The sequence below is a fragment of the Ruditapes philippinarum genome, unplaced genomic scaffold (genome assembly GCF_026571515.1).
Source record: "Ruditapes philippinarum isolate M1 unplaced genomic scaffold, ASM2657151v2 ctg2716_1_1_1_1, whole genome shotgun sequence".
Taxonomy (NCBI): Eukaryota; Metazoa; Mollusca; class Bivalvia; order Venerida; family Veneridae; genus Ruditapes; species Ruditapes philippinarum.
This window is the reverse complement of record NW_026863181.1, coordinates 16,649-77,596: the sequence shown is the minus strand read 5'-3', so window position 1 is coordinate 77,596 and position 60,948 is coordinate 16,649. Positions and strand designations below refer to the sequence as shown.

The following is a 60,948-nucleotide window of genomic DNA, read 5'->3' as shown; positions in this document are numbered from 1 at the left end:
TACACGTTCTATTTTGAAAATCTTGTCGTACAGATTTTTTGCAGATCTCCCACAATGACAAGTAACAGATAACCAAATTATCTCCTGATAATGGGTGTAATGAATGAAATTCCAGAACAATTGGGGCTAAAAGGTAAACATAGTAGTAAGATGGGGTAAAAATGATGTTGAAAAACTTTTCAGGAGACCCAAAGTTGTGTTATGTTTCGAATCCCCAAATTATTCCGAAAATGATTATGTCAAGGTTATTGAATTGTTCTCTAATTAGGGGAGGGGAGGTAGTTTCTAGGCGGCCAGATAGCTAGTCAGTAGAGGCCGCAGTACGTATTCCGAGGGTCCCAGGTTTGAGTCTCGGTCAGGCTTCACATTAAAAATATAATATATATATATTAAATGGAGGTGTTTCAATCATTACTCATGGCGAAAAAGTATTTAGTTGAGCTAAAGTATGTAAAGGGATCCTTTTTAGGGGAAACCTCAGATGATTCTTACAGTGTAGAATTACCGTCTGAATGCAAGTGTTGTATAGCTTTGAAAATTGTACATCTTATCTCTAATTAGTGCTGTACAACTAAATCCTGTTGAGGCCTTAAGTCAAAGAAAAATTGTAAATTTCACAAAATTCCAGTTTAAAACATAAGTAGCCTTCACGGGAAAAAATCCAACAAAAAAGCATTGTAATTGTTATTTCTTTTACAGAATTTGATGAACCCTGCATCACACATATAAACAAATCAATACTGCATGGTAACAAAATTTCAAAACCATTATTTTAGCAATTGTAAAATAAGCATTTAAAAAGACTTTTCAGTAACAAGTAGCAATAATAATACAGAAAACTATTCTTCAAACAAAAAGAAATTTTAATTGATACACTATTTTTCCTAAAAAAAATTCTGGATAATTTTATATTCAAAACAAGAACACAATACAAATTAAGTTATTATAATGTTTTTTTTTGTATAGACTTCATGTTCTTCATTCACCAAAAAAAGAATAGATTTATTTACACTACTTTTCAAACAAAATTTTATTTATTCTATATTTAAAAGAGAAGACCTCAACTTATTTTTTTTTTCTTTTTCACATACACATCAGTCATTTAGGGAAAGCATAAATATCATCAATTCATAAAGAAAATCAATTTACAGCACTGATTAACACTTTTCTCGCACAAAAATGTGTTCGTACATATACATGTATTTTATATATCAAAAGTCTCTGACTGATTAACATTTTATCACTAAATGGACAGAACATAGTTCAGAAAGCACTTTTTGTTTTCATTTTCACCAAAATGGACTTAATTTAGCACTGATTTGCTTTACACATTTTTCACAAAGTACTGACAGCACAAAGTTTATTTATAGTATGCATTGATTGCCCGTGCAATAACAAGTCTTCTGATTTCACTGGTCCCGGCTCCAATCTCGTACAGTTTAGCATCACGTAGAAATCTGCCAGTGGGGTAATCATTGATGTATCCATTTCCACCTATATTGGGATACAGAAAATAATACATTAAGCAAACTTAAAACTTTAGATAATTAGACTTGTCAAGGTTTACATTTTCTGGCCAGTTTGTTAAGAATCATATTTTGGGATATCAAGTTGAAAATTGTTTAGGAAATAGACATCAATTTTGAGTGCCTTGTTGTAGAATAATGTATGAATCATTTTCAAATGTGCACGAATATTATCACAAAGCATTTTGAAAGATAAACCTGCAAGAAAAACGAGTATCTATTTCCATTACAAAAGAAAATTGATAAAAAATTGGTAGAATAAATTCCCTGACATCAATTGGTAAACTGATGTCATATCTGACAGCACATGCCATGCATAATTTGTGTAATAATGTCCTCAACTGTTTTTATAGGAGAATAATGTGGAGCGCGTGAGAATAATCAGTATAGAGCCTGGCTGGACATCGTGGATTAGATGGTTCAAATATATGCTAATACTTGTATGTTTGCCATGAAAAATTTTACATTAGGAGTCCTGGGAGCATTACACTTTTTATAGGAGAATAATGTGGAGAGCGTGAGAATAATCAGTATAGAGCCTGGCCGGACATCATCGATTTGCAGGTTCAAATATATGCTAATACTTGTATGTTTGCCATGAAAAATTTTACATTAGGAGTCCTGGGAGCATTTCACTTTTCAAGTACATGTACTTGCCTTTATATAATTGATATATATTACACAATGCTGCTAACTTAAACTAACTAGTCACAATTCAGTATAAGACTGCTCTTTTTTGACACATGACATTAAAAATACTTAAAAAGACGCGGTCTTATAGTGTTTAGAATATACCTAGGATCTGTATAGCATCTAATGCCATCTGTGTAGCCGCCTCAGCCGTATACAGTATCACACCAGCACAGTCCTGTCAAACAAAACAAAAATTTAAAATGATAAATTTACACAAGTCATACTAAAATTTACCCAATTAATAATTAAAAACACAGATTATTGTCTATACAGTGAAGTATAACCACAGTTGATTCGAATTCGATTTAACTAAGATCACTTCAGACAAGTGTGAATACTTAACAAGTCTGTCCTGAACATGCTAAGTAAGTACTAGCACTTGCCTCTCTTTGTAACTGGTATTTTAAAGCGACCTTAGGCTTTTATTTTCTGTTAAAAACAATTCTTTGTTGTTTCAAACTAAGTATTTCAGTAATTTTATCTTGGAAAAGTGCATTATATCACTGTTAAGTCTTCTGAGAGCTATTTATAACGCATCGGTGACATTTGTTTCCAAAAATGGAATTCGATCAGTAAAGGCAAATACCACTTATCATGGGGTTTCCTTATTATGAATTTTATTGTTGGCAAATTTCACTGTACAAGGTACATACATCTTAATTCTTTTGATGAAACAATTTATTTAAAAATAAACATATTTAATCTTGAGAAAAGCTGAAGGCCGCTTTAAGAAGTTTCAGTATCAAAAATCTAACATAACCGGTACTTAGCTACTAGTATGAAGTGTGATTAGGCTGAATTGACGCACAGGCTAGGATTGTCTTACTACAATATAGGTAAATTATCAGTGTTGATAACATTCACACAGATAATTGTTCATCTTTAACATTTCATTCAGTACTGTTTCATTATTTGTTTTGCCTACAGAAAATATAATACTCATACAAACTTCATAATGAAATTAAAACCATGTTTTACTTCTGTATAAATGTCAATAAATTGGAGATTGTATCATCAACACTTACATTAGGATTGATATGACCTTTGTCCAGTGACCTTGCAACATTATAAACATAGGATCTACTTGCACTTAATGTTGTATACATGTCTGCTAACTTAGCCTGGATCATCTGAAATAATAACAATAGTAATATGTCAGGTAGCATTCTGTTGAGAGAAATATGTCGGGCAACGAAGTTAACTTTTAACTAACCTGCCTACTGACCAACAAATACTTCTTCAATCAATAACTACAAACAAGTGTTTCGTAAAGAATATTTGAATAAATTATTTTCAGTTCATTTCAAGATAGTAAAACAGAGATAAATTTGACAAGTGACAATTTTAAAGCTTTCCATAAGACAAGTTGCCAGCCAACGGACCTTTCCAGTGTTTACAGTGTTATGTAAATTGGCTAACTTGTTATCCAAATGCTACTCTGAGATAATACATAGTCACTGGTTGACCTGGTTTGCAAAAAAGAACACATGGTTATGTTTGTGATACTGTTTGTGAGCAGTTGACCTAGCAATGAATGGAAAAGGTGTGGCTAACTGTTCCACTATGAACAAGAGCGATCAGTGATCACATGGGCCAATTTCATGTTGGGACAAGTTTTGTGACAGACGGACAGACAGACGGACAGTGCACAACTAGACTTGGTACTGATCATTCCTGTAAAATTTGGATAAAATTGCACCAGTAGTTTATGAGGAGTAGTCCGGACAAGCTTTTGTGTATCTGTCAACACACAGAAAAAAACACCTTTTTATCAAAGGGCCATAACTCGGCCAAAAATCATTCAACCGGAAAACCCGTGCAATATGTGCCATGACTTGAGCTACAGATCAATCCTGTAAAGTTTCATTGAAATTGCATTAGTGGTATAAGAGAAGTAGTCCGGACAAACTTTAAAAATAAAAATTATTAAAGGGCCATAACTCTGACAAAAATCATTGAACCGGAAAATGCTGACAATATGCATAACTAGACTTGGTACTGATCATTCCTGTAAAGTTTGGATGAAATTGCACCAGTAGTTTATGAGGAGTAGTCCGGACAAGCTTTTGTGTATCTGGCAACACACAGAAAAAAACACCTTTTTATCAAAGGGCATATCTCGGCAAAAATCATTCAACCGGAAAATCCGTGCAATATGCGCAAGGGCTTGAGCTACAGATCAATCCTGTAAAGTTTCATTGAAATTGCATTAGTGGAATAAGAGAAGTAGTCCTGACAAACTTTAAAATTAAAAATTATTAAAGGGCCATAACTCTGACAAAAATCATTGAACATGAAAATGCTGACAATATGCACAATTAGACTTGGTACTGATCATTCCTGTAAAGTTTGGATGAAATTGCACTAGTAGTTTATGAGGAGTAGTCCGGACAAGCTTTTGTGTATCTGGCAACACACAGAAAAAAACACCTTTTTAGCAAAGGGCCATAACTTGGCCAAAAATCATTCAACCGGAAAATCCGTGCAATATGCGCAAGGACTTGAGCTACAGATCAATCCTGTAAAGTTTCATTGAAATTGCATTAGTGGTATAAGAGAAGTAGTCCGGACAAACTTTAAAAATAAAAATTATTAAAGGGCCATAACTCTGACAACAAGAACCGGTTGAACCGGGTGATGCTCCCCGAGAAGGTTCTGGACACAGGAAAGTATAAAAAAAAATGAACAAAGGGCAAAAACTCCAAAATTAGGCAAAGCGGAGTTATGTTTTTTTGCACTGCACTTCTATTCAATGAGATCTATCTATCTATCTATAAAGTTTCCTGATGATATCAGAGTTATGTCCCAGGTAAAAGTCAAAGTGTAAAAATGAACAAAGGGCAATAACTCCAAAATTAGACCAGGCTTTGTTTAGGTTCTTTAAGCATAGCAGTTCTATCCAATTATATCTAGCTACCTACAAAGTTTCATGTTGATATCTCTAATAGTTTTAAAGTAATGTCCAGGTCAAAAGTCAAAAAGTAAAAATAAACAAAGGGCAATTACTTCAAAATAAGGCAAGGCAGAGTAATGATTCTTAAGCACTGCACTTCCACCCAGTGAGACCTATCTGTCTACAAAGATTCATGTTGATATCTCTTATAAATTTAGAGTAATGTCCCAGACAAAGTTCAAAGTGTCAAAATGAACAAAGGGCAATAACTCCAAAAGTAGGCAAGACAGTGTTACAGTTCTTGTGCACTGCAAACTTACTCAATGAGATCTATCTACCTACAAAGTTTTATGTTGATATCTCTTATACATTAAGAGTTATGTCCCGGACAAAGTTCAAAGTGTAAAAATAAACAAAGGGGGATAATTCAAAAATTAGGCAAGACAGAGTTAAGGTTCTTGTTCACTGCACACCTACTCAATGAGATCTATCTACCTACAAAGTTTCATGTTGATACCTCTTATACTTTTAGAGTTATGTCCCGGACAAAGTTCAAAGTGTAAAATAAACAAAGGGGGATAATTCAAAAATTAGACAAGGCAGAGTTACGTTTTTTGTGCACTGCACACCTACTCAATGAGATCTATCTACCTACAAAGTTTCATGTTGATACCTCTTATACTTTTAGAGTTATGTCCCGGACAAAGTTCAAAGTGTAAAATAAACAAAGGGGAATAATTCAAAAATCATGCAAGGCAGAGTTATGGTTCTTGTGCACTGCACACTTACTCAATGAGATCTATCTACCTACAAAGTTTCATGTTGATACCTCTTATACTTTTAGAGTTATGTCCCGGACAAAAGTTCAAAGTGTAAAATAAACAAACGGAGATAATTCAAAAATTAGGCAAGGCAGAGTTACGGTTCTTGTGCACTGCACACCTACTCAATGAGATCTATCTACCTACAAAGTTTCATGTTGATACCTCTTATACTTTTAGAGTAATGTCCCGGACAAAGTTCAAAGTGTAAAATAAACAAAGGGGAATAATTCACAAATTAGGCAAGGCAGAGTTACGGTTCTTGTGCACTGCACACCTACTCAATGAGATCTATCTACCTACAAAGTTTCATGTTAATACCTCTTATACTTTTAGAGTTATGTCCCGGACAAAGTTCAAAGTGTAAAATAAACAAAGGGGGATAATTCAAAAATTAGGCAAGGCAGAGTTACGGTTCTTGTGCACTGCACACCTACTCAATGAGATCTATCTACCTACAAAGTTTCATGTTGATACCTCTTGTTGTTTCAAAGTTATGTCCCGGACAAGAAAAGGGGACGGACGGACGGACGGAAAGACGGATGGACGGACGGACGGACAAGGCGGCCACTATATGCTCCCCCGAAATTTTTTCGGGGAGCATAAAAAATCATTGAACCAGAAAATGCTGACAATATGCACAACTAGACTTGGTACTGATCATTCCTGTAAAGTTTGGATGAAATTGCACCAGTAGTTTATGAGGAGTAGTCCGGACAAGTTTTGTGACGGATGGACAGACGGATGTACCAATTTTTCAGGTTTATGAGCTATTTCTATTGTTCTTTTCTTTTGTTTCCTTGTGGGCTAACTATTGTTTCCTTATGAGCTAACTATTATTTACGGAATGAAGTCCTTTGTTCTCTTTTGTCCCAGTTTACCGTTAGTTAGCTCATATACTTAAACTATTTGTGCGGACAGACGACGGAGAAGTGATCCCTATATGTTGCCACTACTCCGTAGAGGCGACACAAAAAACGGACAGGTTGATTATCTGGTATTGCTAGTTACTGTTACATAAAATAAAGAATCCCCTTCCAGCGCCCTCTCTCATTTTCACTGGCTACTTTAAAATTTATAAAGAAATAAATTTCATTTGTATTTTTCAACATATAACATTGGACAATACCTGAAGATTTGTCATTTATAAAACAGGTTTACTGTTATATTACAATGTTATTATATTTGTTATGCTTATGGTCAGCAAGCATTATAGTTCATACAGAAGTAATTTCAGTTAGTTTGTATATGAAGCTACAAGCTTATAGGACAAAAAAAAATCAGTTCCTGGAACAAACCAGTACTATGCAAAGGGTTTTGAGTTTCTTCCTGAAGGAAACAATGGTTTACCGAACCTAAATAGAATTGTGTATCACTTTATATACATATGTGTATGATATGGGTGCAAGTTGAAAATATCAGAAAGCATGAAAACCCTGAATTTTGTATTATTTCAATTTTTTTTATATAGAAATAGGGATACTTCAAGAGAAGAAAAAAACTGATATTCAGGCAAATGCCTGAAAATTTGCACCATTATATACATAATTTACCGTTTGAAATCTTACCTGAAAATGCCCAATTTTCTCACCAAAGCATTCTCTCTCATGAGCATATTTGAAGGCAACATCACAGCATGCTTGCATTATTCTGTAATTAAAAATAAAAATAAAAATTATTTTACAGAACATACATTTTACAAACAAAGTGATTAAAAAGACCAGACTAGTTTTTTTTCAATACTAAATGAAAAATTAGATTTTAATGCAAATATCAAAAGTAAAGTTTAACTAAATTAAAAGCAACTCCATCATTAAACTGCAAGTTCTTAATTAAACTTATGTCACAAATAAGTAAATACTGGTATGTAGCTACAAGTTGCAAATTCAACAAGAGCTGTCGGTAGGACAACAACGCTCGACTATTCTTAGTGCTTGATAGTAAAAAAAATGCTTGATACAGTTACCTCCTCCTGTTTACAGGTTGGGGTCATGATGGTGAACAAGTGTGCAAAGTTTCAAAGCCATATGTCAATGGACTTTGAAAATATTTGAACTATTACAAAAACTTTAACGTAAATTCTAAGTCGAAAAAGGGGCTTAATTCTGTCAAAAATGCTTGATAGAGTTACCTCCTACTGTTTACAGATTGGGGTCATGATGTTGAACAAGTGTGCAAAGTTTCAAAGCCATATGTCAATGGACTTTGAAAATATTTTGAACTATTACAAAAACTTTAACATAAGTGGTTACGCCGACGCTAACGCTCGGGTGACTGCAATAGCTCTACTTATTCTTATCGAATAGTCGAGCTAATAAGTAACTTCATTTGGGAGGGAAAAAACTGAATTTTGTACATGAATCATGTTTTTTAGAATTTGCTGCAGAAGCAGTAACATATTTTTTAAAGAATTTTCAGATACATGATAATACTTAAGAATGCATTGGACACTTGCCAAGCTAAATATCTTATAAATATAATATGGACTTGCCCATCTTTAAATCCAGACAAACCAATTCTTTTTTTTAGGGAGATATCAAAATATGTACTGAATTATTTATCATAACCAACAGTGCAGACCAATTGATTAGACAGCTGATCATTATCATAGCATGATGGAATTTGTTCCTGCCAGCAGATTAAGGGTCAAAATAATGTCCTTATATTGCATTAACACAAAATATTTTTAGGTAGAGAAATAAGATATCAACTTTGAGAGTCTTGTCTCAGAGTCTTGTCTCAGATTAGGGAATGGTTTCAATTCAAATGTGCGGGAAATAAAAATTCAAAATTTCCCAGTCTAAACCCTTTTTCTGCACTAGGGGAAATAAAAATTTGGTGCTAGGGGGAATTTGGGGTTACTATTTTTGAGTCACATTTTAAAACAGGGACACGGAAAGCCTAAATTGCCAAAGGCTTGTTCTTTAAATAATGAAAAACACAAAATCACATATGGGAAAGCAATATTTCAATTAAAAAGGGTTAACTGAAATTTTGAGAGGGGCCAGAAAAAAGCTATTTGAAAAAAGGGACAATAAAAAATTTTAAATTTTACAAAAATGAATTTAGGGTAAGTTTTGGGGAAAAATTTTTTTAAAGTTTTTAAAAAAAGTTTAAATTGAAATAAATTTGAATGATTGTTTTAAGATTTGGGTAAAAGCTGTAGGATTTGGGTTAAGGTTGATGGAATGGGGTTAAAATGCAGGAATTGGGTTACGGTTGCAAGATTTGGGTAGATATTTTAAGTATTGGGTAAAGGTTGCAGATAATGTAAGGGATATATGAACTTTATCTTTATGTTACTTTTTATCTTTTGACACTAAAATTGATGATAGAGATTTGGAAAAATTTATCTCAAATGGGATGATCACTTAAGAATAATGAAAACAAACTTTTTGCAGACTTGCTTTCACTGGGTCTGTTCATGATTAACAGTGATTTAAGCATACAGGATTTTTTCTCAGCACTTTGGGAACATGACCCAATCCTTAGAATTGGGAATTTTTATGTTTCAGACAAATTGGGAAAAACTGACCAAAATACTTGTATACATAAAATAAGAGAAAGAAATCAAATATTAATCTCCTTTTTTTTACTTATAAGCATTTACAATTTGGAATGCAAGTTGACAATTTTCACAGCACAGTTCCCATTGGCAATCCCAAACATAATTGCCATGTTCCAAAAAATACCGGGAAAAATAAGGGGATAATAATTCATTAATTGTATTAGCTTTTGATAATGAAACTCTTTTTGCCTATCTGCTTAGTAATTATTTATTAACCACCCCATGATTGTTATACAAAAAACTATGATTGATTCTCGCCCACTTCAAGCCATGTCATGCACACACTTACCCTAATGGTCCGCTGAAAAGAATGCATCTTTCTATGTCAAGACCACTCATCAACACATAAACTCCTCTGTTCATGTCCCCCAGCATATGATCAGCTGACAGAAATAGGTAAAATACGAGGATTAAAAGGAAAGACATCAACAGTACGAGCGTGAAATATCAAAATGTTTTATCACAGTAGAGAGTCCATATTTATTTAAGTACCTGCCCCATCCCAACAAAATTTATATATACAATGTATAAGAGCTATGACTCCTCTAGATAGTTCACTTTCGTACATTTGCAATTAATAACCTATTACATTGTATTTGCTTATTTTCAACACCAATTCATTAATTCTAACAGTGTTATGTAACAATTAGGGCACATAGTTGCATAACAAATGCTCTTGGATTCTGTATCAGAACAAACCAGATTTACATCAGCAACCTGTCATGTCTCCTTCAATGTGCACAAATATTTGCATAAAAATAAAGTTGTTAACCAAACTGCCATAGGGAAAAAGGTTCATAGAACTAACATTGACACTTTAACTCCTGAGTTCAGAAATAATGCTTCATCAACTACCCTTCCAAATACTGAAGAAAATATCAACACCCCCACTCCCACCGCCCCCGCCTGTAATAAATGAAGTTTATGTAAATGCTGCTGAAAAAATCTCAAAAGAAACACAATCGTATTTAAATAACCATTGATATTTCACATTTCCTTTACTCTGTACCTTGATGTAAGAGGGTTATATAGCACATAAATTATGCTGCAGTTTTTCTAGCATGTGCAAGGCAAATAGGGATATCTTTACATACTATATTTCTAATTATATAATGTCAAACAAACCAAATTAATATAACTTCCATGCTTAAATCATTGAATGCTAGCAGCAATATGGACAAACTAAAGCCACCAGTATACAGATATTCCAGTCTGCATTACCCATGCAGTGTTATCAGACTATACTGTTGACTTCCCAAAGTTTAGCATTATCAGAGACTTATAATATTAGGGTTAAAAAGCTTTAAAATTAGAGCATTTTCTTATCTAGATCTGCAATCTGCGCGAGATTCATTGGCCCTTGAAGTTGGCCGATTTCCGCCATCTTGTTTTATATAATCATATGTGTTTACATTTTCATCCATAACAGTAATAATTTACATCTGCTTAATCTTTAGGTTATTTAATATTTTGCAAATACCTTTTCTTTACTTCTTTTGATACCGTAACACATATCCAACAAGACCGCAACTACAAAAGATACAGCGGAACATGGTCTTGGAAAATCTCACGAAAAATGTGAAATTGCGGGATTATTAATCCCTTTAAAATAACAATGAACACTTCCGAAATTCAAAGCAGGGCAAGTCCAGTACCAAAATTTTGCTGTGAAAGCGTTACATGACAGGAATATTTCTATCTAGCTTCTACATACAGAACATGAGCATTACACATAACAGAGGAGTAAAATATAAAGCAAGAGTTGTCCACCCTGATCTTGTGAGGCCATGAACTATTGATTTTAGAATTAAGCACCTTACATTCAGCCACAAAAGAAACACAAAAGGCTATTGTAGCTATAGTTTTTATGAGGATAATATCATAAAAGCACCAATTACTAGAATACTTTTATTTAGGTACATTTTGAATAAGGGTTAAACTTCACTTGCATTTTCTTATATTATAAGTTAGGGTTAGACAAAATACTTATAATATATATTTTGTGTAAGGAATTTTTAAGTAAAAAGGCATAAAACAGTCTTGTTAATTGAGAATACTGCTCACCCTAACGGTCCAGACGCCCCAAGCCCTCGCTCTAAGTCTAGTCCTGACATTAAAACATAAACCCCACGCCCTTCACCTCCCAATACTTGCTCAACTGTAAAAATAATTAAAATCGCCTTTTGAGATAAATACATCAAGAGTAAGAAGGATTAAATTGATTGTTGTTTGACATAGCTCAAGTATATATTTTAGATAATAGACATAGAGGATATTGAATGAGTGTAGGTTTAATACTAAATTTATTGAACGAGTTGAATGAAATCATATTATGCGAGCCTCTGGCGAGCATAATATTGTTTTATTCAACTCGTTCAATAAATTTAGTATTGAATCTACACAAATATAATATTCTATTTATCACATATATAAAATAAGAACGTTAAACTGTGAATAAGTCATTTTTATTTGATGCGCCTATAGTGTAACGCTAACATTAGCGGGCTATAACGCTATTTATCACATAAACCGCGGCGCAGGAGTGTAATAAAGCCATTTAATAAAATCGATATTACACTAGACGATATTACACTAGTGTAATAACACTTTGACGTCACGTCCTTTGCGCTATAAATATAGCGCTAAAGCGAGCTAATGTTAGCGTTACATTGTAGGCGCGTCAAAGAAAAATGACTCTTGATAACAGTTTACCGTTCTTATTTTATATATGTGATAAATAGAATATTATATTCGTGTAGATTCAATACTAAATTTATTGAACTCGTTGAATAAAACAATATTATGCTCGCCAGAGGCTCGCATAATATGATTTTATTCAACTCGTTCAATAAATTTAGTATTAAACCTACACTCATTCAATATCCTCTATGTTTATAATGCAAATGACGTCACGTCAAAGTGTTATTACACTAGTGTAATATCGTCTAGTGTAATATCGTTTTTATTAAATGGCTTTATTACACTCCTGAGCCGCGGTTTATGTGATAAAAACTTGTACATGATAAGGGCTGCCAATATCTAAGGGTACATCGAAGGAACTAATTTTTAATTGTAAAGGAACCAATTTCTTGCCATGACACAAATTTTTGTGTATCAAGATAAATAAATATTTCAGTGTAATTTTTTGGTTTCATGACAAGAAAAAGGTAATTCATGTACAAATCTGCAGTCTGCTGTGTAAAGCTCACCCTACTGCCATAACTGCTACTATAACCCTCTCAATATCAAGGCCAGACATCAACACATATACACCGCGATTCTCACAACCTAACACCTGACTAACTGCCATGTTAAAATTAAAACAAACAATAAATTAATTCTGGTAATTATAACAAACAAAAAGAGCTGTCGGTAGGACAGCAACGCTCGACTATTCTTAGTGCTTGATAGTAAAAAAAATGCTTGATAGAGTTACCTCCTCCTGTTTACAGGTTGGGGTCATGATGGTGAACAAGTGTGCAAAGTTTCAAAGCCATATGTCAATGGACTTTGAAAATATTTGAACTATTACAAAAACTTTAACATAAATTCTTAGTCGAAAAAGGGGCATAATTCTGTCAAAATGCTTGATAGAGTTACCTCCTCCTGTTTACAGGTTGGGGTCATGATGGTGAACAAGTGTGCAAAGTTTCAAAGCCATATGTCAATGGACTTTGAAAATATTTGAACTATTACAAAAACTTTAACGTAAATTCTAAGTCGAAAAAGGGGCATAATTCTGTCAAAATGCTTGATAGAGTTACCTCCTCCTATTTCCAGGTTGGGGTCATGATGGTGAACAAGTGTGTAAAGTTTCAAAGCCATATGTCAATGGACTTTGAAAATATTTGAACTATTACAAAAACTTTAACGTAAATTCTAAGTCGAAAAAGAGGCATAATTCTGTCAAAATGCTTGATAGAGTTACCTCCTCCTGTGTACAGGTTGGGGTCATGATGGTGAACAAGTGTGCAAAGTTTCAAAGCCATATGTCTATGGACTTTGAAAATATTTGAACTATTACAAAAACTTTAACATAAGTGGTTACGCCGACGCCGACGCTCGGGTGACTGCAATAGCTCTACTTATTCTTATCGAATAGTCGAGCTAAAAATTCTTCTTTTATCCTGCTACTGTCTATATCACATGTATCAGCTGGATAAAGCTTTGCCAGGTAAAACTATCTCTCTCCAGTCATTATACGTCACACGGTAAGCGGCAAAAAAATTCAGGTAGAAGCTTTTTTATCGGTAATAAATGTAAGACCAAAATCGTTTAAATAATAATAAACCAACATAATAAAAGTTGATAAAAGCAGGATAAATAGAATACATGGTTGATGATGGGATAGGAGAAAGTTTATCAGGTTTGTTGCATAAGTGAATCTTGGCTAGTAAAAACACGCTAAGATACATTTTCTTGCTCACTGGATAAACATTCTCCATCCCGACATCAACTTTCTATTCTCTATTTTCATAAGCCATACTGCCAATGTTTGGATCATTACACAAGTAGTCATGTGTCCTATATAAGCAACTGTCACTCCTTGCAACATTTCAGATACAAGAGGGTACCTGCGACTAAGGTTAGAACCACTGACCTTCTGTTAGCTTGCAAGATAACTTCCAAGCATAAAAAAGATAACAGCAGGGAGAGTCAAGTTTCTCATACTTGCCTGTGATCCCATAAACACTTAAACTCTTCTAAACATTGTATCTTAGAACTTCAATAGTAGAAGAAATGTTCATCATGTCTTGACAATTCTGTCAAAGCCATCTTCTCAAGGTTATAAATAGACACACGGCACTACATTTCCTTTATATAACCCCTGAGTATATACGGCCATCTTACCTGGAACTTTGCAGTCCTCAAATATCAACTCAGAAGTGTTTGAGCCCCGCATACCAAGTTTATCTAGCTTAATACCCGTACTGAATCCTGCCATATCCTATAATAAATCAGTCCAGTGACAAGGTTTATGTATCAGTATTACAAGTTTAGCAATACATGTCATGTTCATAATAATGTAGGACAATTTCATATCAACAGGTTAAAAGAAGAATGGAGTTCTTGAATATTTCTAGCTTCTTGAAAATTTGTTCGTTTTTATTTTTCCTTATTTCTTAAAACAGTACCGTTGCATAGGTAGAAGTTAACATTGTTGCCCCATCCTCCCCTTTGGAAGGTTTGAATTTAGAATTATAAAGTTCTAAAGAAAAAGAGAGATCTGAACAGCATTAAAAACATAAATTTCAGGAAAATACCGGTGGCTGAATAACTTTTACCAACGTAATTGTCTCTTTTCCAATATTCTCAATGTGTATTATGTTAATTTCATACTCTTTTATAAAGTTACACTTTGACTGTTTACAGTAACTTATTCAGCCACCATGACAGAGCCAGCCTAACCTCAAAGTCAGTAAAATGTGACCAGATATAAGCCTCTTGGCTGCCACGTATTGGTATGTTTAAAACATTAATAAACAGAGCTTGACTCATTCGAAGAACATGTAATTCCACTACATAAGTTATTTCTGTTCATTTTCTTTATTCAGTATAAAGCCATATACTGTATTAAACTGATGAACTCTTAGCAACATCCCGGCTTTACCATAGGAATGAAGACACAATGTATTTCAGACAATGGTGGGCATACTAGCAATATAGCTTCCCAACACAAAATAATTCAACAGGATTCAAACCTTAGCTGCGAGAAACAAGTATTTCATAGTTGTTAAACTGTACAAATAAGCCACTATAAAGGATACCAGAAAAGGCAAAACAAGCTTAGTTTGTGTAGAGACATAAATAAATAGCAACTGTCCTATTACGGAGTATCAAAATAAACACCACTGAAGACCACTTCAGATAAAGCATGCTGTATATCTATTATAACATATTTCAGCCAAGTTCCTACCTTTTCTATAAGAAATGCTGTTATACCATGCTGTGGTTTATCAGCATTAAAATCTGTTTTAGCATACACAACCAGAACATCGGCATCTGGACCATTTGTTATCCAAAATTTACTGCCATTTAATACATAATAATCTCCTGTAAAATAGTTAAATATTAAGATATAGTCAAAGCATCCATGTAGTTGTTTATTCTATTCAGTAAGATAACCTGTAACTCCTTCACTCTGACAGTCTGGCCTTCACTCTGACAAACCTTGATATCTCAAATGGACTGTCCCATCTCTCACTCAGCACAGAACGATTTATCATTTTTAGGAAAATTTCTAAATATACCTGTATACAGATTGAATAGCCAACAATGCTGACCATGATCTTATAGCACTTATGTTCTGACTGATTTTGGACTTCACTGTTTGTATGGGTAGAATCTGTTGCTGCAAGCATGGTTAAAGTAGTGTCCTTATATTGCACCAAAACACACAATCTTTTTGGTTTAGATTAAAAGATAACAACTTTAAAAGGAGAGAGTTGTTGTAGAATAACTAATAACTATCTACCTGTCATAATTTACCTTGTTTATCAGCACGTAGTTTCATGGAAACAACATCTGACCCTGCATTCGGCTCACTCATGGCCAAAGCTCCAACTTTATCACCTGATATCAGCTAATCATGTTTGGGAAATGAAAATAGAATCAATTCAATACATATGAGCAGCGTCACGACAGAACCAACATAGTGGGTTTGCGACCAGCATGGATCCAGACCAGCCTGCGCATCCGCACAGTCTGATCAGGATCCATGCTGTTCGCTGTCAGTTTATCCACATGTAATAGAGTTGGTAAGCAAACAGCATGGATCCTGATCAGACTGTGCTGATGCGCAGGCTGGTCTGGATCCATGCTGGTCGCAAACCCACTATGTTGGTTTTGTCGTGACGCGGCTCAATTATCATTTTCATAGTCTGAATTTGATTTCTGAGAAATTATGTGAGCAAATATGAATTTTTATTCTTAAAATAGTTTACTTAAGGGTTTTTTTTTTAAAAAGAAAGAAAAAAAAAGAAAATTAAAATAGAAAAGTTTCTTTAAAGCCATAAAAATGTCCCCAATGTTGAAACAAAATAACTGGCAAATTATTTTGAGATCAAGTCTGTATCCAGATGACAAACAAATTCATTAAACAGGACCAAGGCATTAAAACAATATATTAAAAGAAAGACAAAAGAAAAGATATATAAGAAGACTACATACATCAGGTAAGTATTTTAATCTTTGTTCTTCACTTCCATTCCTGACTATCTGGTTAAGACAAAGATTAGAATGGGCACCGTAACTGAGGGCAATACTGGCAGACGCACGTGACATTTCCTCCATGATTAAACAATGCTCAACATAACCCATTCCTGATCCGCCATATTGTTCTGAAGAAAAAAAACTACATTATTGTATCAACATAATTATGAATCTGTATTCCTGCTTTAAGTCACAACTTTCCACAGGCAAATTGGCAAGATGCCAGTGGATATTGCAAGTAGATTTTTTAGTAAATTCGCAAACTGTTGCAGTTACTTGGAAAAAAAAACTGACCATACCTCGCTACGCATTATTTCACTCATGAATGGCACATACATAGAGTTGCAAACCTTCCATAGACAAGCTGTAGGATTGCACACTCATTTTAGGATTAAAACTTACAACATAAGGTTATAATACAGTACCTGGAGCTGTAATTCCATGTAAACCCAGTTCACCACACTTCTTCCAAAAGTCCTGAAAATGTTATATTGTTTTCTTTAAATTCTAACAAATACTAAAAATAATGAAACATAGTTGCATTAAGGAGTAATGTCATATGACAGGTGAATATCAAATATTGCTTTTACTGTTAAGTAGTTACAATAAACTTCTTAAACTGCTTGCAGTAGACCTAGATAAGAACTGCAAATAATGATTTCTTTGTCCATTTTTTTAAATCAATAACCAATTTTTATAAATATTATAACTTTAAAAAGGGGGTCACTTCTTAAAATCTTGAATACCGGTAACCTCCCTTGTATTGCAACTGACACTGCCTTGTCATGATTATCAAGTATTGCAAGTTTCAAGATGATAGCTTTGATAATTTTGAAATCACCCTACTAATGGTAAGTAATCTGACAAAAACTTAAAAAGGGCCATTACTCCAAAAAAAGAATAATGCCCCTTGTCTTTCAACCAAGTTTTCCAAGATTCATGTTGATAAATATTCTAAATGCTACTTAATGTGAACTATAAATCTTACCTTCATATCAGGAAAAGAATTTAATTGATCAATTTCATCAGCTTTTGGTGCCAATTCCTTCTGTGTAAATTGGAAAACTGCTTCTCTTAACTGAAATATACAAGTACAAGAAGATGTTTCTCAGACACACATGCACCCAGAAGCACAAAGCCTGGCATCACAGACAATTAACAATGAGGCTTGCTGACATCATGAACACTGAAAATGTTGATAAAGTGTCAAGAGTTTTGGTACTGGTCATTAAATTCATTAACAGTCAACTCTATTTGTACAATGTAGAAAGTGAAAATATTCAAGCTGCAGAAAAGAGATAACCTACTCTGTATATTTAGAAAAGGGACAATACTTTATTTTTCACAAATTTGTGACTATTAAATTTTGCTAAGGTCAATAAATTCAATACTTGTCTGCTATTTGTAGAAGCTGACAACAACTCACAATGCCAAAAAGGATAGCCTAAATCAACTTACCGGTACTCATCAAATTCAAGTAAGGACTCGAGAAATTTGACAAATATTTAATTGACCATTTAATACTGCCATATTATGAAATTTAAAAATATACATGTTTAAACTTTTAGAATAAGGTTAATTGTACCTACTTAGGAAATGCATAAAATGAAGATACATTACTACAGTACGATAGAACATTGGTGCATCATGTATGTAAAATGTAAAAAGCCCATGGTTTTAAATTTGCAGATATTTGGGGGGAAAGTGGAAAATGAAATTAACATGGATAACTGGGGCAAAAAAGCCATTGGTTCATAGATAACTGAGCAAAATTAAAAACATCTGTTCAGGTAGAATTTTTAATTTTTTCTTCCATTTGATTTTATAAGCTAATTTTTGCCAATATTAGGTCATATTCAAAATTGACTAAAGTTGTTTTTTACCGAACTCAAAAATTTGCAATTGGAACAGTTGTGAAAAAGCAGTCATCATTGTAAAACAGGACCTTTTCCGGCTGTTTGGGAAGTTTGGCTCGTCACACACATTATGGAACTGAACATAGAAAACCACTTAGTTATGAGGCCTGATATGGGCACCGAAATTATAAATTATTTTGTAGTTCCCGTACATAAAAGGTAACCCATCATAATTATATGGTTTGTTATATCAGACCTATTTTTCAGTAATAAGTGTTACAGAGACCATTTTTCCAGAGTTAGGTAGATGTTATTCAGGATATAAAGCCATAAAATTATTTAATATAGTAATACAGGTCAAAATTCTGATAATGAAACAGGTTTATATAGCATTGTCTACTTATCTGTACACAGATAATCTTAGTGGAATACCCTTTAACAGGCCTCAATGCAAGTATTGTTGCACATGCGTTCAAGGATGGAATCCCCTAAAGTTAACAACGTCACACTTTGACAACGCATGGTGAAAGTGATTTGTTACAAAATATTTTTAAAGCGAATTTGAAGAGCTACTAGCTTGAAGGGCCTGCTAGCAAAGCAAGCTTTAAGTTAACATGAGTACCTACTAGATAGTGATGGTTTTGGAAACTTCCGTCCGAAGAACCGAATTGACACATCGCAACTATGCGAATTACAAGATCAGGGTTCCCGCTGTCGCTCGCCAATGGCGCCAAATGCGACAAAATATTAATTCTGGCGCATAAAATCTTTAATTTGCGAATTTAAGTGGCGCCAACGTAAGATAAAAGCATCCGACAACTAGTACACTTAAATGTCATAAGCGGCCGCGTCAATTACATAAGCGGCCCAAATGTGAAAGGTCACGCGCTATTAGTTTGTTTATCGGTACCGTATAATCAATTATGTCATCAATTGTGTGACACTTTGGGAACATGTGAAGATGAGAGTGGCAATTTGTTAATTGGAACAATTTACGACTTGGAGCACTGATAATTACATGTGTGGTCAACAGGTGTTAGTAGCGAACAGAGAAGTTAAAGATCGTCCGTGATGTTGTTTAGGTAAGTTGACTCAAATAATTACAGTTTGAATATTAAATCGGATGACAATTAAAAGAATAATTTCACTAATGATTGATCTAAAGCCACTGTTACTGCAATGTTAATATTTTCATATCTGATTGTAAAGGGCTGAAGTGTCTATTCATATGCAAACCCTATTAAAATAAACAATATTTTTCATTGTTAAAAATACTTAGTATCTATTTCATATTTTGTTCTCATTGATTTTAAGATGAAGTCAATTTATAGTAATGTTGTTTTTTTATTTTTATTATTTTGTATCTGTAGATCACCAGATTGTCGGGTAGAAGCTGGGAAAGATCTTGGCTCAGTCCAGCCTGTGAGAAGAACTGCTATACTGGCAAAACGGTGGAAAACAGGATGACTAACTTAACATGATGTTCTTGATTACATTTATGCTGTCATGTGTATTTATTTAAATAGAATTTGAAAACCACATAATAGTATGTCTATATTTTAGAAAATAAACATGTGCAGCTGTAATAAAATGAAATATTATAAATATATGTGTTTGTAATCATAATGATATATAACTGCTAGCATATCTTAGCAAATATAGGCATGTCTCCCTTGCAGAATTATTGGCTCCAACTTTGGAGCCATTGGCTCCAACTTTTTCTGATTGGCGAATTTGGTGGCGCAAACTATTTTTGACCCAGAGGGAACCCTGAAGATATCGATAAAAGCTGAGAAATTCTGATTGAAAACAGAAGCGTAGACTGGTGTCCTGCGCACTTTTATAGGAACCATAATAGGACAGGGAACCAGAATAACAGAAGCAGTGTATAAAATAGGGAATGACAATTTTAAAACGGAAAATGTGAAATAGAAATGAATAAATATTTAATACTTTTTCACAGTAAAAGTAAATCAAGTCGCTTGGAGGCTTTGCCTTTTTCAGACTTAAATTTTGTCTTGTTTATGCTTCTGCTTGATTTGATATCAATTTTTGAAGAATGCAAATAAAAATCAAGCGTTTAAACGAAAAATACCGGCACTGATTCTGTACTGGAACTGCTCGCATGCCAGTAGGAGTTATATAATTCAAATTTCAAGTCCCATCTATTTAGCTGTTCAATTGTTGTTTTAAGTGTTTGTTTTTTCAGCAAATGACTTAGATCAATTTAATTCATTCCAATAATAGCGAGCTCGATGCGCTGGCCCAAAGGGCCTGCTCGCAAAGCAAGCTTTACGGTAACGTGAGTACCTGTTAAGTGATGGTTTTGAAAACTTTCGTCCAAAGTACCAAATTGGACACATCGCAACTTTTCAAATTACAAGATAACGGTAAAAGCCAATGTACTTGGATTGAAAACAGAAGCGTAGACTGGTGTCCTGCGCATTTATATAGGAACCATAATAGGAAGGGCCCGAAGGGGGAACCAGAATAAACGGAAGCAGTGTATAAATACCAAATGACATTTTTAAAACGGAAAATGTAAAGTAAAAATGAAGGATTATTTTAAGCAATCTTACTGTAAAAGAAACGATTGCCTTTTTCATACGGGGAAGTCAAAGACCGGGCCCGCGAAGCAGGTCCGGGCTTTGGCTTGCCCGGCTATAGACTACATGTGAATATTTAAAATAAAATCAAATAAAAAGCAATTAAAAAATATATAGAATTCTATATGAAATTTTGAGTGTCAGTTCTAGTCGGGCGCCGCCATTTACAATGTAACTCAATGATAATAGGCAGCGCATTCCAATAACGGAACAAATCTCAACTTTTCGGATAAATGATAATCGTCGAGTGTTCCGAGTGAAAACGAAAGCGGTGCATGTAATACCGAATGACACCTTTAAAACGGAGAGAATGAAAGGAATTATTAACGACTTCCCCGTTCATAGGCTTTGCCTAATTTCATATTATTAACTGTTATACTAGAGTGGTTTAAAAAAAATGTAAGGTATATTTTCAAAAAAAGATATTGCATTGCAACTATTTCACGAGTCACGACCCCTGGCCCGAGTTTGACCTCTTTCACACTTATAAAACAAAATCAAAGTAAGTGTCATGCCACATTTACCTGTTTTTGTTCATCTGTAAGCCCAAACATATTATCATCGATAGGGAAATATGATGACAACCTTGTCTGATTCTGTATGCATGGTTTATTTCTTAAAATCGGTTTTGTCAACAAAACCCGAGAAAGTTTGCGGAGAGCAGCCATTTTGCTTACAACATTGAAAAAAGTTCAGGGAAATAAATGAAACCGAGGTCAGGCAATAAAGGCAAGAAGGAGAAGGTTGTTTACGGTTCTATTACCATTCAATTTCATATTTAAATGTGAATTAATTTATTTCTTATTGCAAGATGTTGACAAATTCTTTTTCATAACTTAAGCGGTCAAAATTATTCCCGCAAAATGTCAAAAGTTGAACACCACTAAATGGTCATGAATTCTTTTGTGGATTATAAATGTTAAAGAAAATATAGTTAAAATTGTATGCCTTAACATTTTGTAAATTTGTAAAACAAACTAAGGAATTAATACATCTATAATCTACAGCAATTCTTATAAAGAAGATATAAATTCATGGTATTCTTTAAAGATACGTAATATAGGCCCAACATATATGCCGTGTACGTACATGTACACATTTTTTGTTTTTGTTTCTCCCTGTGTTTGTTTGTTTATTTATTTTCTCCTTAAATTATAAGTTAAAATACATACATAGTAAACTTTGATAAATGTCTTGTTACTATCAGGCCAAAAGAGAAACTCAAAAGAAAGAACGACACGAATATTGGCGATACTTAGAAGACGTAATTGATGCCAATGATCCAGCTTCAGAACAACCATCAAAACAAAAAAAGTTCTGGAATTACATCAAATCGTTGAGAAGGGACAACTCCGGGGTTTCACCACTGAAAGACAAGGGCAAGTTACACGCAGAATCAATCGACAAAGCTAACATCCTAAACAACCAATACCAATCCGTTTTCACTAGGGAGGACAGATCCAGCATCCCAAATCCAGAGGGCGAACCACCCCCCACCATGCCTGATATAGAGATAACCAACAAGGGAGTGCTTACACTACTCAGGAAGCTCAACCCAAAGAAGGCAGCAGGCCCAGACATGATCTCTGCGCGCATCCTGAAGGAGATGGCTGAACAGTGTTTTAGTCATACCTGGTCGTCATCTACAAAAAGTGCCTTTCATCTGGTAGCATACATGTACATGAAGTGTGGATAACAGCCAACGTGACAGCCATATTTAAGAAAGGGGAACGCTTCAAATCCAGCAACTATAGACCGGTATCCCTCACCTGCATAGCCTGCAAGATGCTGAAGCACATCATCGTCAGCAACATAATGAATCATTTGGACAGCCACAAGATACTAACCGACAGCCAGCATGGATTTAGAAGAAGACGGAGCTGCGAAACCCAGCTACAAACGCTGACAGATGAGCTTACCAAGCCCATGGACCGGCGTAAACAACATGAGGACTTCAGCAAAGCGTTCGACCGCGTCCCACACATCCGCTTGCTAGCCAAGCTTCATCATTATGGCATCAGAAACCATACCCTGAAGTGGATTGAGGCATTTCTCACAGGCCACACTCAGCGCGTAGTTGTTGATGGAGCAACGTCCGACCCAGCACCCATTATCAGCGGAGTCCCCCAGGGAAGCGTGCTCGGACCCATACTCTTCCTGGTCTTCATCAACGACCTGCCACTTCATGTCACGTCCAAGGTCAGGCTCTTTGCTGACGACTGTGTGGTATACCTGGAACTCGCCATTGAAGAGGACTGCCACATTTTACAGGATGACCTGAAGAAGCTGGCATTATGGGAGAAACGCTGGGGCATGAGTTTCCACCCAGAGAAGTGCATCATAATCAGGGTCCACAGGAAGAGGAACCCCATCATATACCCGTACTCCTTGAAGGGCCACACATTCGAGATAGACTCGACAACCATGTACCTCGGGGTCCATATGTCTGGAAACCTCTCCTGGAACCAATATGTTGACAAGATTGTGAAGAAGGGCAACAGTACACTCGGCTTCCTTCGACGCAACCTGCGCATCAGCAACGAACAGGTCAAGAGCACAGCCTACATGTCACTCGTGCGACCAGGCCTTGAATATTGCTCCACCGTCTGGAACTCTTATACCAAGGACCTTACACGCAAGCTCGAGATGGTCCAGAGGAGAGCTGCAAGATATGTGACGAACCGTTACCACAACACCAGCAGCGTATCCTCCATGATCCAACACTTGGGATGGGAGACATTAGAGTCACGGCGTACCAAAGCCCAGCTGACCATGATGTTCAAGATCACCAATGACCTTGTGGACATACCAGTCAGCGATTATCTCACCCCTGCCAAGAAGTTCCATCTACCATCCACATCTACATCGTACTACAAGAACTCCTTCTTCCCTCGTGCAGACACAACCTGGAACAGCCTACCTGCCTCCGTTGCAGAGAGCCCTGACTTGGTATCCTTCAAGAAGGGGCTATCATCCCTCACATTCTAATCCACCATTAGGGGCCCAGCTACAAGTACCCACTAGTGATATCCAAGGCTGTGCCGGCCGCGGCCATCGTAACCGGAGAGGTTTGGGTTGAAGAGGCGAAATGTAGCTGGCCAGACTTTTTGTCTATATCTCTTTCTTTTGACCTATCCAACCTCTTCTAACTTTCTGTCATTTCTTGTATATTTCTTTTTCTTGACCTAGCACCACCCGTCGCGTTATAATCAAGAATGATTGCGCCGACGTACGATGTAGATGTAGACTATCAAACTGTATCTTATTACTAGGAGAGAGATTTACAAGTCTATGACTTCTTTCTCAATCCTGTTTCTATATATGTCTGCGTTTAATATTTATTTAACTTATTGGAAACATGTGAGAGATTTCTATATGTACATGAAGTTGATTAATATCATGATAAGTTCTTCATTGTTCTTAAATAATGTACATAATTTAAGAAAACTATGATTTAAGGGAAATCCCTTCTTTCCTTTCCTAGAATGTCTCAACTGTCAGTTGGGCTGCAGTATCTCGTTTATATAGATCTCCTAGCAAAAGTTGCGTTAAAAACGTTATCATTATTTGAAATATAACTTTTTTCCCCATGCATTCAGTCTATTTTTTAGTAAATTATCGAACTAAACATTATGAAGAGGCACATGAACTTCTTATAGTTTATACACTGTATAGAGGTATTGATTTAATTGCAATAGTGGATGAAAAATGCACAATACTGTCAGCAATAAACAAGATTAAATTCACCAAGACTGATATTATCAGTGATAATACTGAAATTTTAATCTTTGTCCATAACAAATCATATATAATATGCCCGATATATTAAACAGGTGAGTGTCATGTCATTCACATAACACGAAAGTCAAACTAGCGTTTATCTTCCAATTATTTTATCTATTAAATAGGAAAAGAAGCGATGGATATAACATCTGAGACCTCTCTATTTTCAGCGTTCATGGTGGCCATCGGGTTATTAGTCTACCTCATAGCTCTAGACGTGTACATACATATATTAGCAATCATTGCTTTATATGTGATTTATAAATTTATTTCTAAACGGTACGTAAAGAAGCTAGATATCACAGAGAAAGGACTGTTCATCACCGGATGTGATACAGGTATGTCGGCATGTTAAGATTTACTTTAAGGTTGTCTCGAGTGTCCCTTGTATCTAAATGATATACAATGTATACCATCAGTAAGTAATCACTCTTTACCATGAGTATGACCAAATATGTCTCTGTATACTGATGATTTTTATGGCCGCACCTTTATGTTGTGAGATTTGTCTTATAAATATATGCAATATAATTGTTTAAATCGTCACATAGATTTCCAAATGTTTCTTTCAGATATCTACAATGTATACGACATGGCATACATTAACTTTTTTGTCCGACGTAAACTTTAAATCTAAAACCATATTATGTATTTTTTGTGAAGATTAAAAAGCAAAATGGATATGTATCTCTCTCTCTATATATATTTTTTGAAACTCATCAAAATCAACAATGGAATTGCGGTAATTTTTAGTTAGCAGAAAAAGGTAATCGGCGTAAAGTTAGCAAGAGAGTAGGTGTAACTTTGAATGTTAAACCTTGAAAATGACCCATGAGGATCAATATTTAACAGATTATTGATCAATTTCAACGTCAAAAAAATGACCCCTCTTGTTATTTAATGCCCTATCGACACGTTAAAAATTGAAAATTGAAAACTTATCAACGATAGGCAGGTTATTTATCAACGCAATTTGCATTTGCAAACAGATAAAACCTGTAATAATCTAATAATCAAGCTGAATTTCAAAGAAAAGGAATGTTATATAAATCAAGAATATTATCTAAATCAAGTGTATATCTATTGATACAGGAATTGGTCATGCGGCGGCGTTAAGATTGCGGAAAGCCGGTTTTTTAGTGTTTGCCGGATGTTTGAAGCCCGATAGTGATGGAGCAAAAGTCCTCAAAGAGAAAGGTGGGGGAAGAATTCGGGTCATACCATTAGATGTAACAAACGATGAAAGCATTAAACAAGCGTTAGAAACAACACGACAGGGATTACCAGAATCAGGTTATATAACTCTTCTAGAAATATCTTCTATACTCAAATGCTTAAACACAAATTTTCATCTCTCGTAGAGCTATCAATCCCATAACAAGATTTCAAAAAATACTTCAGACGCAAGTTTTATATTAATTTTCAGTTTCGTTGCGGCTAAAATATCCATCTCCTAATAAATTTTCAGGTCTATGGGGAGTTATCAATAATGCTGGAATAGAGCTTGCAGCAGAAATAGAATTTGCAAGCATTGATATGATGAAACGTGTAGCAGACGTCAATTTCTATGGCATGGTGCGTGTTACTAAAGCGTTTCTACCTCTGATCAGGAAAGCAAGAGGTTGGTTTAATTCTACAACATACTTTAAAAAATAATCCCTCAATTCTTAGATATTTCCATGATGATATTACTAACATTTCTTATTAGTTTAAACATATTTTATTGCATTAAATACATGTTTACAAACATATCGTACAAATAATAGAGTATATATCAAAATGCAAATGGGTTGGGCAAGTTCTTACAACAGTAGATTAAGCCCTTCCCAGAACATTTCTTATTAATCTTTTCTAGAAGAAAGTAAAACACGACAGGAAAAAGTTACATGTTAAGAAAGTCACTCTTATGATATTTGTTCGACTTCGATTTGTCAGTTAAATGTATATATACAACTTGGCTATTTGCTCATAATAATTGAAACGCCCCACCACCACCCATTTTCTCCATGTTTCCACAATATGAATATGGTTTGATTGTTTGTTGAATGTATGTTGCTGACTACGGATTTTAATTGATTTTGATACAAGATCGGTTGGAATAACGACAGGGTATTACCACAATTTAAACATCATTCATTCAAATTGTACATGTAATGTATGTAAAACTAATCGGAAATTTAAAAAAAGAAAATCATTGGTTTGTTAATGATGTCTTGTAGGTAGGGTGGTCAATGTAACAAGTGTAAAAGGAAGACTTCCATGGCCTGCAGACACGGCCTATGTGTCATCTAAGTATGCCGCTGAAGCCTTCTCAGACATTCTGCGAAGAGAAATGTACAGGTTTGGAGTAAAAGTCGTAATTATAGAACCTGGTCGATTCAGCAATATTACAGGAATTCTTCAAGGTGACAGAGTAGGTTTTAAAAAATTCCGTTAATATCATTCTTAAAGGAATCAAATATAATTAATTGTTTTGGTATCTGCTAAGATCACTGTTCGTTTCCTTGTTTGTTTGGTTGGGTTTTAAGTGGCACCAATTCTGTACGGTCATATCACTGAAATACCATCAAATATTTTTTAAACGTACCTTGTACATGCTTATAAAAACACTGTGCACTGGATCTTGATTGTGCAAGAATGCTGGCATTTGTTTTTAATAGTAGGATTTTACTTGGTATTAGTTCAGAGGTAAAATATTTTTCGTCTTCATTCAAAATACAGATAGTTTCGCAAGCGAGACTTAACCGACTTCGTAAAGATGTATTTAAAACATGAAAATCTATATGCTCAACTAGTAATAGTTATTATAAAATTATGAAAATTAAAGCATATTACTTAGGACTTTGGTATCCGTTTTCAGCTCAATGTAGCAGTCGATGAACTTAATCAAAGTTGGGAACGGGCATCAGAAGAGGTTAAAGAGGCATATGGTAGACGATGTATTGATGATCTTATTACAGCTCTTCGAGAGGATGGAAAATTTGGACCAACAAGTTTAGACCCTGTGACAGATGCTATGCTCGATGCATTGGTCAATGTAAATCCAAAATGCCGGTATCTTGTACATGGTACTCATCAACCCATCGACAAATTTTGCGTAAGCATTCATGCATTACATTACAACAATGTTGATCTCTCAACAAAATGTTTTCAACAAAGTTTTCGCTCAACTTATCGATCGTAAAGAACATTTTTATGCATGTAATAAGCTTTTATCAAAATTACACGTCAATAAAGTGTTAAACAAGTTCAGATGATTAAATTTAAAGGTCCGTTTTTCGTTATATTACAGGTATTGGCATTACTGAATCAGTATCTTCCAGAACCGTTGTTTGATCATTTTAGCCGTTGGATTTTGCCTTTACCACCAGTCAACCAGCAAGTCTTAAAACCTGGTAGTTAAGCAACACGCCTAAAGATTCATGCTTGTTTTTCATGAAAATTTTAAAAATGAGTTTAAAAGTAAAATTTTGTGATGTGAACAAAGAAAGTATTTTACACATTGCTATCGCACTGACAATCCACGCAATTTACCAAATAAAAAAAGAGAAGAAAAATCGAAATATGCAAAAACAGCTCTTACTGTGTTAGTCACGCAGTAGAAATATGGTGATAAAATATGGTGACAAAATAAGTCTTTAATCACACATAAAAGGTAAATTATTACTTGAATCACGAATCTTTGGATACCTTTCCTAAAATCTTAATATTTTTTTCTCAAGTTTAATTTTCTTGAAATATATATGCTCATCCGGATTCATGCAGTTTTTAATTTGACTTGTATCGAAGGAAAGATTTTGGACATTCGCAAACATTATGACTTGTGACGTAAAAATATTCATTTATACAGTACGTGTTGAAAGTGTTGTTGTCTTAGCTTTAGATAAAAAGACGTTCATGTTTTGAAAAATTTAAAAGCCAGGGCGGATATAATACAAGGAATGGCTTTCAGCGTAGAACCAGGCCAGCCTGCACATTCGGGTCATCAGACCAGACGTTATACTGTTGAGTTCTCAGCTTCAGAATAATAAAATTACTGCTATATGCCAGATTCAATGCCAAACAAGTTCATTAACATATACATTTGGGTAAAGGTTAAAAGATAATCTTGTACAAGTAATACAAACTTAAAGGTAAAAAGGTCATTTTGATAACCTGTTATTATTATCTTAAGGTCAACAACCTTGATAGACAAGGTAGTAAACACTGCTCTAGTTCCTTCCATGCTGCTTTAGTTTGACACTTTGAAATTCTAAAAGACTACTTAATTTCCTTTGTCCATAGCAACCATACTTTTGATGTACATGTACATCATTTTTAGAAAACAAAACAAAATATATACGACGGGTACTTTTTGTCCGGGACGGTATAGCGCTTATATTATATCATATAAAGTATAGACAAAGATATATATGGGTAAACTTGAAAAATGTTGGCTGAAAAAATGTTATCTGCGTGGTCTTGGACGGAATCTTGCACTTTCCAGTACCGTCCATTGAACAGGCTAAATCAAAATGAATCTGAAGCATTTTCAATTTTGCCATTTTGAACGTTTTGAAATCATTTTCTTTCGCTAATTTAAGTTATGCAACGATAACGTAGAAGTAAATCTTCTACAGATGAAGCAACAGCTACATGCATGAAAAATTACTGGTGAACTGATTTGTAAATAAATTGTACATCAAATGTCTTAATGCTTAGAGAAAACAGATAGTGATCAAAGACCAAGCTCGTGTTTACAATGGTAATATTTCTGCTGCATGTTGTAGCTTTAAATGTTATGTGTAGTGACAGTACTTTTCTTAATTAAAATCAAAAATTCACTTACTTAACCTAAATGTTTATTTAACACAACATGAATGTCAAGGTTAAATTCATCACACATGGTAAAATTATATAGAGCAAAAAGGTATGCATGCAAAACGTTTGTAAAATATCTCAAATGTAAAAAATGGATGTATTAGCTTCAGAGACTTTACTTTTTTCATCTTTTATGCTTGTTATCGGATTATTAATTTACTACATAGTTCAACAAGTGTACTTTTATATGTTAGCAATAATCCTTTTATGCGTGGTTTATAAACTTGTTTCTAAACGATTTGCTAAGAAGATAGATGATGTCAACGGGAAAGGAATTTTGATCACCGGATGTGATACAGGTAAGAATATACACGTAAATTCTACAAAGATTCATTCAAAACATGTAATTAAGTTGTCTCTAGTCCTTTGCTGTCAAATAATATTAACTAAATGCATTTTGTAGATATTGAGTCTATATCAACAATAAATTTTTCATCAAACAAACATCATTTTCTGTGTTATTTCAGCAGAAGTACGATCGAAAAAATGTTTTTGTACCGTACATTTATTCTTTTCTAATTAGCTATACATTTATGTTAAAACAATTGCCCTGTCGTCAAAATCCTTTCAAAGATTTCCAAACTGCGATGAGTATTTTTACGTAACAAACTTTTCTAATGAAAGTACGAAAAACATTTTAAAAGGACCTGTCGGGAACTAAAAAAAGAAAGAAATATGCTATATGAGTGTTGTGAAACAAGAATTTTTTTATCTGTCATTTCAAACCAATGTAATAGTAACTTATGTAATAATGCGGTCTTTTTATTGTTGAATACGAAATGAAGTTCAATGTATTTATTTTTTTTTTACTTTTATACATATTATAGAAATTACGTTTATATTGGTTGATTTAGGAATTGGGTATGCAACGGCGTTAAGGTTGTGTAAAGCCGGATTTTACGTGTTTGCCGGATGTTTGAACCCCGATTGTGATGGAGCAAAAACTCTAAAGGAAAAAGGCGGGGAAAGACTTCAAGTCGTGTCAATAGATGTAACAGATGATGAAAGCATTAAACAGGCGTTAGAGACAACACGGCAGGGATTGCCAGGATTGGGTAATGTGTCTTATCTAATCATTTAAAATAACAAAAAGTGCAATATTATACGCATATTACATGTATATACTGTTTTTCACATCCAATGTAGGTCTATATAAGTTCTCATGATAAAAAATTCTAATATTGCTCGCTCTTTTGTTTTCTCGATATTTTGAATCTTCGGAGAATTTTTTCTGATGACATCCTTCAACAGTTAAACAAGCCTTGCTTAGTCAGAGAGATGGAGTAAAAAGATAAGCGGATAATCGATATTAAAAGTAAAACAGAAATGGATTAAAACCAAGGATTGGTTGAAAAGTCTTATAATTTGTTTCACCTTTGTTCGAAACAACGATGTATATTTTTGCTTCTGAAATTCGTAATATTGTACACTCTGTATATTATTAATTTAAGGTCTTTGGGCAGTAATCAATAATGCCGGAATAGAGCTTGCAGCAGAAATAGAATTCGCAAGCATTGAGATGATGAAACATGTAGCAGACGTGAACTTCTATGGCATGGTGCGTGTTACTAAAGCGTTTCTACCTCTGATCAGGAAAACAAGAGGTTGGTTTTATTTTCTAGCATTTTAATGGAAGTTATTTATGACCTTTGCCCACAAGACGAAGTTTAATTCGAAATTTGTTAGATGTTTAACCATTTTGTGCTTTTCAAGAATAGAACTCATAACAATTCCGATATCAGATATGTGGCACAAACAATTCTAAAGCAATCTTTTTAAAGTATGTTAAGAACTGCACATACTGCACATATATGATTATAGTAACCACTATTATAAAGACTGATTGTCATCCGAAATTCATCCATAAATTATAGAAACGATAATTTTAAAATCGAGGTATTGCACATTTGATAACCACTAGTGATATGAAGGTTCAATTAGTTAATGTTTGCTCCTTATTACCTTAACTAACTTTAGTATTGTATTTTCTGGTCCATCAGGAGCATGAACTTCAACACTATAAGTGTTAAAAATTGAGTACCACTCAGGACGCTGCTAGTGGGCTTGAAGAATGTTGGACATTTTCCCGAGGCATCACGCTTTTCCCAGATTTTTAACTATCGTAGATACTGTTTTTTGATAGGTTATTTCTAACTTGTTTTTGTATATTTTGATGAAGCAATAAAGATAGTGTTGGAATTCCTACAGCACAAGATATAAATTATACCATGAATACATCATCTATGTTATAACTTCAGCAGAGTTCTACAGATAATTGGTTTGTTATATGTTCAAGGTAGGGTGGTAAATGTAACAAGTGCTAAGGGAAGGCTCCCATGGCCCGCAGATACGGCCTATGTTTCCTCTAAGTATGCCGGTGAAGCCTTCTCAGACATTCTACGCAGGGAAATGTACAGATTCGGAGTAAAAGTCGCTATTATAGAGCCTGGTAAATTCAGCAATATCACAGGAATTCTTCAGGGTGAAAGAGTATGTTTCTTTAATATTGCATTTATCATTTAATTTTAAATCTAGTATGCAAGGGTATTATTAAAACACTACATATAATATTTGTATTTATTTCAATGGATTACATTGCATAATTATGTTATTTGTAAGATCTAAGGAAAATCTAAATGTATGATTTATGTATTATTTATATTACAATGTAAATATATAAGATCGCACTATCATCTAGTACTTTCAAAACGATAACAGCTTTGATACTTAGAATCGACAGACTCCCTTATTTAGTCTTTAGAAAAGGTAAAATTCCACTTGCTTTAATGTCTAAGTTTATTGCCACTAAAGTGTATATAATCTAAATTATGTTATTTTTTTTCTTGACTATTGTATTTAGTTATGTCTAGCAGTCGATGCACTTAATCAAAGTTGGGAACTGGCATCAGAAGAGATAAAAGAAGCATATGGTAGACGATGTATTGATGATCTTATTACGGCTTTTCGAGACGATTATAAACTTGGACCAGAAAGTTTAGATCCTGTGACAGATGCTATGCTTGATGCAGTGGCTAATGTAAATCCAAAATGCCGGTATTTGGTGCATGGTACCCACCATTCTTTCGACAAGTATTGTGTAAGTATTTAAAACATATCTTAACAATAATAGATTGTTCTTTTAGGTAATTTCATTGATGAAATATACTAGTATACAATGTATTTGTTTAAATAACTGGAAATTGTTCGAACTTAAATAAAACAATTGTGAAACGTAAAATTAACTATTATACACACATTACGTCAGCTGTTTAATATGTTTTGATATTGAAGAAATTATTAACTTGATTTTGCTTTTCTTTTTATTTACAGATATTGGCATTACTGAATCAGTATTTACCGGAACCATTATTTGATCATTTTAGTCGCTGGATTTTGCCCTTACCGCCCGTTAACCAGCAAGTGTAGTCAAATTTCTAGGAAACTAATTATTTGTTTAAAGTACAAAGAGTTAAAATGTTAACAGCAATAAATGTATATTAACACTGCTATGCTTGTGATCAAATCGTCCACTGTCCTTTTTGTTTGTGTTTTGCATACGTAAGCACCATTTTCCAATAGAATTAGTAAAAATGATTTCATTAAATTATAGACTGTAATACATGCAATAAATAAAATATGATAAACAAGATCAACAAGGAAAGGTGGCGTTCAATGAACGCAACCCCCATACGACCCAGCAACAAGAACCAGCGGCAAGGAGCCGAATAAGACGACGAATGCCATTATTTTTTTCTTTCCTTATGTACATTATTTAATAATGAAATGAACGCACGCGACACCGTTTTATTACAGAAAAGGCATCTGAACTTCTGTATACTTATAACGAACGAGGACGTCTTAAATTAGGTTAATTTGTATAGTAAGTCAAATCTAAATCATCCAATGTGAGATTGTTTTCAGAGGTTTCTGAGTGTTTTCCGTTTTTAGAGTTAATGCCACACGTTCATTCTATTTCACACTTTAAATTGATATTGGGTTATTTATTTAATGGGAAAGGCCAAAAGGCGATACATGGCGTTAATAGTCTTAAACTTATATATAGAAGTTGTGTTTCATTATGTTTTGTTTACTGAACTCAAAAGAATTTCTTTTTCTTCTTCGCTTTTGTTAAAAAACGACCCACCATGTATTGTCAATTATTTAGGATAGTCATGTCGTCACTAATATAATTTCGGTTGATATTAATATCTGTGTGCATCCTTAAATCAAATTTGCCATTGGACATTTAGAAATATAACTTGCCTATCGTTTTAATGCCCCGGTCACATATTCACGGATAATGCCACGGAAGAGCTACGGTCTAATCGTTCACGGATTACTACGGAAATGTGAAATTCCGTAATCCGCTACGGTTCCAGTACGGACACACAACGGTATGAGTACGGCGTCCGACGGATTTACCACCACAAGACCCCGGAGAGACGAGGATTGTTACGGACTGACACGGTTTTGATACGGAGCAACACGAATCGGGACGGACGCACCACGGATACACTACGGTTCGCTACGGTATAAGCACGGGTTTAGTACGACTAAGTACGGTCTGATACGGAGAAGAACGAATTGATACGGAGAAGAACTAATTTCCCACGGATCTATACGGACCTAATTCATCCGTCCTCAACATGTTTGTTTTGCTCATTTTCAAAAATGCCTCACAAGAAAAGAACACCTAGACAACGAATTGCAGAGTTCAATGATTTTGGCGGAGAGGATTCGACCTAATCGCGTCCGACCCCCGAGACACATCAGGTCCGATAAAAGTGAATTTCTTGAAGGACTCCTCAACAAGTTCGGCCATGAGAGCCTCATACTAAACATTTAAGCGGTGTTCGTAAAAAGCCCATCTCTAGTCCACCATCTCGTCTGTCTTCTCTTACCTGATTTATGGACTAGTATCATTAATGAAAAATGTTGAGCAATAATGCTTCTCTTTTAATTTTTTAGATTTTTTGTCATGTTTACTTACATTAATTATCGTTGTTTATGTTTTTTAAAAATATGTAAAAAGCTTGTTAATATATATTATTATCACTCAAGGTCCAGCGTCCGAGGCTTATTAAACACTTCGTTTTATGTACATATTTACTCCAATTTCACGATCCAATGTTTGTAAAATATGTCACATTAAATGTTTTCTATTACTAATGAATTGTAGTACGATATTAATATAAATTTACTTCTATGCATGTCATCAAACAGCTCGACCACTGCCTCTGCATTCTGAGCCATTTCAATATTTAAAGTTGCAGCCAGTAAATGGCAATAATCCTTTATTGAATGTTCCCGCAAATATGTCTGATTTTAAGAAGAAGGTAGTATTCATACCCTTGAAAAAGCACATGATACTTAATTCATCCGTACTAAACAGTGGTTGACCGTACCATTCCGTACCGTTTCGTGTTGCAACGCAATAAACCGTATAAGACCGTGCTAATCCTTGCCTCTCCGTAGTACAACGTATTACGATCGTGGCTTTCCGTGACAATGCCGTATTAATCCGTAGTAAAACCGTAGCTTATACGTAGGGTAACCGTACAAATACGTAGTTCTCCGTACCAAACCGTGGAAATCCTTGACAAGTTTTTGGACTACGAATCAGTACGGACTAGTACGGTTTTCGTACGGACCAGTACGTATCAGTACGGTTTAATACGGACTAGCAGGGATACGCTACGGTTGATTTTTCCGTAGCAAATTTTTGTGCATGTTCAAAAATTGTCCAGGATCGCTACGGATATACAAGGACTACTACGATTGATTACGGTTACAATACGGAAAGCTACTGACCAGTACGGGTAGCTACGGACGATGCCGGAATTAATCCGTGGCTCTTCCGTGGGCGTATTCCGTGAATATGTGACCGGGGTATAAGATTGACTAACTATATGCCAAAAATAGTTTTTCACGTCCCTTCATTTATTATGTGTTATATATAGCATTGATATGACATACGAACGTTTTCGAATCTATTTGAACGACTTGTGCCACATTTGGACACTTTGATTGATACAGTGTTTCATTCATTCTCAAATGGATGATGAAAATGGAGTAAGAAGGTGTATCAAAATTAATAACACTTGGCATACTTGTACAATAACGTCTCTCTATTCGTATAATCAAGAATTGCTTTAGAAAGAAAACCACATGTTCTGAATTAGAATCAACTATGTACGGAATTAAAATCATAAGTGGAAATTAGGAAAACTTGACATTTTTGCTCGGACGATATCATCAGAATACTTTTTTGTCCTGCACATAAATTTATGAATATATTTTACAGATACTAGTAATAAGAAACTTAAAATTCTATTATACAAACGCTACAAATTTAAATAAATTATTTGGAAGGAGTAAAATTAATTTAAACTGGTAATATAGCCTCGATCCTATTGTTTTTAATTATATATGTTCGTAAAATCAGAAATGGAAGCAGAGTTCATCCCTTAAGAGCAATAAAAACAGAAATAGATAGCTGAAAATCGGATGATTACGCGCTTTAACTGAGACTGTTCAAGGGAGATAATGGAAAGTCAAATATGTCTCACCTCAACGTTAAATGTATTGGAATCGTCAATATTAACTAGGCCTACGGAAGAGCATTAGTGCAAGGTGTATGTTTTTTATTAACTCGAAATTTCGAGTTACTAACTCGAAATTTCGACTTACTTATCTCGAAATTTCGAGTTACTAACTCGAAATTTCGCATTATAAACTCGAAATTTCGAGTTACTTATCTCGAATTTTCGAGTATTTAATTCGAAATTTCGACTTACTAACTCGAAATTTCGAGTTACTTATCTCAAAATGTCGAGTTACTAACTCGAAATTTCGACTAACTAACTCGAAATTTCGACTTACATTGCACGACTTTCATTGGTTGCCGGTGAAAGCAAGGATTGAATTCAAGATACTTTCTTTCGTGTGAAGCTGTTGCACATTGACAGAGCACCTTTAACATTTATTTAACAGAACAATTTTATAGGGTCAAATTGTCCACACATACTGAACATATCCTTCGCTTTTTTGTGGAGGGGGGATGTAAAATCACACTTTCCACATTTCCGTGTTAACCGGGTGTTTCTTTTTCTTAAGCACACATACAACCATCATGTGGAGAAACAACAAGTCCAAAACCCACCCTATTGTAAACTGTGAAATATCATGTGTTAAATAAGTTTTAAATGGCGTGTATACGCCAGTTAGTCTGTCACGTTTCTTTATACTAATAATGTTTTTGTAACATTTATTTATTCATTATTTACTAATACTTTGATTCATATTGTGTTGATAAAAGTTGATTAAAGTGATACTTGTTGTTATATATATGTTAGGAATAATATAAAAGCATCCGATTTTACAAGAAATATAGTCAGTCCAACAATTTTGACAAAGGCCTCAGCACGCCCTATTTTGGCCACGCTGCGATACTTTCCTCAGATGTCCAACACGTGAAGTATAGGATCGGCTTTTTTTACAGGGATGAGAAGAATATGATTAGTGAAAAGATATGTTCGAACAGATGGGATACAATACAACGTCTGAAGAACGCCTGAATGTACAAATTAAAGGAAGCCTTGTATTTTTTAGGTCGTGTGTGTACATGTCATTACAAAGTTTAAGTTAAAGTTCAATAGTTTTTGTCCAGGCACCCGTTTCTCCATCTCTGGAATCGTTCAAAGGCACTGCCTACTATATCTTATACCATCTAACTAATAACTTTGGCCATTCTTGTAATGTTAGTAAGTCGAAATTTCGAGTTAGTAAGTTGAAATTTCGAGATAAGTAACTCGAAATTTCGAGTTAGTAAGTCGAAATTTCGAGTTAGTAAGTCGAAATTTCGAGATAAGTAACTAGAAATTTCGAGTAAGTAAGTCGCAATTTCGAGTTAGTAAGTCGAAATTTCGAGTTAGTAAGTCGAAATTTCGAGTTACTAAGTCGAAATTTCGAGTTAGTAAGTCGAAATTTCGAGTTAGTCACTCAAAATTTCGAGATAAGTAACTCGAAATTTCGAGTTAGTAAGTCGAAATTTCGAGTAAGTAACTCGAAATTTCGAGATAAGTAACTCGAAATTTCGAGTTAGTAAGTCGAAATTTCGAGTTAGTAACTCAAAATTTCGAGTTAATAAAAAACATACACCTGGCACTAATGCTCTTCCGTAATTAATCCTTCACAAACAATGAAAATATAAGTCTTGCAGTTGGTTTTAAATTAAAGTTTATTCTTGCAAATAACATAAAATTAAAGAAGAAACTACAGAAAGTACAATAATACTTTTTCAACTTATTCAAACTGTCTCCATATGTGTTACGAGTTATATAGACTGGATATTACATGGATTTGAAAATAGAGTTGGTTTTATATTCCTAATTCTTTGAAGCCTGCGGCTGTTATACGGGCTAACCTGTATATTCATATACATCATGACGGTCCAACAGGTTCTTCACTAGTTGCTCAAATTTTAGTAGTTATTACAATATCACAGTCATCACTGTACATTTACAAATTAAACTGAACACATGCAATAGCAGATGTAGCAAGGTCATATCTAAATATGGTGAATTATCTTAAAGGTGATTTAAGATTATTGGGTCATATTGTAAATCTTTATCATTGAAAGGTCAACACTGTTTATGCTGTAATTGCTACACTGCAATGACACTGAAGCCACGAAGGCATGCTAGTAAACAGTCCCATTACCCCCAGCGTGTTTATGTTTTAAATACACATTAATGAGCCGTGTCATGACAAAAACAACGTAATGCGTTTGCGACCAGCATGGATCCAGACCAGCCTGCGCATCCGCGCAGTCTGATCAGGATCCATGCTGTTCGCTATCAGTTTCTCTACTTTAACTACTTATAATAGAGTTGGTAAGCGAACAGAATGGAACCTGATCAGACTGCGCGGATGCGCAGGCTGGTCTGGATCCATGCTGGTCGCAAACCCACTATGTTGGTTTTGTCGTGACGCGGCTCATTTAATCTCACTACAATTTTCATAACAGTGTTTATATTTTCGCCATGGAGATTTATATTTCAAACAGATTATTCTATTTAGCTTGGGGACTTGTAACTCTGTTCTTTGTCTACAAGCTTATTTTAGAAGTATATACGTATATCCTCAGTATCTTAATTGCATACATTTTGCTTAAATTATATGCAAAAAAGTTTAAAAATAAAATAAAAATAAAAGGGCAAGCTGTATTGATAACCGGATGTGACACAGGTATTTGCTATTTTTTATTTGATAATTGCTCTTTTTAGATTTTCGTAATAACATAAAAACATTTTCTTAAAAGAAGTTATGGAAATTTATATAGTCTAAATTAATACTTTTGATTTTTTACACATATAGACACTCGAATAATGTAAAAAATGTACTATAGGTTCTATACAACGCATGCTTTGTGTTTACTTTTACAGCAAATGCACTTAATAGCACTTTTCATGTTGAGTTTATGTTACTTAAACCTTCATATTAATTTTTCGTGAAAATGTATATAAAACAGACGAGCATTTTATAATTCTTCAGTTTATTTGCGAATGTGCTGTTGTGTTGTTGTGAAAACAAGGTCACCAATAAGATAAAAATATCAGTAATATAATTATCTCCACATTGAAGAAAATGTTACGGGATATATGATAATTATGATGATTTTCTAACATATTTAAGAGACATGTGTTAATTTCATAAAATTGATTTCATAGAATTAACGTAACACGTGTATTTATTATTTATTTATATAGCATAAAATATTTGTATCTTACCGTAAAGTAGGTTCAACGAGACTGGGCATTGTAATTTAAGCCGCGCCATATGACAAAACCAACATAATGGGTTTGCGATCATGCAGCATGGATCCAGACCAGCCTGCGCATCCGCGCAGTCTGATCAGGATCCATGCTGTTTGCTATCAGTTTCTCTACTTGTAATAGAGTTGGTAAGCAAACAGCGTGGATCCTGATCAGACTGCGCGGATGCGCAGGCTGGTCTGGATCCATGCTGGTCGGAAACGCACTATGTTGGTTTTGTCGTGTCGCGGCTCATTTGTATGTTTTTTCACATTGTATATAAGGCAATGAAATTGACGTTATTACTTTCATATCTCAGTTTCAGTATATTTTCTAAAATAATAATAGAGAAATTAAGTCACAAAAAAATGCATTTAAAAAGGTGTTGTATAGATTATACCAATTATGTAAATGTTGTTCTGAGACCGAAGATGAATAGCATTTTATTCTTCGTCACATAGAAGATTTTATTCTTATATTCAATAGTTACCATGATTTAAGAAATTTATCAAATTTATTTGTTAAGCCAATATATGACAGGAAATTATTTATTGAATCCATATCCTATAACAATTAACATAATGTTCAATGATACTTTATTAGCTAAATAGTTCTTCTATTCAATATCTAACTTTCAAACTAATTAGAGCGTAATCTCCAGATTCTATAAACTGAAACATTCATTTTTTGATATATTTTATACCAAACGTGACAAAAATATTTTCTATTACTAGCAGTTTTAATGTTTAACGAGATACATGTTAATGTATAAGTTAATGAAATGAAATATTTTCTTCTTCTATATTTTTCTTATTCCTCGGGGTCCTCCGGAGTCATGGATTTAAGCACATTGAATGCTGAAGATTGATTAGAGGTTAAGCGGATCGTGAGGGATATTGTACTTTTGTATTACTCCTCATGAACAGACTCAATTAAACAGAGTCTGCAATTTTCATGTAATTTCGTTGTTTTTATTGCATTGCTTCCGAGGTATCACCCCCTTTCCGGATTTGTAAAATCTATTCTCTAAATTTAAAAACAAAAACCAAATTTTTTTTTTCTAAAAGTATGTAAAAAATTTGTTTATATTTAAAAGCCCCCTTTCCAAATTTTAAAATTTGTGTAAAATGTTGCATTAAAGTTTAAAGCCCTTTTTTTATTAGAAAAAATGTTTACTATAATTACATATATGTTGTTATTTAAATTACTGAATTAAAAAAATCATACTGGGGGAGGGGGGGGTCATTTTTGGAGCTCGAATGAAGAGGATCAGAGAATGATGTACTATTGAACATTTCTGTGAATGTAACAACTTTTCAGAAATTTCATTGTTAAGTAAATAAAAATTAATGGAGGTATCATTATATAAGGTAAATATACATAAGTGTTAAACAAAAATCTGCATACTAGTAAATGAAAGTTCAAAATTGAAAGGATAAAACTAATCGAAACAACTTCTTGGCTTTTCACACATCCAGCATAATGTTGTTATGGTTGAACGTACTTGAGATGCGATAAAATGAATAATTTGCTAGGAAATACTAAGAGCTTCCCTAGGTCTAGAAACAACTTCCTAAGTGTTATTCCTGCTTCTCATAATGTTTTTCTACAGAAATAAATCATAAAATCAAAATAAAATATTGTATGCAAGAAAGCACGTCACTTTTTTGTCAAATAGTCACTTCTATGGACAAACAAACGCATATTGTTTGTACCTATGATAATATTGTAATATCAATTTCGCGTTAGTTATTGTAAAATAATTCTTATTTGTATGATTTAGACAACTATTGTACTATCTTTGTATTATAACTATATATATATTGTGTTAGCAAATGATTTTGGGAGAATATACTTATTTATTTGTTGTTTTTGCATTATGTTATTTATACAGATTAATTTTTTTGTGGTTAATGCTTCCGATGGATCAACCTTCTTCCAGAATTTTATAATTCACAACAGCAGGTATAAAGCGCCATACAGTAGCCGTAAATAGTTGCACGGTACTTCACTTCAGTGTTGTTATATTTGTCTGGTCCTTCTAACACTTTCTAGGGGTTGAGTATTGAGAACCGTTCAAGCGGGTGCTAGGGGATGTGAGGCATGTGGCACATTTTCATTATACCTTATGTACAGACTCAATCAAACCGAGTTTGCTATTTTCATTTAACTTTGCTTTTCTTAATTCTTCCGAGGGATCCCTTTTTCCAAATATTTATTTATCCCTATTTCTATTTACTGTTATTATTATCAATTTATTTTAAAATCTACTAAAGCTATATATCTGTATATTGGCGAAAAATATATAAATCTATGTTTTAAATGTTGTATCCGATGTTTTTTAAAAATAGTCTAAAATATTTTTAAAGGTTTAGGCCATGATGCCGCACTGCGTCTTGCAAGCATTGGGTTCAATGTATTCGCTGGTTGTTTGACACCTGACGGTGTAGGAGTAAATACTCTCCGAGAGAAAGGTGGAGAAACACTTCACGTGGTACCATTAGATGTTACTAGTGATACAAGTGTTAAAGATGCATTGGAGGTTGTTAAACGAAAAAGTCCAGACGCAGGTAAACTTTTGAAAAGTAATTACAACTAAAAAAAAACATGAAACTGGACGCGTACTACATTTGATATACATTTGTATATATGCAGACTTTTTCTGCAGCATATATATTTAGGAAACGAATGAATACTTTGAATCTTTTTCGATAAAGCATTATACTGTTTAAAGAAAAAACTTGCAATTTAGTCGATTAAATGTCACTGTTAATTTCATTATCAAATTGATGCAAGCTACTTATTTTCAAGGTCACTGATTACAAAGTATTATCAGTGGAATGATCTGATCCATAGACTGAATGGGATGGGTCAAGCTAAACAAGCAATTGCAGTCTATATGGCTATATAATATCTTCTCATTTTAAAACCAAGTCAACTCCTAATTAATGTCGACAACTAATTGTATTAATTATAAAAAAGCATTTTTTGAATTTGAATTCTTGATGCTGCTTTAACTACCATATGTTGTAAAAATGATGGTTAAAATAAAATATTCGTGTAATTAAATGTAATGATGAAAGAGGTCTTTAGTTTTTAGAAGAAATATTCATGTAAACGATAATATGTGCACTGTATTACTCATATCCGTTCCAGGACTTTGGGCAGTAATTAACAATGCGGGTATTGCTTTCAATGGGGATGTTGAAATTGCTAGTATTGAGACGATGAAGCGAATTGCAGAGGTCAATATTTACGGAATGATCCGAGTAACACAAGCTTGCCTGCCTCTGATCAGGAAAAGTAAAGGTATGGTATAGATACTTAAGTTTGGTAAGTGCTATGGTGAATGATTTAAATTGAGATTAAAAAGAAAGGAGGTCATGGTTTGATGCTGAAGAAACTAAAGTATTTCTGTCATTTTTAAGCTATAAAACATTTTCTCTCGATAGGAAATCTCAAAATCATGATGCAATAACTACACGAGATCAATAGATTCTATAACATATGCTTTCATAATATTTTTATTTGTCGTTTTTCGGATGTAAAGTTTTTAAATTCGGTTAAAATACATATTTTATCACGCCTGGTACGCGATATGTATTGTAGGTAGGATTATAAACGTTACAAGTGTAAAAGGGCGTCTAGCCATTCCAACTGATGCACCCTATACGATGACAAAATGGGCAGGCGAAGCATTATCGGACAGTCTACGGAGAGAAATGTACAGATTTGGTGTCAACGTCATTATAATAGAACCCGGGCATTTTGGAGGAATAACTGGAATGCTTACAAATGAAAGTGTAAGATATTTATAGTTTTCCATTGTCAATACGTGATTTATTACTTTGCATGGGTTTTGTTTGTAGTGCAATTCATTTGTCTCATCCTAGGTATTTATTATCAAGAATGTTAATTGATTTTATCACTATAAATATTATTTATAAATAATTCATAAGTATTATATGATAATTTTGCTTTCTCTTTCAAGCTCTTTATGTCTTTCATGTAAAAGAATTCTGTAGAGATACAAATATTGTCAATATTAAACTGTATACAACGATAGGTTAGGAAAAGTAATTAATAATTGATGCCTTCAAAGCTGATGTATTTCATGTTAACTTACAAAATGTTACTCATTATTTTCCATATTTAAGGGAAAACTTGCTACAGAAAACTTAGAAGAGGCATGGCACAATGCCTCTTCTAATGTCAAATCAGTTTATGGTAGACAGTACATAGATGGTCTAATAAACAACATCCGACATGTTGGAGAAGGTGGCGCCACCAACACGGAACCTGTTTCAGACGCCATGCAGGATGCAGTAGAAAACGTCAGTCCTAAATACCGGTACCTTGTACATGGAACAAACAGCTCTTTTGACAAATATTGCGTAAGACATTGTTCTTCTCATTGTTCTCAATGTTCAAGAAAAATAGTTCAATATTAATATTACATGTATAATATTACATATGCATATTAACAATACAGTTCATGGCAGCTTCACCAGGGTTTGCATACAATCGGTATTTATATCATTTCATGGTAGGAAGCTGTCCAGCTAGCTTATGGAAAGCCGGTTGTTCTAAACAGGTTCCCATCAATACTGTATAATAAAATAAAGCTGGAAAGTGACCTTTGGTCCAAAATCTAAGAAACAAACACAAAACACAGAAGTCAACCATAAATGTCACATTTGTTTTACTTGGAAAGTAAAAGTTCAATAAATCTATTCACAGGTGCTTGCTGTATTAAACCAGGTTCTGCCGGAAGTAGTGATGGATTGGTTAGTTAGATACACATTTCCCTTGCCACGTACGACTGAACAAAATAATTGAGGTTCATGCAGAGAAATCTACAGACGAAATAATAGACTTTCTCTCTTTATCCAGATTTCAATCATAATAACTTTTGTTGTTGTTTTTTTTTTATTTCTACGCTATAACAAAAGAAAAATATTCTTGTACGAATTCACAATGGTCTGTCTAATCATGATCTATGAACTACAGATATAGGTAAAGAAGATGGAACCAGGGATTTATGTATTCTAGTAGTCTGCACAATTCCTGAAACAAGTTAATAAACTATTACAGTTTGATTGAGTCGAATTAGTTTTTGTTGTTTTGTTGGTTCTTTCTTGTTTGATGGTGTTTCAGTTACATTATTTTAATTTACGTAAACACCGTTATTTAAAAAAATCTACTGATGAGTAAATGTGTTCAAAGGGTTTAACCTTCCAATTAGCTCAATAGGTAGAGCATTGGACTGTGAATCGGGAAACCTGCGTTTGATTACCGGACAGTGCAGGTCATTTTCGTAGTGATCGATCTACGGTCACTCACACTGTACCCATGCTCTGGCATGTAAAGATATTATCAGTTCGTTTCGAAAGTGAAGGCAACTAGTACTGGTAAGCGGCTGGAAGTCTGCCCAGGAACGATGCGGTGGCTGAACTGTACTCCCGTAAAATAAGCGGACATGTACATGTCCATTTAAATGAAATGTTCACTCATCTGTATTATTTCTCCGTGGAGTTGCCCTGTCAAAGAACAAAGAGCTTATCGCATTTTGTTTAACGAAATATTCTTTCCGTTATACAGTTACATAAAGTATATTTTTAAACGATTTATGATTGATCGGTTTTTTAAATAGTTATGTACAAAAGTAGATCTTAAATAAGGAAGTGACTTTGCTGTACGCTTCTATAAAAGCTATGGCTCTGATTACAAACTGAACATTCTAAAATAGCAAAATACCTTTACTCATCTTTGAACAACTACTAATTACATTTAAGATGCATCACACCCTCATTCATGCGTAAACATAATTATTAATTATATTAAAACAATTCAAATCAACTCAAACATTTGTCTTTGAAAACTAATAGAACATGTCTTGGGCAAAATCGTTCTAGGTAACAAATGACTCAATAAAACAAAAATTAACATTAACTATATTAACAATAAATGAAATATAATGTAAAATATGTCCTCTTTAGAATCCACAATCATGCCAAGATAAATCAAAATATAGAGAATCAGTATTCCGATACGTTAATCTTTCTTAAAGTTTAAAATGCATATTTTCATGTAACAATTCAATGTCGTAAGGGTGAATTTTGAATTCATTTGTTAATTTATATTGATCCAAAATGAAAACTTAACACTGGTAACACTTGATTTTTTTCTTTAACTGTTCAAATCAAATATTTTAGACAATATCCCTAGCAAATATATTTTTTTACGAATCGCTGAATTTCTGGAAAATATACAGTCACGTGTTAGAAAACAGGTAATCTTGTGTAACTTCACGTCTTTCAAATGACGTTTACAAACTATGGAGTCAGTCTGTTGTCACTGTTGATAGAGCCTTTATTTGTTCACGACCTCAGAACGCTAATGTTTTAAACCGTGACAGTTGCCGACCGTACCAGGTAAGGAGCCTTACCTGTGACGAATCGCTAAAGAACGCACAAAGCCTTTGGTGAATGAAAATGAAAAACTGAGAAATATACATCCGCCACCGTCATTAAACTTTATGATGACATGGTCGTTAATCACTGGAAATCAATCGCTCGCCATTAGGAGAGTCTGGATTTTTTTCTTCTTGACAATAAGAGTATATATATGACAGTATAAATTGGCAATTTCATTTTCAAATGTCAGTTTTCGAATAGAAACATGTAAGAAATGTAAGGCCCATAAGAAAGCAATGTAAGCCCCATAAGAAAGCAGAGTATTCCCGAAGGACACATTTATAATAGCGCATACATGGTCGGACCCAAAACATGCCTCTATAAAATTATATTCGGTTATGCATACTCTTTGATTTACAGGAGCCATTCGTAAAATCCGAGATTTGGTCTAAAATGAACATTTGCTTAACGCCAGGAAATTACCAAAAAATTCCCGACAGTTTCTATTTTCAAAATTTATCATTTCATTTTCTTATTATATAAGCAGAAGCCCGCTAGCCAGAACAACCAAAGATAAAGCTAGTAACCTTTATGAAGATGTGGTTTTATATGTACCATTTGTTTTTTGTGCAGGTTTGACTGTTTTATCTCTGGCTAGCACGATTCGGTCAGGACCGGAGTTAGACTGGTCGGCCTGTCTAAACTAGATTCTGGCTAGACAGCACAGCCGAAGAAGGCAAAAGTGTTCCGGCTGTTTCGGGTGTCAAGCTAACTAAACAGCAATTTCTTACGAAGCCAATGTTATTTAGAAAACACACACGCACACACACGCGCACACACGGGCGCGCGCGCACGCACACACACACACACCAACACACACACACACACGCACACACACACAAATACACTTTCCAATTCATTGGATATGTCCTTAATGCAAATGGACTACTCATTTTTAAATTGAATACGAGATATTAAATTCTCATTCATGCATTAGGGAGATTATCAAACATTTGTGTTTTAGTTGGGACGTAGTTCCAACTAGTGTACTTACAAACCCGAAATTTCCAACCATACAGGGTAACGCCCACTGCAGTGACGTTTCATCACCACTATAATTTTTATATGCTATATTGTATTCCTACATTTTTCAAGGAAGTTGAATTCATAGTGATCATCCGACCATGACCGACGCAAAACCGCCGCGAGTGAAAAAATAGTGCTCTATATTTCTGAAAACTTAGATTTATTGCGAATAGAAGAGGAGATAAAAAATTTATTTTTTGAAAATCATGTGCAATTTTAGCTTGAATTACGGTATTAGAAATGTAGCGGATATAATTTGAAAGGTCGAGTAATCATATGAATGGAGATTGTAATTGGTTCATAGTAATTCTACGAATGGAGATCTCAATATTTAGCCTTATCATCACATTTTGTGTATGATATTCCGAAATTTTTGAAAAAGACAATTTTTATCGAATAAATTTTGTAGTTTATGCAAAGTGAATATTGAAATAGAAATAGCCAGAGATGTAGATAATCTATGTCGCTGAAATATTTTTAGCCTATACTGTAATGTACAGTAATTAGATTAATCCGACAACTTCCGGTTTACTTTATGACCTACTTGACATGCATATCAGCCTGTTTAGCCCATAAGGTAAGTTTTGAAGCAAAATATGTTATGAATTTGATGAATAATAATAATAAGTTTATTTATTGATGTCAATTCGTTCCCGAACCTAAAACTTTCGTTAATAATTTCGAAGTAATTTGAGAGATCTCGAGTCTTTCGTCCCCATGACATTTCGACCCTACTGTAGCCTAGTCTCAATTTTTGGAGTGCAAGTAAAATGTACAAAAAAGAAATAAGTTTAAAGCTTCATAAGTATAATAAAACTATTAACAATAAGTTCAGAAATTAAAGTCATTCAGACCCCAGAGCTTATTGGTCTTTACTGAATAAATACTCGGGAGAAAGAAATAAAATTATGTCTAATATAAGTGCAGAGGCTTTTTATGAACATTTCAGTAAATTGAATGAAAATAATGAGGGAGAGACTGTTGATTTTGACATAACCAATATATCAGATTATAATTTTGAATTGAACTCCACTTGTTATTTACATGACAATATATTGAATGAGTATATCAAGTACTCTAAAGATATTATGCTGCCTGTTCTTAATAAATTGTTTAATATCAATTTTGAATCAGCATGTGTCCCAGAAGTCTGGTGCAAAGGAGTTATTTTTCCTGTTTATAAAAAAGGGTGATGTAAATAACACAGACAACTACAGAGGAATCACTATTTTAAGTTGTTTAGGAAAATTATTCACAAGTATTCTTAATAACAGACTTAATTCCTTTATAGAAAATTCAGGATTATTATGTGAAGAGCAGGCTGGTTTTCGTAAAGATTATGGAACTTTACATCATATATTTACTTTGAAACTGTTAGTTGATTTTTATCTAAGTAAGAATAAGAAATTATATTGTGCATTTGTGGATTATAAAAAAGCTTTCGATTCTGTAAATAGAACGTTTTTGTGGATGAAACTTTTAAAGCACAATGTAGATCGTAAAATGCTAAAGGTAATTTATAGTATCTACGACAAAGCTAAATCATGTGTAAAAAGCACTCGGGGTTTATCAACATATTTTACAAGTGCAACAGGTGTCCGTCAAGGTGAAAACCTATCACCTATTCTTTTTTCTGTCTTCCTGAATGATCTTGTAGAACATATCTCAAATACGTATAATGGTTTAGTTTTTATTTCTTTGATTACTCCCCACCCCCTCCCCCGGTCTCCTGTCCCCTTCCCCTTTGTGGGCCTATTTTTATTTTCTTTGAATTCCTAATCAGTTAATCAAATTAATTATCATTTAATGATTAACCTCTCCGTGCTCTGTCTTTGCCCTGTCCTGTTTTTGTTTGGGGTCCCCCTGGGCTCCTTGCCATTGGTTCTTGTTTCTGGGTCATGTGGGGGTTGCGTTCATTGAACGCCGCCTTTCCTTGTTGATCTTGTTTATCATATTTTAGATTTACTTTCGCAGTCTATTAAAAATGTACCAAGTGATGATATAGTAGAGGTTTACTTTAAATTGTTTTTACTGCTTTATGCTGATTAAACTGTAATTTTTGCAGAATCTGCATCTGATTTTTAATTAGCACTAGATGCTATGTCTACTTATTGCGAGTTATGAAAAGTCGCCCCGTACATTTAATCAATGATGTTATATTTTCGATCCTTGAAGATCGTTCAGCACGACATTATTGTTGTGCTTGTGGTATTTTTAGTTTCAACTTTTCGGCATTTTCTAGTTGGGTGGTTCCAATATTCCTACTTGAATAATGTTGAATCACCCTTAGGATATGTTGCCTGCTTTTTAAATTTGTCTTTTGACGTCTTATCTGTGATACGCAGGCTAAATAACCTCTGACCCCCTTTCAAAATTCTATTTTATTTAGTTCCGCCCATTGTTTTCTCGTTTAGGGCACACGCTTTTTATTACTTGGGGACCATACGCCGCTTTTCATGGAATGGCACGGAAGTGTCACATTGAAGGTTCCATGATAACCGCCGTATGAACACATCTGCGAATTCTGCTTAAGCCGGTGCTAGGGGGCGTGGACGGTAACTTGCACTTTCCAGTACCGTCCATGAACAGGCTCAATCAAACCGAGCTTGCAACATTTTCAATTTTGCCGTGTTGGGCTTTCTTTAGGGATTCTTTATTTATCTACATGTATTTCAAGTAAATACAGCCAATTTTTTTCAAAAGGGAAATGTAGAAATACACCTTCTTTTTACTTTAACAATGGCATACTTGATATTGTTGAGGATTTTAGCTACTTAGGTGTTAAGTTTAATTTTAATGGTAAGTTCAATAAAACTACTAAATACCTGTGTGACCAAGCTAGAAAAGCTATGTTTGCTGTACTTAAACAATCCAGAACTCTTTGTCTTGATATAGATTTACAATTACAACTTTTTGACTCCATGGTCACTCCTATTTTGTTATATGGTGTAGAAGTGTGGGGTGTAGGTAACATTGATATTGTAAGGCAATTTCAATTGAAATATCTTAAACTCATAATGAATGTCAAAAAGTCCACTCCTAGTCTTATGATATTTGGGGAGCTAGGTACTCTTCCAATTGATTGTGTCATAAAATGTAGAGTCCTAAATATTTGGTGCAAAATCATTAATTCAAAACCTGATAAAGTATGTAATATTATGTACAAACTAATGTTTGAATTGGACCGTCAAAACGTATATCACTCCCCATGGATAGTTTATGTTAAAAAATCATTGCAAGAGCTTGGTTTTGCTGAATACTGAATAAACCAATCTGTCTTATCACCTTCTTATTTTAAAAATATTGTCAAATCTAGAATCAAAGACCAATATGTTCAAATGTGGCATGAACAGGTGTTTAACTCACTTACAGATTTTTTAAATCCTCATTTGAGTTAGAACCCTATGTAGTAACCATAAACTCCCTATTGAAAAGGGTCGTTATATAAATTTGGATCATGATTTAATTTATTTACACATCTGTATTATTTTTTGTTAATGCTCATTTGTGTGTGAAATTTTACTGTTTATAAAACTGATGCCCATATGGGCCTAGTTGAAATAAAAAAAAACTTGAAAAACTTGAAACTTGTAGAAACTGTTCGAACAATCGATATAGATACAGTGGAACACATTTTTGAGAAAATGATCTCAAGAGTAAAATTGTTTTCTTATCTTACACATGTTATAATGATATAACAAGTGAAAAAAGCAATTAAATAAAACTTGTTAATAAAATACAAATGTAAAGTTGTACATTCATTGTTAATAAAATTGTTCTTACTTATATTACACACATGTTTTATTGATGTAATTAGATATGCATTTGAAAATTTAAAAAAAATGCAAAACCATATTGTAAAAAGTGATATTACACAGTGTCTGCCTTTACAGGGAAAACCGGCATATTCGCCTACAATTTGTTGGTCTTGTCACGGCCGTAACATCTCTACCAAATGGGGCACATTTTTAAATATTTCAGAATAATTTTATTTTTTATCTTTCATGTTTATACATTAAGTTATTCAATGTTATTCAATGAATAAAGGGATTCTATGAAAGATTGGGAAAAATGATTAAACCCTCTATATGACCCATTTAGCTGTAAGTTTAGCCCCTGTAAATACTGCAGGTCTTGTGTAATTGAGACATTAGAGGTAGAAGCACTGTCCTATTATTTCTGACTAAACTCTTATTGATTGCTAATTGATTCTTCATACCCACACATGACAAACGAGCATTATTGTAATTTTTATTTTACCCTCACCACCTAGTGTTTTTCCCTTTTTACAGCCGAATAAGGCTGTTTAACCTAGCTCAAAATAGGTATATTTCCCCCTGAAAATGCTAATATTTTCCCCTAAAACCCCTGTGCACATTCTTCACCAGAACGATTACTTAACATCAGCTGACTCCTATCAGCTAGAAGACAGAAAGCTGTCCCTGCTATTACCATGCATGTTAAAGGAACTGAGGTTTAAATGCCTAAAAACATAACATTTGAATTTTTTACATAAATGAGCTGGGGCACTTTAAACAGAAATATATGCAAAGATAGTTAAGAAATATACTTTGAAATAAATTGAACGTATTTTTATGCATTTTTAGCCCGATTTGAGTAAAAAGCGTTTAAACGCTTTTCATTTTGGGTCATTTTTTACAATTTGAATAATTATTCTGGAAAAACGAAGTGCGCGAATGATCTGAAAGTTCGCACAAAGATTAGTGGTCTAAACTTAAATTAAATAGTACATTTATCTGGAAAAAATATTTTCAGTCCCATTATGTCAAAATACCTCAGTGGAATCCCTTAAAATGAATTAGAATTGATTTTTTTTAAATGGGTAAATTCCATTCTCAGTGGCTTGAATTTGATTTCCCCTTTTCTGATTTATCAAGCTATATTTTCCCCTTCAGAAAACCACAGGTTGTTTGTAAATTTGAAAAAAAAAATCACTGCCACCATGATAATTGTTAACCTGAAAAATCTTCAGGCACTGAAAGGGATTTGACCCCAGACCTCTTGATTATAAGGCAGACACACAACCATGTTGCGAAAATGTCAACACAACAGCATGGCTGTTGGAAATGATCTATACCTGTTCTCACTACATGGTTGAAGTAATTTAATCAGTGTTAATTATACATTTAACAATTTTTGATAATACTGATATTCACATTTTATTCACAAATCTACATGTAATAAATAAATATCATTTCTATTTTAGTGGTAATATTGTGGAGTAATATGAAGAAATATTATATCATAAATTTTCAAATTTGATGTCATTACATGCTGTACACAATCATATTATGGTGTACGCATATATATACATTGTATATACACACACTAAGAGATGGTATTAGATAATTTTGAAGATGAAATATCTAAATTGATATTTTCAGGGAAATAAAAGATTATTTACTCCAATATTCACTTGGAAAGGCTGGTACATGTAGCTAGAAAAAAAGTATAAGATTAAAGAAAGACAAGAAGATTATCACAAACAACAGGTACTTGTATAATATTTGATTTATATTTCACAAATCAAACTGTTTTCCAAAAATTATTTATGAAAACATATGCCTTTTTACCAGTGTCACCTCGGGCCAGATTACCAGACCCATTCTCAGGGCCAAATAATGCCAAATATGCTTATTTTTTCCAAGTTTAGAAAAAAATCATAATCAAGTCAAATTTCCTAACCTGTGCTAGGAATTTTTCCCAAAATGTCTAGGAAAAGGCTTGAAACTGAAATTGTTTAGTTTGCATTTCTAATCTACATACTTAAATAGTCCAATCCTTGTTCATATATAGTACCGCCTAAAATAAGAGTGTCAGTGCATGCTCACAGTTTATTATAGTGTTAGTTAAGGTAGAACGCGACACTTTGCGAACTTTCGAGTAGCGTCTTGAAAATTGGCATGCAAAAAATTGACCATATTTCTGATTGGATTTCGTTGATTTTATTTCAATAATTTCAGCCAATTTTTGTACACATGACGTCAAAGTTGACCATCAAAGCCCGTTTTTGAACATGACGTCGCTGCGTATCCTTGGCAACTGTAACGGGTATTTCAACGCCGTTGGCGGACAAAATATCTTAAATCCTACAGCATTCGACGGAAATTATTTTTTTCCTTTAAGCAGATATAAAATTTATTGTTATACGCCGAAAATTGTTTGAGTAATTGAAAGAAAATTGTCAATTTTGTGTAAAATTTGACGTTCAGTTTAGCCGCAATTTTCGGCTTTAAAGCGGCTTATTAAAAAATTCCTGAAATAAATTTTTGATTTTTTTCTTTAATCGTCCTCTAAAACATATACTTAGTCAAAATAACTAAAAAAATTAGGGGGTCACCGACTCAATTTTTTCGGTACACGTGATTTTATTTCCCCCACCCCTTCGGATAAAAGCCACGCTATCACGGGGCGTTTGGTTTTTTGATGTTATTAAAACGATCGCCCTGTTTCAAAATCCCGCTTTTTACGGCATTTTACGCTATTATGACCACTATGGAAAATATATGGATACAATAAAGGGTACGGGAATTCCGTATATTATAGATAGACAGGTAAAAATAAGTTAAATTTGATGTTCGGGACCGTATATCATGCAATACGTATATGACTCCGTACACTCGTAATATGCGGGAACTTTGAATGAAGTTCGTATTTACTAAAATACGTATTTTTTTTTTAATTACACGATCAGATATTACCAAAATATGGTTTTTTTATTCTTGTAAATACAGATTTTGTATATAAAACAGTGAATAAAGATAAACTTCAGAATTACCCACTTTCTACAAGAGGAAAGAAATAATAGTCTGATCTGACATTTGTCAGAATAACATTAAATAGTAAAACTTTGAGTAAAATGTAATATTTCTCGGTTTTATTAACATGTCAGTTGCATACTGATTAAATGGTCGGTGAACAGAACATATAAAACATCGACAGATCCTCTAGAGTGCCCGTAGCATGTACAGAGAAAAAAATGACAATATATATTGAAATATCTTTATTTTGTATAAAGATTTACAACGCACACTCATTTGTACAGTATCTAGCTCAGGGCCACCGGTTCGCTCAAATCCGCAGACGTGTTTTTACAGCGTTTCATTATATTTCATGTTTAAAGTACTGTTTCTAAATTTTCCTGTTCAAAATAAATTCTACCATAAATTTGGCTATACAGTGAATAATGAATATTTGCAAAGGCCGATTTGATAGTAATGTTTTTAATACAGCGTTTATGGTGAATCCTCAATTAATCGTCATTTTTAACATTATGATATTCTAAAATGATAAGCAAAACGAGAGAATATGTATTACAGATACTTGTAGAATCGAACGTGCTACTTCTGTAATCCAACACCCACTGAGCTAACGTTTCAAGCATGACTGTTTGCTTCACACTAATATAATTGACTAAGTTTCATTTATGAACCGTATATTTTAATTTGTCAATATTTCGCCAATTCTGTCAAATTGTTGCAATAGTTTTTGATTACAAGTGAAATTCAAATTCTGGTTTTTAATAGGTGTGAAAAAAATACATATCACTCACGGTAATGCAAAATGTATAGATTTGCAGAATTTCTTGTAGACTACGTATTAATTTATGATATTTGAATTTCCGTAAATTTCTAAATTTACATAAAAATATATACAAATGTAGTTGCTTTTTGTTCCTTATGACATATTTCTCGATTCAAGCTTATGAATCTTATTGTATTACAATATCAAAAAGGAACACCGCAAATGATTACTCTCAGCTGTATTTATTTTTGTTTGCGCAGCTTACGCGTTGCCGTTGAACGCACCTCATTTTCTTTACATGCGTCTGTTTACAATTCCTTATGAAGTTATTAATTATGCTTAAAAATAAGGAAAACATCGTTTTGTTTTTCGTACAATTTGAAGAATTTGCAATGGAACATTCATGTTGTTGTTTTATATGTATTAGCAAAACTGTAGAACAATTCTCCTGATAGGCTGAACATTATTGCCGCACTTTGAAGTCTCAAACGTATCTGCATACGTCGAATTTCGTTACAAAATTACACACGGGGTGGGGGAAATAAAATCACGTTACCGAAAAAATTGAGTCGGTGACCCCCTAATTATTTTAGTTATTTTGACTAAGTATATGTTTTAGAGGACGATTAAAGAAAAAAAATCAAAAATTTATTTCAGGAATTTTTTAATAAGCCGCTTTAAAGCCGAAAATTGCGGCTAAACTGAACGTCAAATTTTACACAAAATTGACAATTTTCTTTCAATTACTCAAACAATTTTCGGCGTAAAACAATAAATTTTATATCTGCTTAAAGGAAAATATAATTTCCGTCGAATGCTGTAGTATTTAAGATATTTTGTCCGCCATTGGCGTTAAAATACCCGTAACAGTTGCCAAGGATACGCAACGACGTCATGTTCAAAAACGGGCTTTGATGGTCAACTTTGACGTCATGTGTACAAAAATTGGCTGAAACTATTGAAATAAAATCAACGAAATCCAATCAGAAATATGGTCAATTTTTTGCATGCCAATTTTCAAGACGCTACTCGAAAGTTCGCAAAGTGTCGCGTTCTACCTTAAGAACATACTTTGAATATATCTGTCAAATGGCATTAAGATACTGCATATGACAGTCTTTTTCCTTTGCTGAAAATGATCACTTACATGAAATATCATAGTATGGTGTTTTAAGGTGGTACAAATCAATCCTACAGGGCATTACAAGGAACTGCATAATTTACAATACAGTTTTGTTGCCTTGAACAAGACCTCAATATGTATGCAAAATTTACAATACAGTTCATCCTTATGAATATTGTTTACATTTTGATTATTCAAGATTGAAACAAATGAAAATATTCAACAGCAAAGTGAAGAGATTGTTTCTCCACCAAATGATTTAAATATGTATAAAATGTTTCCCTTCCCTTTGAATGACAATTTTTTTTCTGCCTCAGTGTGCCTCAATTGCTAAGATATGCTTAATTGACAGACTGTTTTTAAAGTTTGAAGGGATAATCTTTGAAAAATTCATATTGGTTATTAAACTAACCATTATTTACATTTATTTGTAGTCAATAAATAATTATACCTTTAAATTGTAGGCGGTCTAAACAAATAAATTGTATACTGTCTGAACATATGTGATAGAAAAAATATCACAAAAAAAGGAATTTAGTACATGTATTACTATGAGTATTTCGAAGGTCTAGTGCTATAATGGGCGTAAATGCATTTTTACAAGTTTTGGGAAATTGAAAAAAACTGTCTGCAGACTTTGATCTTTTATCAATCATGATAAAATTTGGGACACACTTAGAACAACTAATATCGACTTTTTTTTAAACATTTTTCAAATTAAAATAACCCATCACCTTAATAAAATTCACGAAATCCGTTTTATGCCCTTACAATATTTACATTTTTATGCATCGGCCAATAATTCTAAAAGGACGTAACTAGCAGTTACACTGTTTAAAATTGTTACTTCGACTTAGCTTAATAGGGCGTAACTACCATATATGCCCTTTTAGATTTTAGTGTATTCATTAATTTTTCAATACAATTATATAATTGTTTTTATCTATAACAATAATGAATTGTAATAAGTGACCATTTTTAAAGTATCCTTTGTCTTTTATCCTATGATATTTTATGTGAAGGTTACTTGATAGATAAATAAAACACGTATTGATTGTAATTGTTACATAATTATATTATTTAGAACAGTTTCTATGTTTCATTAAATTAACTTCCAGCTGCTTATTATATAATTTACCTTAGAAGTTACAACAAATTCATTCTTTCCTAGAATTTACTTAAATAACTGATACATTCTGTGTGTGGTAATTCTACATGTTAACTATCTTAGCTCTTAGTATTGTGTCGTAGTTTCCTGTGGCCCATTGAAACCATTAATAGAAAAGGTTGTACTTCAAGTTGGATTAAAATCCATCTTATGATTAAAGAAGAGATATTTCTAAAGAACTTCTGGTTAACGACGGATGACAGACATATTCTTATCACAGACAAAAGCTCACCCAAGCACTAAAACGTCAAGGACGGAACATTATTAACGCTTAATGTACAATGATGCATATACGGCAGCTAATACTAAACATAAAGGCAACTTTGATACAAATTTTAACTGTTTAGTTTATACAAATTTATTTAAGTTCGGTTGTGTTGGAAGTTGTAAGCTTATCTAAACACACTTGAATCTGCTCCCATTGAAACAATACCTTGGCCCTTAAGGGTTTTGAACAGTTAAACCTTTGGTTCTTGTTACAGTAGCCTGATTCAAGCAAGTTGAAAATATTTTTGAAAACTAAAATATACATTTTCAGACAAAATACACAAATAAATCTTTTTTTTCTGTATTGAGGCATGAATGAATGATCATTCATAAGATACACATGAAATATTATCATCAAATCATGTATTCATGTATACATGTACATTTTGTTGGAATTAGAATTACTTAAAAAAAACTACTTAAATACAAGCTTAAAAGCACTTTGAAAATTTGAAAGAATACACTATTTATACTTCTAACAGATCCAAATACAAATTTTATTGCAATTAACAATCAACTTTATATCAATGACAATAAGACTTAGCAATGTCAACTGTATCTAACAACTCTATGCTACTATACCATAGTCTATTCCCGTCACACAGTGTTGTCCAATGGCCCAATGTACAAAAACCTTCGTTGTTATTTTAAAAAATAATTAACAGTTTTCCCTTAAAGAAATTATTCATATTAGCTTTTATGTAATCTGGGTCCATTCGACCCTTTTACAAGCTTGACATACACGGTGTCTCCTGCCATCTTAGAATGACTTCTAACAGAATTGGTGTTGATTTTGTCAGTTTCTAAAGTGTTTACTGCACAAAGACACATTGTTGAAAATGAAGCCACATGAAGCTAGCGGAGTAGAATAAACATTCTTTAACATGACAAAATTATGAATGTTTATAAAGACAATTTAATGCAATATCGTTGCTTCCGTTTTGGAAATTTCTCGGTCTACGGGAGGGGACATTCCTCCCACTCCCACCTGATTATAGATAGGTACAACTAGAGGCCTATATTTTACGAAACATGCAAAGCGCCTGTTTAAATGCAATATTGCTATTTCTTTAATCATGTCATTTTGTTTCTAGTGATTCAGTTTTACCCCCTCATCCTTAAATGTGTCAAGGTATGTCCCTGACTCGTGACACAAAGTCTTAACGTGCGTAAGTGTGATTATCCGACTATCTGTTTGAACTAACGTATCAAAATCTTAAAAGGGCCTAACTGCTACTTAGGATCTTATAAAATTTGAGCATGGTGTAGTTATGGTGTAGTTACGACCTTTATAAAATGTTCCTTTTGAGCTCGGTGCACTTACGCCCTACCAATCATTCTTCGATATTGAAGCCAACTTAAATGCTAGGGTAAAGATATTTTGTCAGCAGGTGCGCGGTGACGTTCTGCTTCAAATGGCGTAAAAACATGTAAAAGGGCGCAAGTACTACTTCCGCCCTTATAGCACTAGACCGTCGATTTATTATAGAAATTGTATTTCAAATATATTTAAATAGTGTTATTGCTAGTCATTTTGTATGACAAACACACAAATCTAGTGCTCTGCATTATAAATGTAAGAAGAGACAAATAAGATAAGAAGCATTTTTTGCAAATAATTGCACTTCATCTAATTGTTATTGCATTTTTTAAAGGTGGACATGTGTCACTGGCAAGCAAATGAAGACTAGCATCACAGTTTGTGGGAATCTCCAGTTTTCAGATGTAGTGATCATAACTGTATAGGCACCATGAACACTTGGGACTAGTTGGACTATTTTAGAGGGGTAGTCTGAGTTAGCACTTCAGTTGAATCCCCTGTCAATAGTAAAGGGCAGTCATGAACATTGTGTTGAAGGAAAATGTTAAATCTAGTTGTTTTGGCTTCAAACAAAACCATCACACTTACCCAGCAGTGATAAATTAAATCAATTGTGATATTTTGACTGATTTCCCCAAAAGTTTCCATGAATTGAAGCTCCTGGGACTTGTGTAACATATGACTGCACATTCCAAAATTTATTAAAATATTGTGTAATGTTTAGCAATGTTGTGTAAATACATTCAGAGCTAGCATACTTCATAAGTTATAACATGTATCTTAGCTTGCCTGGTTTAATGAAAAGTAATATACCTGAGAATTGAAACTAGAATAAATTGTAGTTATTAGTACCCTTCTGTTTTCATTAAGAGCGGACTAAAGGCTGACCCCTTTCTGTATGTCAATGAAATCTGAATTCTGATATTACTCAAAAGGTACAAAAGCAAGGTTCATCATACTGGTATCTGATATAGAACCATACGGAGATTTAGCATGTTATTATAATAGTTGCGGTCTTAACCATCTGTCTGTATGGGCTTAAGTAATTATGGATAAATATCCGTGTTCATTCCATACAGAATTGTACTTGTGGGGGAAAAGGTTGCTCATGGAAGGCAAATATGTTTCTTATGGTGTTTTTGAGATTTTAAATGATTAAAGAAAAAAAAAACACATTGTGAACTTGGAAGACATCCGTCCCGGAATATGAATATAACTAAATACGTATTGAAGGGATTTTATGTAAACTTTACAAAGTCATAGAGACATTTGAGAGGAAGTGCAGAGTTCAAGAAACATAACTCTACCTTGCTTCATGTTTTAATTATCTCCCTTAAGTTGAAAATGCTTATTCTAAACTATCACTTAACTTACACACAGTTGTACAGACTCGAATTTGCCAAAGTGTCAAAGAACCATAACTGCATTCCTTAGTTTTTTAATTATCTCCCTTTATAATACATGTACTTAATTATGCTTGTCCAGAGAAATACTGGAAAAGAGTTGATGGAATTTGATTAACATTTTACACAGCGAAAACATTCAAGTGAAAGGAAGTGTATTTTCAAAGAACCATAATTTTTCCTAGCTTAATTTTACAATTATCATCTCTTATAATGCATCAACATTTAAAATATAGGTTATCTGGAGTAAATCTTTTTAATGATATCTCACTCAAACTAAATACAGTTGTAGAGACTAGTGAGCAGAAGTGCTGTGTCAAATAACCAAAATTCTACATTACTTATTTTTTTAATTATCTCCGTTTATATTATTTCATGATACTTGTTCAGAGAGAGGATTAAAATATTGAAGGAATTTGATTGAAACCTCATACAGTGAAAGAGATTAGTATGAGAAGTGCAGTGAACAAAAGCCATCAAAAGTTCTAATGACATGGCCTCATTCATATAATGCGATGCAAAAATATTGGCCAGTCGAGTGTTTTCTTGATTCTGATACAGAAAATGTAATATATTTATATCACAATTGATTATTTTTTATAGCTTTGGCTCCTTTTATTATGTCATGTGTTAAAATAGTCGAGCTTGAAGTTTCCTCTGGTAGTTCTTATTTCACTTGCGTGCTCTTGCCAAAATGGGCCAATAACGGTTTGTGATGGACCTACACGTACATGTAACCTAAATATTATATTTGAACATGTGTGCCATATAATTATTGTATCAACTACTGTTCATTTACTGAATTGTGAACTTTATATTTATCAACCGGCAACACCCTTCACTCATTGAATTATGTGCCCCCTAAATAGTAAAAAATGGTAATTTTGATCCTTCAAGTACGTCCCAACTGCATTGCCTTCAGCACTTTGATTTTTGTGTTTATCATGTGTTTCTAATCGATATTATATATTCAAGTATTGTAAAGT

At 33.7% G+C, this 60,948-nt stretch overlaps 4 protein-coding genes and 1 long non-coding RNA gene across 7 annotated transcripts; 4 read left to right on the top strand and 1 right to left on the bottom strand.

The window, feature by feature from the left end:
- Positions 1–499: 499 nt before the first annotated feature.
- Positions 500–21,869, bottom strand: LOC132721393 (isovaleryl-CoA dehydrogenase, mitochondrial-like). Of its 2 annotated transcripts, none has more exons than XM_060705693.1 (12): positions 21,700–21,869; positions 17,702–17,791; positions 17,139–17,190; positions 16,672–16,841; positions 15,991–16,084; positions 15,419–15,555; positions 14,353–14,449; positions 11,566–11,659; positions 7,502–7,583; positions 3,245–3,349; positions 2,322–2,394; positions 500–1,494 (listed from the first exon to the last, which is right to left on the bottom strand). In XM_060705693.1, exons 1-12 carry the CDS (start codon positions 21,841–21,843, stop codon positions 1,361–1,363), a joined length of 1,272 nt encoding a protein of 423 aa, XP_060561676.1. In that variant the 5' UTR covers positions 21,844–21,869; the 3' UTR covers positions 500–1,360. The 2 variants fall into 2 exon arrangements, with proteins under 2 accessions (XP_060561676.1, XP_060561675.1); XM_060705692.1 differs by lacking the exon at positions 11,566–11,659 and adding an exon at positions 9,791–9,884 and having other exon boundaries at positions 909–1,494; positions 21,700–21,868.
- LOC132721394 (uncharacterized) lies at positions 19,267–20,174 on the top strand. The gene is made up of 2 exons (XR_009624458.1): positions 19,267–19,651; positions 19,940–20,174. It is a non-coding gene; the product is annotated as an uncharacterized LOC132721394 (long non-coding RNA).
- Positions 21,870–25,098: 3,229 nt separating the features above from the next.
- Positions 25,099–28,390, top strand: LOC132721391 (D-beta-hydroxybutyrate dehydrogenase, mitochondrial-like). The gene is made up of 6 exons (XM_060705689.1): positions 25,099–25,296; positions 26,051–26,251; positions 26,427–26,579; positions 27,178–27,371; positions 27,819–28,055; positions 28,251–28,390. Exons 1-6 carry the CDS (start codon positions 25,134–25,136, stop codon positions 28,359–28,361), a joined length of 1,059 nt encoding a protein of 352 aa, XP_060561672.1. The 5' UTR covers positions 25,099–25,133; the 3' UTR covers positions 28,362–28,390.
- On the top strand, positions 28,357–33,271 carry LOC132721390 (D-beta-hydroxybutyrate dehydrogenase, mitochondrial-like). Its single transcript, XM_060705688.1, has 6 exons — positions 28,357–30,117; positions 30,673–30,873; positions 31,270–31,422; positions 32,115–32,308; positions 32,679–32,915; positions 33,149–33,271. Exons 1-6 carry the CDS (start codon positions 29,910–29,912, stop codon positions 33,242–33,244), a joined length of 1,089 nt encoding a protein of 362 aa, XP_060561671.1. The 5' UTR covers positions 28,357–29,909; the 3' UTR covers positions 33,245–33,271.
- A 5,471-nt stretch (positions 33,272–38,742) lies between these two features.
- Positions 38,743–44,732, top strand: LOC132721389 (D-beta-hydroxybutyrate dehydrogenase, mitochondrial-like). Of its 2 annotated transcripts, none has more exons than XM_060705687.1 (6): positions 38,743–39,067; positions 42,009–42,203; positions 42,790–42,942; positions 43,243–43,436; positions 43,791–44,027; positions 44,374–44,732. In XM_060705687.1, exons 1-6 carry the CDS (start codon positions 38,863–38,865, stop codon positions 44,470–44,472), a joined length of 1,083 nt encoding a protein of 360 aa, XP_060561670.1. In that variant the 5' UTR covers positions 38,743–38,862; the 3' UTR covers positions 44,473–44,732. The 2 variants fall into 2 exon arrangements, with proteins under 2 accessions (XP_060561670.1, XP_060561669.1); XM_060705686.1 differs by having other exon boundaries at positions 38,746–39,067; positions 42,003–42,203.
- Positions 44,733–60,948: the final 16,216 nt, after the last annotated feature.

What these genes read in the sequence shown, in the direction of transcription:
- LOC132721393 (XM_060705693.1), bottom strand. Translation starts at nt 21,843, where the DNA reads ATGGCTGCTCTCCGCAAACTTTCTCGGGTTTTGTTGACAAAACCGATT. An exon ending in AAGGTCATATCAATCCTAAT is followed by an intron (nt 2,395 to 3,244) that starts GTAAGTGTTGAT and finishes TTTGTTTGACAG; the next exon opens with GACTGTGCTGGTGTGATACT. An exon ending in AGATGCTATACAGATCCTAG is followed by an intron (nt 1,495 to 2,321) that starts GTATATTCTAAA and finishes ATCCCAATATAG; the next exon opens with GTGGAAATGGATACATCAAT.
- LOC132721391 (XM_060705689.1), top strand. Translation starts at nt 25,134, where the DNA reads ATGGTGGCCATCGGGTTATTAGTCTACCTCATAGCTCTAGACGTGTAC. An exon ending in ACAGGGATTACCAGAATCAG is followed by an intron (nt 26,252 to 26,426) that starts GTTATATAACTC and finishes ATAAATTTTCAG; the next exon opens with GTCTATGGGGAGTTATCAAT. An exon ending in GAATTCTTCAAGGTGACAGA is followed by an intron (nt 27,372 to 27,818) that starts GTAGGTTTTAAA and finishes ATCCGTTTTCAG; the next exon opens with CTCAATGTAGCAGTCGATGA.
- LOC132721390 (XM_060705688.1), top strand. Translation starts at nt 29,910, where the DNA reads ATGGATGTATTAGCTTCAGAGACTTTACTTTTTTCATCTTTTATGCTT. An exon ending in GATCACCGGATGTGATACAG is followed by an intron (nt 30,118 to 30,672) that starts GTAAGAATATAC and finishes TGGTTGATTTAG; the next exon opens with GAATTGGGTATGCAACGGCG. An exon ending in GCAGGGATTGCCAGGATTGG is followed by an intron (nt 30,874 to 31,269) that starts GTAATGTGTCTT and finishes TATTAATTTAAG; the next exon opens with GTCTTTGGGCAGTAATCAAT.
- LOC132721389 (XM_060705686.1), top strand. Translation starts at nt 38,863, where the DNA reads ATGGAGATTTATATTTCAAACAGATTATTCTATTTAGCTTGGGGACTT. An exon ending in GATAACCGGATGTGACACAG is followed by an intron (nt 39,068 to 42,002) that starts GTATTTGCTATT and finishes ATATTTTTAAAG; the next exon opens with GTTTAGGCCATGATGCCGCA. An exon ending in ACGAAAAAGTCCAGACGCAG is followed by an intron (nt 42,204 to 42,789) that starts GTAAACTTTTGA and finishes TATCCGTTCCAG; the next exon opens with GACTTTGGGCAGTAATTAAC.